Source organism: Salvelinus alpinus, chromosome 4 (genome assembly GCF_045679555.1).
Source record: "Salvelinus alpinus chromosome 4, SLU_Salpinus.1, whole genome shotgun sequence".
Lineage (NCBI taxonomy): Eukaryota > Metazoa > Chordata > Actinopteri > Salmoniformes > Salmonidae > Salvelinus > Salvelinus alpinus.
The window spans coordinates 22,248,565-22,320,653 of NC_092089.1; the positions used below are offsets into that span (position 1 = coordinate 22,248,565).

At 41.8% G+C, this 72,089-nt stretch overlaps 3 protein-coding genes and 1 long non-coding RNA gene across 11 annotated transcripts in view; 1 reads left to right on the top strand and 3 right to left on the bottom strand.

Moving 5' to 3' along the window:
- Nucleotides 1-32,486: 32,486 nt before the first annotated feature.
- On the bottom strand, nucleotides 32,487-37,078 carry LOC139573052 (transmembrane protein 196-like). 2 transcript variants are annotated; one of them, XM_071396044.1, is made up of 4 exons: nucleotides 35,470-37,078; nucleotides 35,329-35,385; nucleotides 33,721-33,975; nucleotides 32,487-33,119 (listed from the first exon to the last, which is right to left on the bottom strand). In XM_071396044.1, exons 1-4 carry the CDS (start codon nucleotides 35,632-35,634, stop codon nucleotides 33,033-33,035), a joined length of 564 nt encoding a protein of 187 aa, XP_071252145.1. In that variant the 5' UTR covers nucleotides 35,635-37,078; the 3' UTR covers nucleotides 32,487-33,032. The 2 variants fall into 2 exon arrangements, with proteins under 2 accessions (XP_071252145.1, XP_071252146.1); XM_071396045.1 differs by lacking the exon at nucleotides 35,329-35,385.
- Nucleotides 37,079-38,091: 1,013 nt separating this feature from the next.
- LOC139573054 (uncharacterized) lies at nucleotides 38,092-44,571 on the bottom strand. Its single transcript, XR_011674534.1, has 3 exons — nucleotides 44,529-44,571; nucleotides 41,385-44,432; nucleotides 38,092-41,197 (listed from the first exon to the last, which is right to left on the bottom strand). It is a non-coding gene; the product is annotated as an uncharacterized lncRNA (long non-coding RNA).
- A 3,209-nt stretch (nucleotides 44,572-47,780) lies between these two features.
- On the bottom strand, nucleotides 47,781-53,758 carry macc1 (MET transcriptional regulator MACC1). 2 transcript variants are annotated; one of them, XM_071396048.1, is made up of 5 exons: nucleotides 53,598-53,758; nucleotides 52,154-52,279; nucleotides 49,693-51,746; nucleotides 49,341-49,529; nucleotides 47,781-49,048 (listed from the first exon to the last, which is right to left on the bottom strand). In XM_071396048.1, the coding sequence occupies exons 2-5, from the start codon at nucleotides 52,269-52,271 to the stop codon at nucleotides 48,845-48,847; spliced, it is 2,565 nt and encodes an 854-aa protein (XP_071252149.1). In that variant the 5' UTR covers nucleotides 52,272-52,279; nucleotides 53,598-53,758; the 3' UTR covers nucleotides 47,781-48,844. The 2 variants fall into 2 exon arrangements, with proteins under 2 accessions (XP_071252149.1, XP_071252148.1); XM_071396047.1 differs by lacking the exon at nucleotides 53,598-53,758 and having other exon boundaries at nucleotides 52,154-52,289.
- A 16,039-nt stretch (nucleotides 53,759-69,797) lies between these two features.
- Nucleotides 69,798-72,089, top strand: part of LOC139573055 (ATP-dependent translocase ABCB1-like) — a 22,797-nt gene continuing 20,505 nt past the window's right edge. For 3 of the 6 annotated variants that reach the window (XM_071396049.1, XM_071396055.1, XM_071396051.1), the window contains exons 1-5: nucleotides 69,798-69,940; nucleotides 70,641-70,718; nucleotides 71,496-71,613; nucleotides 71,707-71,752; nucleotides 71,949-72,089. The exon at nucleotides 71,949-72,089 is cut by the window's right edge and continues 10 nt beyond it. In XM_071396049.1, the coding sequence (XP_071252150.1) occupies nucleotides 70,667-70,718; nucleotides 71,496-71,613; nucleotides 71,707-71,752; nucleotides 71,949-72,089 (357 nt within the window). In that variant the 5' untranslated portion in view covers nucleotides 69,798-69,940; nucleotides 70,641-70,666. The remainder of the gene's footprint in view (nucleotides 69,941-70,640; nucleotides 70,719-71,495; nucleotides 71,614-71,706; nucleotides 71,753-71,948) is intronic. The other 3 variants (XM_071396052.1, XM_071396053.1, XM_071396054.1) reach the window with 3 other exon arrangements.

A 72,089-nucleotide genomic window follows, 5' to 3' on the forward strand; every position in this document is an offset into this window, starting at 1 on the left:
TCTGTGCCACAAACGGCACCCTATTCCCTACATAGTGCCCTATTTCCTACATATTGCTCTATCCCCTATCCCCTACATAGTGCCATATTCCCTACATATTGCTCTATTCTCTATCCCCTACATAGTGTCCTATTCCCTATTCCTTACACAGTGCACTAATAGTAGTAAATAGGATGCCATTTGGTACGCAGACTAAGTTTCCGTCTCCAACTAAAATCCAGTTCCCTCCCCTCTCGGCTCTTCCAAGCTTGTCAGAGAGGTGACCTCCTCCTCCCCAAGTTAGACCAATCTGTCATGACACAATGGGCTTCCTCTCCTCTTCTCTGCTCTCCTCTCCCACCGTGTTGTTTTTGGAACGCAGACCCCCTCATCCTGTCGAGGGCGTCCCAAATGGAGCTTTATTCCGGGAATAGGGTGTCATTTGGGAGGCACCCTTATTCTCCCTCTGTTGACTGACAGACGTTAGTGGCCGGCGAGGAGTCGAGGGACGGCGCTATGTGTGATTTATCTTCACTCTCCTCAATTCACACTCATGAAGTCCATTTCACAATGTGTTTCTAAGGAGCTGTTGATTGGAACACGTTAATGTGGTGACCGTGGAGTTGTGGTCCTGTGGTCCAGTGATCCTGTCTGACCACCCAGCTTAGACAGCCTCTCTAAGGTGTGTCATACAGCATGCACCCTATTCCCTATTTAGTGCACAAGACCAGGGCCATTGTCCAAAGTAATGAACTACATAGGGAATAGGGTGCATTTGTGGACGAGGACACAGTCAGCTAACATGTAGACTGTTTCACACTTACAGTATGAATTGAGGAATCACATTGATTCTGTACATGTACACATCATTTGACGTGATCCTCAAGCCAATCAGGAAGCAACAACTGGCCATTAGGTTTTAATAACAACACATGGGTTTTATATACTGCTTTTCATGGACTCTAAGACGCTCCTTCAAACCAACAAAGTGCATCACCAGCTATATACTATGTCCTTACTTCTATTATCATCAAACAGTAGTGGAGGTCTGTGAACACAGAGCAGTGTGAAGGTCTGGGTCTGGTGAAAACATTAGACCAGTGTGAATGTCTGGGTCTAGTGAACACAGAGAGCAGTGTGGAGGTCTGGGTCTGGTGAACACAGAGCAGTGTGAAGGTCTGTGTCTGGTGAACACAGAGCAGTGTGGAGGTCTGTGTCTGGTGAACACAGAGAGCAGTGTGGAGGTCTGTGTCTGGTGAACACAGAGCAGTGTGAAGGTCTGTGTCTGGTGAACACAGAGCAGTGTGAAGGTCTGTGTCTGGTGAACACAGACAGCAGCGTGGAGGTCTGGGTCTGGTGAACACAGAGCAGTGTGGAGGTCTGTGTCTGGTGAACACAGAGCAGTGTGAAGGTCTGTGTCTGGTGAACACAGAGCAGTGTGGACGTCTGTGTCTGGTGAACACAGAGCAGTGTGAAGGTCTGTGTCTGGTGAACACAGAGCAGCGTGGAGGTCTGGGTCTGGTGAACACAGAGCAGTGTGGAGGTCTAGGTCTGGTGAACACAGAGCAGTGTGGAGGTCTGGGTCTGGTGAACACAGAACAGAGTGGAGGTCTGGTGAACACAGAGCAGTGTGAAGGTCTGTGTCTGGTGAACACAAGGCAGGGTGAAGGTCTGTGTCTGGTGAACACAGAGCAGGGTGAAGGTCTGTGTCTGGTGAACACATTAGAGCAGTGTTCTAGTGTAACGTGGACACCTGCAGCCCCTGGCTCTGCAGACCATCTGGTCCTGTACGGCCACTCTGGAGGTCAGGGAAGGTAAAGAGGGATGTGTGGCTCCAGACTGCAGTAGTAGAGGACCAAATTGTAGTCCCATTCCCTATATCGTGCACTACTTTTGACCAGAGCCCTCTGGTCTAAAACAGTGCACTTTAAAGGGAATAAGGTGCCATTTGGGGCAGGGACTGTGAAAACTCTGCCTTTCTGTGGGTTCCAGTTCCACTATGTATATACACGGCACTGGTGAAAGACATAATCGCCTCTTTCCACTCCAAAGCATTATTATGACCTGACAAAACATACATTAGTCTACTGTCCTCATCATTATGACCTGACAAAACATACATTAGTCTACTGTCCTCATCATTATGACCTAACAAAACATACATTAGTCTACTGTCCTCGTCATTATGACCGAACAAAACATACATTAGTCTACTGTCCTCATCATTATGACCTGACAAAACATACATTAGTCTACTGTCCTCATCATTATGACCTAACAAAACATACATTAGTCTACTGTCCTCATCATTATGACCTAACAAAACATACATTAGTCTACTGTCCTCATCATTATGACCTGACAAAACATACATTAGTCTACTGTCCTCATCATTATGACCTAACAAAACATACATTAGTCTACTGTCCTCATCATTATGACCTGACAAAACATACATTAGTCTACTGTCCTCATCATTATGACCTGACAAAACATACATTAGTCTACTGTCCTCATCATTATGACCTAACAAAACATACATTAGTCTACTGTCCTCATCATTATGACCTGACAAAACATACATTAGTCTACTGTCCTCATCATTATGACCTGACAAAACATACATTAGTCTACTGTCCTCATCATTATGACCGAACAAAACATACATTAGTCTACTGTCCTCATCATTATGACCTAACAAAACATACATTAGTCTACTGTCCTCATCATTATGACCTGACAAAACATACATTAGTCTACTGTCCTCATCATTATGACCTGACAAAACATACATTAGTCTACTGTCCTCGTCATTATGACCTAACAAAACATACATTAGTCTACTGTCCTCATCATTATGACCTAACAAAACATACATTAGTCTACTGTCCTCGTCATTATGACCTAACAAAACATACATTAGTCTACTGTCCTCATCATTATGACCTGACAAAACATACATTAGTCTACTGTCCTCATCATTGTGACCTAACAAAACATACATTAGTCTACTGTCCTCATCATTATGACCTAACAAAACATACATTAGTCTACTGTCCTCATCATTATGACCTAACAAAACATACATTAGTCTACTGTCCTCATCATTATGACCTGACAAAACATACATTAGTCTACTGTCCTCATCATTATGACCTAACAAAACATACATTAGTCTACTGTCCTCATCATTGTGACCTAACAAAACATACATTAGTCTACTGTCCTCATCATTATGACCTGACAAAACATACATTAGTCTACTGTCCTCATCATTGTGACCTAACAAAACATACATTAGTCTACTGTCCTCATCATTGTGACCTAACAAAACATACATTAGTCTACTGTCCTCATCATTATGACCTGACAAAACATACATTAGTCTACTGTCCTCATCATTATGACCTGACAAAACATACATTAGTCTACTGTCCTCATCATTATGACCTAACAAAACATACATTAGTCTACTGTCCTCATCATTATGACCTGACAAAACATACATTAGTCTACTGTCCTCATCATTGTGACCTAACAAAACATACATTAGTCTACTGTCCTCATCATTATGACCTAACAAAACATACATTAGTCTACTGTCCTCATCATTATGACCTGACAAAACATACATTAGTCTACTGTCCTCATCATTATGACCTGACAAAACATACATTAGTCTACTGTCGTCATCATTATGACCTAACAAAACATACATTAGTCTACTGTCCTCATCATTATGACCTAACAAAACATACATTAGTCTACTGTCCTCATCATTATGACCTGACAAAACATACATTAGTCTACTGTCCTCATAATTATGACCTAACAAAACATACATTAGTCTACTGTCCTCATCATTATGACCTGACAAAACATACATTAGTCTACTGTCCTCATCATTATGACCTGACAAAACATACATTAGTCTACTGTCCTCATCATTATGACCTAACAAAACATACATTAGTCTACTGTCCTCATCATTATGACCTGACAAAACATACATTAGTCTACTGTCCTCATCATTGTGACCTAACAAAACATACATTAGTCTACTGTCCTCATCATTATGACCTGACAAAACTTACATTAGTCTACTGTCCTCATCATTGTGACCTAACAAAACATACATTAGTCTACTGTCCTCATCATTATGACCTGACAAAACATACATTAGTCTACTGTCCTCATCATTATGACCTGACAAAACATACATTAGTCTACTGTCCTCGTCATTATGACCTAACAAAACATACATTAGTCTACTGTCCTCATCATTATGACCTGACAAAACATACATTAGTCTACTGTCCTCGTCATTATGACCTGACAAAACATACATTAGTCTACTGTCCTCATCATTATGACCTGACAAAACATACATTAGTCTACTGTCCTCGTCATTATGACCTAACAAAACATACATTAGTCTACTGTCCTCATCATTATGATCTGACAAAACATACATTAGTCTACTGTCCTTGTCATTATGACCTGACAAAACATACATTAGTCTACTGTCCTCATCATTATGACCTGACAAAACATACATTAGTCTACTGTCCTCGTCATTATGACCTAACAAAACATACATTAGTCTACTGTCCTCATCATTATGATATGACAAAACATACATTAGTCTACTGTCCTCGTCATTATGACCTGACAAAACATACATTAGTCTACTGTCCTCATCATTATGACCTGACAAAACATACATTAGTCTACTGTCCTCGTCATTATGACCTAACAAAACATACATTAGTCTACTGTCCTCATCATTATGATCTGACAAAACATACATTAGTCTACTGTCCTCATCATTATGACCTGACAAAACATACATTAGTCTACTGTCCTCGTCATTATGACCTAACAAAACATACATTAGTCTCCTGTCCTCATCATTATGACCTAACAAAACATACATTAGTCTACTGTCCTCATCATTATGACCTGACAAAACATACATTAGTCTACTGTCCTCATCATTATGACCTGACAAAACATACATTAGTCTACTGTCGTCATCATTATGACCTAACAAAACATACATTAGTCTACTGTCGTCATCATTATGACCTAACAAAACATACATTAGTCTACTGTCCTCATCATTATGACCTAACAAAACATACATTAGTCTACTGTCCTCATCATTATGACCTAACAAAACATACATTAGTCTACTGTCCTCGTCATTATGACCTGACAAAACATACATTAGTCTACTGTCCTCATCATTATGACCTAACAAAACATACATTAGTCTACTGTCCTCGTCATTATGACCTGACAAAACATACATTAGTCTACTGTCCTCATCATTATGACCGAACAAAACATACATTAGTCTACTGTCCTCATCATTATGACCTAACAAAACATACATTAGTCTACTGTCCTCATCATTATGACCTAACAAAACATACATTAGTCTACTGTCCTCATCATTATGACCTAACAAAACATACATTAGTCTACTGTCCTCGTCATTATGACCTGACAAAACATACATTAGTCTACTGTCCTCATCATTATGACCTAACAAAACATACATTAGTCTACTGTCCTCATCATTATGACCTAACAAAACATACATTAGTCTACTGTCCTCGTCATTATGACCTGACAAAACATACATTAGTCTACTGTCCTCATCATTATGACCTAACAAAACATACATTAGTCTACTGTCCTCGTCATTATGACCTAACAAAACATACATTAGTCTACTGTCCTCATCATTGTGACCTAACAAAACATACATTAGTCTACTGTCCTCATCATTATGACCTAACAAATCATACATTAGTCTACTGTCCTCATCGTTATGACCTGACAAAACATATATTAGTCTACTGTCCTCATCATTATGACCTAACAAAACATACATTAGCCTACTGTCCTCATCATTATGACCTGACAAAACATACATTAGTCTACTGTCCTCATCATTATGACCTGACAAAACATACATTAGTCTACTGTCCTCATCATTATGACCTGACAAAACATACATTAGTCTACTGTCCTCATCATTATGACCTAACAAAACATACATTAGTCTACTGTCCTCATCATTATGACCTAACAAAACATACATTAGTCTACTGTCCTCATCATTATGACCTAACAAAACATACATTAGTCTAGTGTCCTCATCATTATGACCGAACAAAACATACATTAGTCTACTGTCCTCATCATTATGACCTGACAAAACATACATTAGTCTACTGTCCTCGTCATTATGACCTAACAAAACATACATTAGTCTACTGTCCTCATCATTATGACCTGACAAAACATACATTAGTCTACTGTCCTCGTCATTATGACCTAACAAAACATACATTAGTCTACTGTCCTCATCATTATGACCTAACAAAACATACATTAGTCTACTGTCCTCATCATTATGACCTGACAAAACATACATTAGTCTACTGTCCTCATCATTATGACCTAACAAAACATACATTAGTCTACTGTCCTCATCATTATGACCTGACAAAACATACATTAGTCTACTGTCCTCATCATTATGACGGAACAAAACATACATTAGTCTACTGTCCTCATCATTATGACCTGACAAAACATACATTAGTCTACTGTCCTCATCATTGTGACCTAACAAAACATACATTAGTCTACTGTCCTCATCATTATGACCTAACAAAACATACATTAGTCTACTGTCCTCATCATTATGACCTGACAAAACATACATTAGTCTACTGTCCTCGTCATTATGACCTAACAAAACATACATTAGTCTACTGTCCTCATCATTATGACCGAACAAAACATACATTAGTCTACTGTCCTCATCATTATGACCTAACAAAACATACATTAGTCTACTGTCCTCATCATTATGACCTGACAAAACATACATTAGTCTACTGTCCTCGTCATTATGACCTAACAAAACATACATTAGTCTACTGTCCTCATCATTATGACCTGACAAAACATACATTAGTCTACTGTCCTCATCATTATGACCTGACAAAACATACATTAGTCTACTGTCCTCATCATTATGACCTGACAAAACATACATTAGTCTACTGTCCTCATCATTATGACCTAACAAAACATACATTAGTCTACTGTCCTCATCATTATGACCTAACAAAACATACATTAGTCTACTGTCCTCGTCATTATGACCTGACAAAACATACATTAGTCTACTGTCCTCATCATTATGACCTAACAAAACATACATTAGTCTACTGTCCTCATCATTATGACCTGACAAAACATACATTAGTCTACTGTCCTCGTCATTATGACCTAACAAAACATACATTAGTCTACTGTCCTCATCATTATGACCTGACAAAACATACATTAGTCTACTGTCCTCGTCATTATGACCTAACAAAACATACATTAGTCTACTGTCCTCATCATTATGACCTAACAAAACATACATTAGTCTACTGTCCTCATCATTATGACCTGACAAAACATACATTAGTCTACTGTCCTCATCATTATGACCTAACAAAACATACATTAGTCTACTGTCCTCATCATTATGACCTGACAAAACATACATTAGTCTACTGTCCTCATCATTATGACGGAACAAAACATACATTAGTCTACTGTCCTCATCATTATGACCTGACAAAACATACATTAGTCTACTGTCCTCATCATTGTGACCTAACAAAACATACATTAGTCTACTGTCCTCATCATTATGACCTAACAAAACATACATTAGTCTACTGTCCTCATCATTATGACCTGACAAAACATACATTAGTCTACTGTCCTCGTCATTATGACCTAACAAAACATACATTAGTCTACTGTCCTCATCATTATGACCGAACAAAACATACATTAGTCTACTGTCCTCATCATTATGACCTAACAAAACATACATTAGTCTACTGTCCTCATCATTATGACCTGACAAAACATACATTAGTCTACTGTCCTCGTCATTATGACCTAACAAAACATACATTAGTCTACTGTCCTCATCATTATGACCGAACAAAACATACATTAGTCTACTGTCCTCATCATTATGACCTGACAAAACATACATTAGTCTACTGTCCTCATCATTATGACCTGACAAAACATACATTAGTCTACTGTCCTCATCATTATGACCTAACAAAACATACATTAGTCTACTGTCCTCATCATTATGACCTAACAAAACATACATTAGTCTACTGTCCTCATCATTATGACCTAACAAAACATACATTAGTCTACTGTCCTCATCATTATGACCGAACAAAACATACATTAGTCTACTGTCCTCATCATTATGATCTGACAAAACATACATTAGTCTACTGTCCTCATCATTATGACCTAACAAAACATACATTAGTCTACTGTCCTCATCATTATGACCTGACAAAACATACATTAGTCTACTGTCCTCATCATTATGACCTAACAAAACATACATTAGTCTACTGTCCTCATCATTATGACCTGACAAAACATACATTAGTCTACTGTCCTCATCATTATGACCTGACAAAACATACATTAGTCTACTGTCCTCATCATTATGACCTAACAAAACATACATTAGTCTACTGTCCTCATCATTATGACCTGACAAAACATACATTAGTCTACTGTCCTCATCATTATGACCTAACAAAACATACATTAGTCTACTCTCCTCATCATTATGACCTAACAAAACATACATTAGTCTACTGTCCTCATCATTATGACCTGACAAAACATACATTAGTCTACTGTCCTCATCATTATGGCCTGACAAAACATACATTAGTCTACTGTCCTCGTCATTATGACCTGACAAAACATACATTAGTCTACTGTCCTCATCATTATGACCTGACAAAACATACATTAGTCTACTGTCCTCGTCATTATGACCTAACAAAACATACATTAGTCTACTGTCCTCATCATTATGACCTGACAAAACATACATTAGTCTACTGTCCTCGTCATTATGACCTAACAAAACATACATTAGTCTAGTGTCCTCATCATTATGACCTAACAAAACATACATTAGTCTACTGTCCTCATCATTATGACCTAACAAAACATACATTAGTCTACTGTCCTCATCATTATGACCTAACAAAACATACATTAGTCTACTGTCCTCATCATTATGACCTAACAAAACATACATTAGTCTACTGTCCTCATCATTATGACCTAACAAAACATACATTAGTCTAGTGTCCTCATCATTATGACCTAACAAAACATACATTAGTCTAGTGTCCTCATCATTATGACCTAAGAAAACATACATTAGTCTACTGTCCTCATCATTATGACCTGACAAAACATACATTAGTCTAGTGTCCTCATCATTATGACCTAACAAAACATACATTAGTCTACTGTCCTCATCATTATGACCTAACAAAACATACATTAGTCTACTGTCCTCATCATTATGACCTGACAAAACATACATTAGTCTACTGTCCTCGTCATTATGACCTAACAAAACATACATTAGTCTACTGTCCTCATCATTATGACCGGACAAAACATACATTAGTCTACTGTCCTCATCATTATGACCTGACAAAACATACATTAGTCTACTGTCCTCATCATTATGACCTGACAAAACATACATTAGTCTACTGTCCTCATCATTATGACCTAACAAAACATACATTAGTCTACTGTCCTCATCATTATGACCTAACAAAACATACATTAGTCTACTGTCCTCATCATTATGACCTAACAAAACATACATTAGTCTACTGTCCTCATCATTATGACCGAACAAAACATACATTAGTCTACTGTCCTCATCATTATGATCTGACAAAACATACATTAGTCTACTGTCCTCATCATTATGACCTGACAAAACATACATTAGTCTACTGTCCTCATCATTATGACCTAACAAAACATACATTAGTCTACTCTCCTCATCATTATGACCTAACAAAACATACATTAGTCTACTGTCCTCATCATTATGACCTGACAAAACATACATTAGTCTACTGTCCTCATCATTATGACCTAACAAAACATACATTAGTCTACTGTCCTCATCATTATGACCTGACAAAACATACATTAGTCTACTGTCCTCATCATTATGACCTGACAAAACATACATTAGTCTACTGTCCTCATCATTATGACCTAACAAAACATACATTAGTCTACTGTCCTCATCATTATGACCTGACAAAACATACATTAGTCTACTGTCCTCATCATTATGACCTAACAAAACATACATTAGTCTACTCTCCTCATCATTATGACCTAACAAAACATACATTAGTCTACTGTCCTCATCATTATGACCTGACAAAACATACATTAGTCTACTGTCCTCATCATTATGGCCTGACAAAACATACATTAGTCTACTGTCCTCGTCATTATGACCTGACAAAACATACATTAGTCTACTGTCCTCATCATTATGACCTGACAAAACATACATTAGTCTACTGTCCTCGTCATTATGACCTAACAAAACATACATTAGTCTACTGTCCTCATCATTATGACCTGACAAAACATACATTAGTCTACTGTCCTCGTCATTATGACCTAACAAAACATACATTAGTCTAGTGTCCTCATCATTATGACCTAACAAAACATACATTAGTCTACTGTCCTCATCATTATGACCTAACAAAACATACATTAGTCTACTGTCCTCATCATTATGACCTAACAAAACATACATTAGTCTACTGTCCTCATCATTATGACCTAACAAAACATACATTAGTCTACTGTCCTCATCATTATGACCTAACAAAACATACATTAGTCTAGTGTCCTCATCATTATGACCTAACAAAACATACATTAGTCTAGTGTCCTCATCATTATGACCTAACAAAACATACATTAGTCTACTGTCCTCATCATTATGACCTGACAAAACATACATTAGTCTAGTGTCCTCATCATTATGACCTAACAAAACATACATTAGTCTACTGTCCTCATCATTATGACCTAACAAAACATACATTAGTCTACTGTCCTCATCATTATGACCTGACAAAACATACATTAGTCTACTGTCCTCGTCATTATGACCTAACAAAACATACATTAGTCTACTGTCCTCATCATTATGACCGAACAAAACATACATTAGTCTACTGTCCTCATCATTATGACCTGACAAAACATACATTAGTCTACTGTCCTCATCATTATGACCTGACAAAACATACATTAGTCTACTGTCCTCATCATTATGACCTAACAAAACATACATTAGTCTACTGTCCTCATCATTATGACCTAACAAAACATACATTAGTCTACTGTCCTCATCATTATGACCTAACAAAACATACATTAGTCTACTGTCCTCATCATTATGACCGAACAAAACATACATTAGTCTACTGTCCTCATCATTATGATCTGACAAAACATACATTAGTCTACTGTCCTCATCATTATGACCTGACAAAACATACATTAGTCTACTGTCCTCATCATTATGACCTAACAAAACATACATTAGTCTACTCTCCTCATCATTATGACCTAACAAAACATACATTAGTCTACTGTCCTCATCATTATGACCTGACAAAACATACATTAGTCTACTGTCCTCATCATTATGGCCTGACAAAACATACATTAGTCTACTGTCCTCGTCATTATGACCTGACAAAACATACATTAGTCTACTGTCCTCATCATTATGACCTGACAAAACATACATTAGTCTACTGTCCTCGTCATTATGACCTAACAAAACATACATTAGTCTACTGTCCTCATCATTATGACCTGACAAAACATACATTAGTCTACTGTCCTCGTCATTATGACCTAACAAAACATACATTAGTCTAGTGTCCTCATCATTATGACCTAACAAAACATACATTAGTCTACTGTCCTCATCATTATGACCTAACAAAACATACATTAGTCTACTGTCCTCATCATTATGACCTAACAAAACATACATTAGTCTACTGTCCTCATCATTATGACCTAACAAAACATACATTAGTCTACTGTCCTCATCATTATGACCTAACAAAACATACATTAGTCTAGTGTCCTCATCATTATGACCTAACAAAACATACATTAGTCTAGTGTCCTCATCATTATGACCTAACAAAACATACATTAGTCTACTGTCCTCATCATTATGACCTGACAAAACATACATTAGTCTAGTGTCCTCATCATTATGACCTAACAAAACATACATTAGTCTACTGTCCTCATCATTATGACCTAACAAAACATACATTAGTCTACTGTCCTCATCATTATGACCTGACAAAACATACATTAGTCTACTGTCCTCGTCATTATGACCTAACAAAACATACATTAGTCTACTGTCCTCATCATTATGACCGAACAAAACATACATTAGTCTACTGTCCTCATCATTATGACCTGACAAAACATACATTAGTCTACTGTCCTCATCATTATGACCTGACAAAACATACATTAGTCTACTGTCCTCATCATTATGACCTAACAAAACATACATTAGTCTACTGTCCTCATCATTATGACCTAACAAAACATACATTAGTCTACTGTCCTCATCATTATGACCTAACAAAACATACATTAGTCTACTGTCCTCATCATTATGACCGAACAAAACATACATTAGTCTACTGTCCTCATCATTATGATCTGACAGAACATACATTAGTCTACTGTCCTCATCATTATGACCTAACAAAACATACATTAGTCTACTGTCCTCATCATTATGACCTGACAAAACATACATTAGTCTACTGTCCTCATCATTATGACCTAACAAAACATACATTAGTCTACTGTCCTCATCATTATGACCTGACAAAACATACATTAGTCTACTGTCCTCATCATTATGACCTGACAAAACATACATTAGTCTACTGTCCTCATCATTATGACCTAACAAAACATACATTAGTCTACTGTCCTCATCATTATGACCTGACAAAACATACATTAGTCTACTGTCCTCATCATTATGACCTAACAAAACATACATTAGTCTACTCTCCTCATCATTATGACCTAACAAAACATACATTAGTCTACTGTCCTCATCATTATGACCTGACAAAACATACATTAGTCTACTGTCCTCATCATTATGGCCTGACAAAACATACATTAGTCTACTGTCCTCGTCATTATGACCTGACAAAACATACATTAGTCTACTGTCCTCATCATTATGACCTGACAAAACATACATTAGTCTACTGTCCTCGTCATTATGACCTGACAAAACATACATTAGTCTACTGTCCTCGTCATTATGACCTAACAAAACATACATTAGTCTACTGTCCTCATCATTATGACCTGACAAAACATACATTAGTCTACTGTCCTCGTCATTATGACCTAACAAAACATACATTAGTCTAGTGTCCTCATCATTATGACCTAACAAAACATACATTAGTCTACTGTCCTCATCATTATGACCTAACAAAACATACATTAGTCTACTGTCCTCATCATTATGACCTAACAAAACATACATTAGTCTACTGTCCTCATCATTATGACCTAACAAAACATACATTAGTCTACTGTCCTCATCATTATGACCTAACAAAACATACATTAGTCTAGTGTCCTCATCATTATGACCTAACAAAACATACATTAGTCTAGTGTCCTCATCATTATGACCTAACAAAACATACATTAGTCTACTGTCCTCATCATTATGACCTGACAAAACATACATTAGTCTAGTGTCCTCATCATTATGACCTGACAAAACATACATTAGTCTACTGTCCTCATCATTATGACCTAACAAAACATACATTAGTCTACTGTCCTCATCATTATGACCTGACAAAACATACATTAGTCTACTGTCCTCATCATTGTGACCTAACAAAACATACATTAGTCTACTGTCCTCATCATTATGACCTGACAAAACATACATTAGTCTACTGTCCTCGTCATTATGACCTGACAAAACATACATTAGTCTACTGTCCTCGTCATTATGACCTAACAAAACATACATTAGTCTACTGTCCTCGTCATTATGACCTAACAAAACATACATTAGTCTAGTGTCCTCATCATTATGACCTGACAAAACATACATTAGTCTACTGTCCTCATCATTGTGACCTAACAAAACATACATTAGTCTACTGTCCTCATCATTATGACCTGACAAAACATACATTAGTCTACTGTCCTCATCATTGTGACCTAACAAAACATACATTAGTCTAGTGTCCTCATCATTATGACCTGACAAAACATACATTAGTCTACTGTCCTCATCATTATGACCTAACAAAACATACATTAGTCTACTGTCCTCATCATTATGACCTAACAAAACATACATTAGTCTACTGTCCTCATCATTATGACCTAACAAAACATACATTAGTCTAGTGTCCTCCTCATTATGACCTGACAAAACATACATTAGTCTACTGTCCTCATCATTGTGACCTAACAAAACATACATTAGTCTAGTGTCCTCATCATTATGACCTAACAAAACATACATTAGTCTACTGTCCTCATCATTATGACCTGACAAAACATACATTAGTCTACTGTCCTCATCATTGTGACCTAACAAAACATACATTAGTCTACTGTCCTCATCATTATGACCTGACAAAACATACATTAGTCTACTGTCCTCATCATTGTGACCTAACAAAACATACATTAGTCTAGTGTCCTCATCATTATGACCTGACAAAACATACATTAGTCTACTGTCCTCATCATTATGACCTAACAAAACATACATTAGTCTACTGTCCTCATCATTATGACCTAACAAAACATACATTAGTCTACTGTCCTCATCATTATGACCTAACAAAACATACATTAGTCTAGTGTCCTCCTCATTATGACCTGACAAAACATACATTAGTCTACTGTCCTCATCATTGTGACCTAACAAAACATACATTAGTCTAGTGTCCTCATCATTATGACCTAACAAAACATACATTAGTCTACTGTCCTCATCATTATGACCTGACAAAACATACATTAGTCTACTGTCCTCATCATTGTGACCTAACAAAACATACATTAGTCTACTGTCCTCATCATTATGACCTGACAAAACATACATTAGTCTACTGTCCTCATCATTGTGACCTAACAAAACATACATTAGTCTAGTGTCCTCATCATTATGGCCTGACAAAACATACATTAGTCTACTGTCCTCGTCATTATGACCTGACAAAACATACATTAGTCTACTGTCCTCATCATTATGACCTGACAAAACATACATTAGTCTACTGTCCTCGTCATTATGACCTGACAAAACATACATTAGTCTACTGTCCTCGTCATTATGACCTAACAAAACATACATTAGTCTACTGTCCTCATCATTATGACCTGACAAAACATACATTAGTCTACTGTCCTCGTCATTATGACCTAACAAAACATACATTAGTCTAGTGTCCTCATCATTATGACCTAACAAAACATACATTAGTCTACTGTCCTCATCATTATGACCTAACAAAACATACATTAGTCTACTGTCCTCATCATTATGACCTAACAAAACATACATTAGTCTACTGTCCTCATCATTATGACCTAACAAAACATACATTAGTCTACTGTCCTCATCATTATGACCTAACAAAACATACATTAGTCTAGTGTCCTCATCATTATGACCTAACAAAACATACATTAGTCTAGTGTCCTCATCATTATGACCTAACAAAACATACATTATTCTACTGTCCTCATCATTATGACCTGACAAAACATACATTAGTCTAGTGTCCTCATCATTATGACCTGACAAAACATACATTAGTCTACTGTCCTCATCATTATGACCTAACAAAACATACATTAGTCTACTGTCCTCATCATTATGACCTGACAAAACATACATTAGTCTACTGTCCTCATCATTGTGACCTAACAAAACATACATTAGTCTACTGTCCTCATCATTATGACCTGACAAAACATACATTAGTCTACTGTCCTCGTCATTATGACCTGACAAAACATACATTAGTCTACTGTCCTCGTCATTATGACCTAACAAAACATACATTAGTCTACTGTCCTCGTCATTATGACCTAACAAAACATACATTAGTCTAGTGTCCTCATCATTATGACCTGACAAAACATACATTAGTCTACTGTCCTCATCATTGTGACCTAACAAAACATACATTAGTCTACTGTCCTCATCATTATGACCTGACAAAACATACATTAGTCTACTGTCCTCATCATTGTGACCTAACAAAACATACATTAGTCTAGTGTCCTCATCATTATGACCTGACAAAACATACATTAGTCTACTGTCCTCATCATTATGACCTAACAAAACATACATTAGTCTACTGTCCTCATCATTATGACCTAACAAAACATACATTAGTCTACTGTCCTCATCATTATGACCTAACAAAACATACATTAGTCTAGTGTCCTCCTCATTATGACCTGACAAAACATACATTAGTCTACTGTCCTCATCATTGTGACCTAACAAAACATACATTAGTCTAGTGTCCTCATCATTATGACCTGACAAAACATACATTAGTCTACTGTCCTCATCATTATGACCTAACAAAACATACATTAGTCTACTGTCCTCATCATTATGACCTAACAAAACATACATTAGTCTACTGTCCTCATCATTATGACCTAACAAAACATACATTAGTCTAGTGTCCTCCTCATTATGACCTGACAAAACATACATTAGTCTACTGTCCTCATCATTATGACCTAACAAAACATACATTAGTCTACTGTCCTCATCATTATGACCTGACAAAACATACATTAGTCTACTGTCCTCATCATTGTGACCTAACAAAACATACATTAGTCTACTGTCCTCATCATTATGACCTGACAAAACATACATTAGTCTACTGTCCTCGTCATTATGACCTAACAAAACATACATTAGTCTAGTGTCCTCATCATTATGACCTAACAAAACATACATTAGTCTACTGTCCTCATCATTATGACCTAACAAAACATACATTAGTCTACTGTCCTCATCATTATGACCTAACAAAACATACATTAGTCTACTGTCCTCATCATTATGACCTAACAAAACATACATTAGTCTACTGTCCTCATCATTATGACCTAACAAAACATACATTAGTCTAGTGTCCTCATCATTATGACCTAACAAAACATACATTAGTCTAGTGTCCTCATCATTATGACCTAACAAAACATACATTAGTCTACTGTCCTCATCATTATGACCTGACAAAACATACATTAGTCTAGTGTCCTCATCATTATGACCTGACAAAACATACATTAGTCTACTGTCCTCATCATTATGACCTAACAAAACATACATTAGTCTACTGTCCTCATCATTATGACCTGACAAAACATACATTAGTCTACTGTCCTCATCATTGTGACCTAACAAAACATACATTAGTCTACTGTCCTCATCATTATGACCTGACAAAACATACATTAGTCTACTGTCCTCGTCATTATGACCTGACAAAACATACATTAGTCTACTGTCCTCGTCATTATGACCTAACAAAACATACATTAGTCTACTGTCCTCGTCATTATGACCTAACAAAACATACATTAGTCTAGTGTCCTCATCATTATGACCTGACAAAACATACATTAGTCTACTGTCCTCATCATTGTGACCTAACAAAACATACATTAGTCTACTGTCCTCATCATTATGACCTGACAAAACATACATTAGTCTACTGTCCTCATCATTGTGACCTAACAAAACATACATTAGTCTAGTGTCCTCATCATTATGACCTGACAAAACATACATTAGTCTACTGTCCTCATCATTATGACCTAACAAAACATACATTAGTCTACTGTCCTCATCATTATGACCTAACAAAACATACATTAGTCTACTGTCCTCATCATTATGACCTAACAAAACATACATTAGTCTAGTGTCCTCCTCATTATGACCTGACAAAACATACATTAGTCTACTGTCCTCATCATTGTGACCTAACAAAACATACATTAGTCTAGTGTCCTCATCATTATGACCTAACAAAACATACATTAGTCTACTGTCCTCATCATTATGACCTGACAAAACATACATTAGTCTACTGTCCTCATCATTGTGACCTAACAAAACATACATTAGTCTACTGTCCTCATCATTATGACCTGACAAAACATACATTAGTCTACTGTCCTCATCATTGTGACCTAACAAAACATACATTAGTCTAGTGTCCTCATCATTATGACCTGACAAAACATACATTAGTCTACTGTCCTCATCATTATGACCTAACAAAACATACATTAGTCTACTGTCCTCATCATTATGACCTAACAAAACATACATTAGTCTACTGTCCTCATCATTATGACCTAACAAAACATACATTAGTCTAGTGTCCTCCTCATTATGACCTGACAAAACATACATTAGTCTACTGTCCTCATCATTATGACCTAACAAAACATACATTAGTCTACTGTCCTCATCATTATGACCTGACAAAACATACATTAGTCTACTGTCCTCATCATTGTGACCTAACAAAACATACATTAGTCTACTGTCCTCATCATTATGACCTGACAAAACATACATTAGTCTACTGTCCTCATCATTGTGACCTAACAAAACATACATTAGTCTAGTGTCCTCATCATTATGACCTGACAAAACATACATTAGTCTACTGTCCTCATCATTGTGACCTAACAAAACATACATTAGTCTACTGTCCTCATCATTATGACCTAACAAAACATACATTAGTCTACTGCCTTTTTTTCTGGCCCACAAGTTTTTGACAAACAAACGATTTTGACAAACAAATCTGTGAAGGAAAAAATCTGTGCGGCCTTCCAATGAATTTCAAAATCCTGATGTGGCCCTCTGGTCTAGAGGCTGCTGTTAGATTCTCCGCCTTATCAAAGGGCTATGCTGTGAGGGAATCTCTTTAAGTGGTGTGTAGGTGGCTGGCTGGTGGAAAAAGTGAGAGTGAGAGAAGCACAGTGAAGTGTCCAAGGATGTGGATATGACCCAGCAAACCACAACGATTACTCACAAACAGACTTCCAAACACTTCACATTTCCTCTCCCTGTAGTGAGTCACAGGGCTGGAGCGGCAGATTGTCACCATTCCCAGCGGTGGTCCCAGCGGTGGTCCCAGTGGTGGTCCCAGCGGTGGTCCCGGGGGGGGGGGAACACTGCTCCTTTCCCAATATTGTTTAGTCAGATCAGGGGGAGAATCTACAGTACCTCTAACTTGTCAAAAGTACCTCTTATACTACTGTATGTTCTAACTCTTATACAGAGTGGTGTAGTAATACTCATTATAATGAATACTTATTATTAGTAAAACTCATTATAATGAATACTTATTATAATGAATGCCCATTGTTAGTAATGCCCATTGTTAGTAATGCCCATTGTTAGTAATGCCCATTGTTAGTAATGCCCATTGTTAGAAATACCCATTGTTAGGAATACCCATTGTTAGGAATACCCATTGTTAGGAATACCCATTGTTATGAATACTCATTGTTAGAAATACTCATTATTATTCATAGTCATTATTAGAAATACTCATATTTATTAATATGCGTTATTAGTAATACTCATTATTATTAATGAACATAATACTCATTATTAGTAATGCTCATTATTAGTTATACTCATTATTTGTAATACTCATTTTTTCTATTGTATGATACATTGGAAATGATGTTTTGAATTGTTATTGCATTGATTGTGAAGCTTCTGACCATGAACAAGGCCATTCAAGGCAGTGCCCTGTTGAGGTATAAAACAGCATTCTATTGTTTGTTCATCTTTTTTGTAATTTTATGGCACTGTAGGAATGCTCATTTATTTACGTGTTACACTAAGGGAATTGAAATGTTCTCTTAATTGTTCCTGGTCTGTCTTTGGTGTATGACAGCTGACTGATTAATGAGAAGTTGATGAGAGGCTGGTTTCAGGACAGATCAACAAGTGACTCAATGAAACCATGACTGTAGAAAAACACCATCTACAGGCTGGATTCCAAATGGCTCTCTATCCTCTATAAAGTGCACTTCAGATCCCTATAGGCCCTGGTCAAAAGTAGTGCCCTAAATAAGAAATAGGGTGCCATTTGAGAGACACATAGTGCACAGTACATGTGTTATACTCTGCTCTGTCAGAGGTCTGCTACCATGCGCTGGTCTCAACAATCATCCATTACCTTCCACAGTACATGTGTTATACTCTGCTCTGTCAGAGGTCTGCTACCATGCGCTGGTCTCAACATTCATCCATTACCTTCCACAGTACATGTGTTATACTCTGCTCTGTCAGAGGTCTGCTACCATGCGCTGGTCTCAACATTCATCCATTACCTTCCACAGTACATGTGTTATACTCTGCTCTGTCAGAGGTCTGCTACCATGCGCTGGTCTCAACATTCATCCATTACCTTCCACAGTACATGTGTTATACTCTGCTCTGTCAGAGGTCTGCTACCATGCGCTGGTCTCAACATTCATCCATTACCTTCCACAGTACATGTGTTATACTCTGCTCTGTCAGAGGTCTGCTACCATGCGCTGGTCTCAACATTCATCCATTACCTTCCACAGTACATGTGTTATACTCTGCTCTGTCAGAGGTCTGCTACCATGCGCTGGTCTCAACATTCATCCATTACCTCCCACAGTACATGTGTTATACTCTGCTCTGTCAGAGGTCTGCTACCATGCGCTGGTCTCAACATTCATCCATTACCTACCACAGTACATGTGTTATACTCTGCTCTGTCAGAGGTCTGCTACCATGCGCTGGTCTCAACATTCATCCATTACCTTCCACAGTACATGTGTTATACTCTGCTCTGTCAGAGGTCTGCTACCATGCGATGGTCTCAACATTCATCCATTACCTTCCACAGTACATGTGTTATACTCTGCTCTGTCAGAGGTCTGCTACCATGCGCTGGTCTCAACATTCATCCATTACCTTCCACAGTACATGTGTTATACTCTGCTCTGTCAGAGGTCTGCTACCATGCGCTGGTCTCAACATTCATCCATTACCTTCCACAGTACATGTGTTATACTCTGCTCTGTCAGAGGTCTGCTACCATGCGCTGGTCTCAACATTCATCCATTACCTTCCACAGTACTCAACTACCAGAGTGATACATGAACTGTTTTCATTTGGTCTAATTGTTGAACTTTCTCTACTTTCACATCATCTGTCACCAAATGATTAGAGTACTCCGAGGATGAGTGGGGAGGGATAGAGGGATAGATGGAGGGATAGAGGGATAGATGGAGGGATAGAGGGATGGATGGATGGATAGAGGGATAGAGGGATGGATGGATGGATAGAGGGATAGAGGGATATATGGAGGGATGGATGGAGGGATAGGGGGATGGAGGGATGGAGGGATAGGGGGATGGAGGGATAGAGGGATGGGGGGATAGAGGGATAGAGGGATGGAGGGATAGGGGGATGGAGGGATGGATGGAGGGATGGGGGGATAGAGGGATGGATGGAGGGATAGGGGGATGGAGGGATAGAGGGATGGAGGGATGGGGGATGGAGGGATAGAGGGATAGAGGGGTGGATGGAGGGATAGGGGGATGGAGGGATGGATGGGGGGATAGAGGGATGGATGGAGGGATAGGGGGATGGAGGGATGGGGGGATAGAGGGATAGAGGGATGGGGGGATAGAGGGATAGAGGGATTGGGGGGATGAGGGGATGGATGGAGGGATTGGAGGGATGGATGGAGGGATTGGAGGGATAGGGGGATGGAGGGATAGGGGGATGGAGGGATAGAGGGATAGGGGGGTGGAGGGATAGGGGGATGGGGGGATAGAGGGATAGGGGGATGGAGGGATAGGGGGATGGAGGGATGGGGGATAGAGGGATGGAGAGATGGGGCAGACACTACCTGTGTTTTTATAGTGTACATAAATCAAGGGGCTAATAAAGTAATAGCTACATGACTTCTTGGCCTCAGCATATATCACAGAGGGGAACCAGACCAAGCCCTGTATACCCCAGAGGACAGAAGAATGCTTCTGTTCAGAACTGTGATTTGTGGATGTCTCTTAGACACGTCAGCCCCTGAAACTCAAGCTCAAAGACGGTAATCAGGCTTCGAGAGGCCAAGGACTCCGGTTACACATACTAATAAGCAGAACCCCTCTGTATACAACAGGTTTGTGTCCCAAATGGCACCCTATATAATGCACTACTTTTGTCCAGAGCACATACAACCATATTCCTATATAGTGCACTACTTTTGACTAGGGCCCATATAACCATATTCCCTATATAGTGCACTACTTTTGACTAGGGCCCATAAGGCTCTTGTCAAAAGTAGTACACTATATTGGGAATAGGGTGCCATTTGGGACAGAACAACAGAACACCTCAGAATCCTGTCTTCCTGCAATGGTATGGGTGTGTTATTGGATAGATAGGGGTTTTGGAGGTAAAATGTTTTGTTAGTTAATAAATGGATTTGTTAAATTTTCGAGGTGTTAGTTACAGGCTGTTAATGGACTCATAAGAGAGGCCCCTTAAGTGGAAAATCTCAGATTCAAATAAAAGCAAAGACTATACATCATTAATGTAAAAGTTCAAATACGGATGAACCAATCCCAGATTGCCCCTTTAAACCAGAACTACACCCTCTGGCAACGTTCTTCTTTCCAGGTTGGCTGAAGTGAACTGTAGTGAAAATGTAGTTTTGTCTAGACTCTAGTAAACCCACAAATTCCAAAAGATTATAAAGAACCATTAATCTCTATGAGTTTGCAGATTAAAACTTCTTACAGCGAGCAAATGGAGAGGCAGTGGATTACTAGGAGAGAAAGGAAAACAGAGGAAATAATAGCAAAGGACAATCCAAAATAACATGGTATTAGACACGGGATTCTGTTCTCATGCCTTTAACCTCTTTTTATCAACACAGACATAAAGAGCTCATTCAGACTGAATAGACAGGAACACAAAGTGCATGTTCCAATCAGTTCCTCGTCTTTTGATACCACAACATACAGTACCAGTCACCTAGTCATTCAAGGGTTTTTCTTTATTTTTACTATTTTCTACATTGTAGAATAATAGTGAAGACATCAAAACTATGAAATAACACATATGGAATCATGTAGTAACCAAAAAAAAGTGTTAAACAAATCAAATCATATTTTGCATTTTAGATTCTTCAAAGTAGCCACCCATTGCCTTGATGACAGCTTTACACACTCTTGGCATTCTCTCAACCAGCTTCACCCGGAATGCTTTTCCAACGGTCTTGAAGGAGTTCCCACATATGCTGAGCACTTGTTGGCTGCTTTTCCTTCACTCTGCGGTCCAACTCATCCCAAACCATCTCAAATGGGTTGAGGTCGGATGATTGTGGAGGCCAGGTCATCTGACACAACACTCCATCACTCTCCTTCTTGGTCAAATAGCCCTTACACAGCCTGGAGGTGTGTTGGGTCATTGGCCTGTTGAAAAACAAATGATAGTTACACTAAGCGCAAACCAGATGGGATGGCATATCACTGCATAATTATGTGGTAGCCATGCTGTTTAAGTGTGCCATTAAAAGCACCCCCACACCATCACACCTCCTCCTCCATGCTTGATGTGGGAACCACATATGCAGAGATAATCCGTTCACCTACTCTGCGTCTCACAAAGAAATGGAAATTGGAACCAAAAATCTAAAATGTGGACTTATCAGAACAAAGGACAGATTTCCACCGGTCTAATGTCCATTGCTTGTGTTTCTTGGCCCAACCAAGTATCTTCTTCTTATTGGTGTCCTTTAGTAGTGGTTTCTTTGCAGCAATTCAACCATGAAGGCCTGATTCACGCAGTCTCCTCTGAACAGTTGATGTTGAGATGATGACTTGATGACTTGAACTCTGTGAAGCATTTATTTGGGCTGCAATTTCTGAAGTGCAGTTAACTCTATCCTCTGCAGCAGAGGTAACTCTGGGTCTTCCTTTCCTGTGGTGGTCCTCATGAGAGCCAGTTTCATCATTGTGCTTGATGGTTTTTGTGACTGCACTAAAATAAACTTTCAAAGTTCTTTACACTTTCCTGATTGACTGACCTTCATGTCTTAAAGTAATTTGTAACTTATTTTGTACATAATGTTTCTGCAACCACATCTTACGGCAAAAAAGAGCTTCTGGATATCAGGACAGCGATCACTCACCTCGGATTCGACAAAGATTTTTTCTTCAACAAGCAAGACGCACAGGACATTCTTCAAACACCCGACAGGGCCAACATCCCCGTTATTTCCAAGAGGAAGCGACACAGGTACAGAGGACAAAGAGCCGGATGCCTGGTCAGGAGCCGAAGAAGGCGACCGGGAAAGCTGCTGTTACCGTCAATACTACTCGCCAACGTGCAATCATTGGACAATAAACACGCTGCACCGGCAAGATAGAACAGCACACTCCGGTAAGACGAGGGGGGACAGTCTGTGCATATTTGTAAACAACAGCTGGTGCACGAAATCTAAGAAAGTCTCTAGATTTTGCTCGCCTGAAGTAGAGTATATTGTGATAAATTGCAGGCCACAGTACTTGCCTAGAGAGTTTTCAGCAATACTTTCGTGGCTGTTTATTTACCACCACAGACAGATGCTGGCACGAAGACCGCACTCAGTCAGCTGTATAAGAAAATAAGCAAACAGGAAACCACTCACCCAGAGGCAGCACTCCTAGTGGCCGGAGACTTTAATGCAGAGAAATTTAAATCAGTTCTACCAAATTTCCATCAACATGTTAAATGTGCAACCAGAGGGAAAAAAATTCTAGATCACCTGTACTCCACACACAGAGATGCGTACAAAGCTCTCCCTCCATTTGGTAAATCCGACCACAACTCTATCTTCCTGATTCCTGCTTACAGCAAAAATTAAAGCAGGAAGCACCAGTGACTTGGTCTATAAAAAAGTGGTCAGATGAAGGAGATGCTAAACTACAGGACTGCTTTGCTATCACAGACTGGAACATGTTCCGGGATTCTTCTGATAGCACTGAGGAGTACACCACATCAGTCACTGGCTTTATCAATAAGTGCATCGAGGACGTCGTCCCCGCAGTGACTGTACGTACATACCCCAACCAGAAGCCATGGATTACAGGAAACATTCGCACTGAGCTAAAGGACAGAGCTGCCGCTTTCAAGGTGCGGGACTCTAACCCGGAAGCTTACAAGAAATCCTGCTATGGCCTCAACCATCAAACAGGCAAAGCGTCAATACAGGGCTGAGATTTATTCATACTACACCGGCCGCGATGCTCGTCTATGTGGCAGGGCTTGCAAACTACAAAGGGAAGCAGAGCCACGAGCTGCCCAGACGAGCTAAATCACTTCTATGCTCGCTTCGAGGCAAGCAACACTGAGGCATGCATTAGAGCATCAGCTGTTCCGGATGACTGTGTGATCACACTCTCCATAACCGATGTGAGTAAGACCTTTAAACAGGTCAACATACACAAGGCTGCGGGGTCAGACGGATTACCAGGACGTGTGCTCCGGGCATGTGCTGACCAACTGGCAGGTGTCTTCACTGACATTTTCAACATGTCCCTGATTGAGTCTGCAATACCAACATGTTTCAAGCAGACCACCATAGTCACTGTGCCCAAGAACACAAAGGCAACCTGCCTAAATGACTACAGACCTGTAGCACTCACGTCCATGAAGTGGCCATGAAGTGCTTTGAAAGGTTGGTAATGGCCCACATCTACACCATTATCCCAGAAACCCTAGACACACTCCAATTTGCATACCGCCCAAACAGATCCACAGATGATGCAATCTTTATTGCACTCCACACTGCCCTTTCCCACCTGGAGAAAAGGAAGACTTATGTGAGAATTCTATTAATTGACTACAGCTCAGCGTTCAACACCGTAGTACCCTCAAAGCGCATCACTAGGCTAAGGATCCTGGGACGAAACACCTCCCTCTGCAGCTGGATCCTGGACTTCCTGACGGGCCGCCCCCAGGTGGTGAGGGTAGGTAGCAACACATCTTCAACGCTGATCCTCAACACTGGAGCTCCCCAGGGGTGCGTGCTCAGTCCCCTCCTGTACTCCCTGTTCACCCACGACTGCATGGCCAGGCACAACTCCAACACCATCATTAAGATTGCAGACGACACAACAGTGGTAGGCCTGATCACCGACAACTACGAGACAGCCTATAGGGAGGAGATCAGAGACCTGGCCGGGTGGTGCCAGAATAACAACCTATCCCTCAATGTAACCAAGACTAAGGAGATGATTGTGGACTACAGGAAAAGGAGGACCGAGCATGCCCCCATTCTCATTGACGGGGTTGTAGTGGAGCAGGTTGAGAGCTTCAAGTTTCTTGGTGTCCACATCAACAACCAACTAGAATGGTCCAAACACACCAAGACAGTCGTGAAGAGGGCACGACAAAGCCTATTCCCCCTCAGGAAACTAAAAAGATTTGTCATGGGTCCTGAGATCCTCAAAAGGTTCTACAGCTGCAATATCGAGAGCATCCTGACTGGTTGCATGACTGCCTGGTACGGCAATTGCTCGGCCTCCGACCGCAAGGCACTACAGAGGGTGGTACGTACGGCCCAGTACATCACTGGGGCTAAGCTGCCTGCCATCCAGGACCTCTACACCAGGCGGTGTCAGAGGAAGGCCCTAAAAATGGGCAAAGACCCCAGCCACCCCAGTCATAGAATGTTCTCTACCGGAATGCCAAGTCTAGGACAAAAAGGCTTCTCAACAGTTTTTACCCCCAAGCCATAAGACTCCTGAAAAGGTAATCAAATGGCTACCCGGACTATTGGCATTGTGTGCCCCCCCCGCTGCTGCTAGTCTCTGTTTATCATATATGCATAGTCACTTTAACTATACATTCATGTACATACTACCTCAATTGGGCCGACTAAACCAGTGCTCCCACACATTGGCTAACTGGGCTATCTGCATTGTGTCCCACCCACCACCGCCAAAAACCTACAAAAAACCTACAAACCTCAGATTTCCCACTTCCTGGTTGGATTTTTTTCTCAGGTTTTTGCCTGCCATATGAGTTCTGTTATAATCACAGACATCATTCAAACAGTTTTAGAACCTTCAGAGTGTTTTCTATCCAAATATACTAATTATATGCATATTCTAGCTTTTATGGCTGTGTAGCAGGCAGTTTAATTTGGGCATGCTTTTCATCCAAAATTCCAAATGCTGCCCCCTACCCTAGTGAAGTTAAGGAAAGAAATTCCACAAATTTTACTTTTAACAAGGCACACCTGTTATTTGAAATGAATTCCATGAAGCTGGTTGAGAGAATGCCAAGAGTGTGTCCAAAGCTCTCATTAAGGCAAATGGTGAAGAATCTCAAATCTCAAATATATTTTGATTTGTTTAACACTTTTTTGGTTAATACACGATTCCGTAAAAATAAAGAAAGACACTGGAATGAGTAGGTGTGTCCAAACGTTTTACTGGTACTGAACATGCCCTTTACTTTATGAATAATCCATGCCTTTTTCTTGGACTACAAGTCATGATGGGATAGACTCTTTCTCAATCAAACCCCATCAATCCCTGTGGTATACAATGGAAACAGCACAGGTCAGCTGTGTATATTAAGGGCAGCTTGTGATGTATGGGGATGTTGGATGGAAATAGTTTTACTCACAATAGGATAGTGCCACCCCTTGGATTGACAGTGTACTGCAGTCTAATTCCCAGTCCAAAATCTTCTGTTTGCTCTTACACGACTGAAAGAATACTACAGTCGATAGTACAATATTAACCAAAGGACAAAAAAACATGAGTTATGTAATCAACATGATAGCACATATACGTCCAGTACAGTATATAAGTGATGATAGAATTAAATATCAGGTGTAAACAGTACTTGATTATGGCAGGAACTCACTGGAACTGAGTACAGGCACCTCTAATGTTATTCTGCTTGTGTTCCTCTTCCTCCTGTTGAATATTACCTCAGAAGTATTGCACCTAAATATAAACGCTACCAGCACCCAAAATGAGTAGCGGCCCGTATTTCAGTCCAAGTCAAGCACGGAGTGTAAAATGAGACCTGTATGATCACAGAACACTTGTGGCTGAACCTGTGGGATGTCTGTTGTTCACCTAAAAAAATCTACATTGATATTCAGTGCAGAAAGAACAACACTCACACACACACACACACACTCAGGATGCATCCCAAATGACACCCTATTCCCTTTTTAGTGCACTACTTTTGACCAGGGCCCATTGGGCACCATGCACCATGTAGGGAATAGGGTGCCATTTGGGACCCTTCCTCAGTCTGCTCAGTGTACAAATCACCTCCCAAATATTGTGGGGGCTGGCTCTTTCTGTGGCTCCAGGATTAACCTTCAGTCATATATCATCAGACACTCCCTTCTGAGACAGGCAGGCAGGCAGGCAGGCAGGCAGGCAGGCAGGCAGACATACACACAGAAACATAGTCAGACAGACAGATAGACAGAGTCAGACAGACACAGGCAGACAGACACATAGGCAGACAGACTTATAGACAGTCAGACAGACACACAGGCAGACAGACAGAGTCAGACAGACAGAAACAGACAGACACACACGCAGACAGACAGACACAGTGGCAGACAGACAGACAGACACAGTGGCAGACAGACAGTCATACAGTACAGTATGGACCTCTCCACCGGGGCAACATTGTGTAGATCTCAAATGGCTCCCTATATACAGTGGGGAGAACAAGTATTTGATACACTGACAATTTTGCAGGTTTTCCTACTTGCAAAGCATGTAGAGGTCTGTAATTTTTATCATAGGTACACTTCAACTGTAAGAGACGGAATCTAAAACAAAAATCCTGAAAATCACATTCTATGATTTTTAAGTAATTAATTTGCATTTTATTGTGTGACATAAGTATTTGATCACCTACCAACCAGTAAGAATTCCGGCTCTCACAGACCTGTTAGTTTTTCTTTAAGAAGCCCTCCTGTTCTCCACTCATTACCTGTATTAACTGCACCTGTTTCAACTCGTTAACTGTATAAAAGACACCTGTCCACACACTCAATCAAACAGACTCCAACCTCTCCACAATGGCCAAGACCAGAAAGCTGTGTAAGGACATCAGGGATAAAATTGTAGACCTGCACAAGGCTGGGATGGGCTACAGGACAATAGGCAAGCAGCTTGGTGAGAAGGCAACAACTGTTGGCGCAATTATTAGAAAATGGAAGAAGTTCAAGATGACGGTCAATCACCCTCGGTCTGGGGCTCCATGCAAGATCTCACCTCGTGGGGCATCAATGATCATGAGGAAGGTGAGGGATCAACCCAGAACTACACGGCAGGACCTGGTCAATGACCTGAAGAGAGCTGGGACCACAGTCTCAAAGAAAACCATTAGTAACACATTACGCCGTCATGGATTAAAATACTGCAGCGCACGCAAGGTCCCCCTGCTCAAGCCAGCGCATGTCCAGGCCCGTCTGAAGTTTGCCAATGACCATCTGGATGATCCAGAGGAGGAATGGGAGAAGGTCATGTGGTCTGATGAGACAAAAATAGAGCTTTTTGGTCTAAACTCCACTTGCCGTGTTTGGAGGAAGAAGAAGGATGAGTACAGCCCCAAGAACATCATCCCAATCGTGAAGCATGGAGGTGGAAACATCATTCTTTGGGGATGCTTTTCTGCAAAGGGGACAGGACGACTGCACCGTATTGAGGGGAGGATGGATGGGGCCATGTATCGCGAGATCTTGGCCAACAACCTCCTTCCCTCAGTAAGAGCATTGAAGATAGGTCGTGGCTGGGTCTTCCAGCATGACAACGACCCGCAACACACAGCCAGGGCAACTAAGGAGTGGCTCCGTAAGAAGCATCTCAAGGTCCCGGAGTGGCCTAGCCAGTCTCCAGACCTGAACCCAATAGAAAATCTTTGGAGGGAGCTGAAAGTCCGTATTGCCCAGCGACAGCCCCAAAACCTGAAGGATCTGGAGAAGGTCTGTATGGAGGAGTGGGCCAAAATCCCTGCTGCAGTGTGTGCAAACCTGGTCAAGAACTACAGGAAACGTATGATCTCTGTAATTGCAAACAAAGGTTTCTGTACCAAATATTAAGTTCTGCTTTTCTGATGTATCAAATACTTATGTCATGCAATAAAATGCAAATTAGTTACTTAAAAATCATACAATGTGATTTTCTGGATTTTTGTTTTAGATTCCGTCTCTCACAGTTGAAGTGTACCTATGATAAAAATTACAGACCTCTACATGCTTTGTAAGTAGGAAAACCTGCAAAATCGGCAGTGTATCAAATACTTGTTCTCCCCACTGTATGCCCTATGGGCCCTGGTCAAAAGTAGAGCACTACAAAGGGAATAGGGTATCATTTGAACACATCCACTGATCCATCACTGTAGTACTCACTCAACATTCCCTGAAAACATAAAAGATGGCATATGTCTGACTGAGCTCTTCCCCTAAAGTCTCTCATGAAGGAAAAACAAATACCAATGAATAATAGAATAAGTTGTTATTGGCAGTCGGCCAGTCAGTTTGTCAGTTAGTCAGCCAGTCAGTTAGTCAGTCAGCCAGTTAGTCAGCCAGTCAATTAGTCAGCCAGTCACTCAGCCAGTCAGGCAGCCAGTCAGTCAGCAGGTCAGTTAGTCAGCCAGTCAGTTAGTCAGCCAGTCTGTCAGCCAGTTAGCTGGCTGGGAGTAGAGCCAGGTGAAACAGTCAGCCAGTCAGTCAGTTGGTTAGCTAGCCAGTCGGCCAGCCGGTCAACCAGTCAGTCAGTCAGCCAGTCAGTTAGTTAGCCAATCAGCCAGTTAGTTAACCAGTCAGTTAGCCAGTCAGTCAGCCAGTCAGTCAGTCAGTCAGTCAGCTGGCTGGCTGGGAGTAGAGCCAGGTGAAACAGTCAGTCAGTCACCCAGTCAGTTAGTCTGTCAGTCAGTCAGTTAGTTAGCCAGTCAGCCAGTTAGCTTGCCAGGAGTAGAGCCAGGTGAAACAGTCAGTCAGCCAGTCAGTTATTTAGTCAGTCAGTCAGCCAGTCAGTAAGTTAGTCAGTCAGCCAGTCAGTCAGTTAGTCAGCCAGTCAGCCAGCCAGTCAACCAATCAGACAGTCAGTCAGTCAGTTAGTTGGTCAGGACTAGAGCCAAGCGAAACAGTCAGCCAGTCAGGACTAGAGCCAGGTGAAACAGTCAGTTAGTTATCTGGCTGGGACTAGAGCCGGGTGAAACAGTCAGTCAGTCAGTTAGCAGGCTGGAGCTAGAGCCAGGTGACAGTCAGTCAGTCAGGACTAGAGCCAGGTGAAACAGCCAGTCACCTGGCTAAGTCAGTTAGGACTAGAGCCAGGTGAAACAGTCAGTCAGTTGGTCAGTCAGCCAGTTAGGACTAGAGCCAGGTGAAACAGTCAGTCAGTTGGTCAGTCAGCCAGTTAGGACTAGAGCCAGGTGAAACAGTCAGTCAGTTGGTCAGTAGGCCAGTTAGGACTAGAGCCAGGTGAAACAGTCAGTCAGTTGGTCAGTCAGCCAGTTAGGACTAGAGCCAGGTGAAATAGTCAGTCAGTTGGTCAGTCAGTCAGTTAGGACTAGAGCCAGGTGAAACAGTCAGTCAGTTGGTCACTCTGCCAGTTAGGACTAGAACCAGGTGAAACAGTCAGTCAGTTGGTCAGTCAGTCAGTTAGGACTAGAGCCAGGTGAAACAGTCAGTCAGTTAGGACTAGAGCCAGGGGAAACAGCATTTTGAAGTTTTTCACCAAAAAGGGGAAAGAGTAAAAACCTAGCAGTCAGTCTCCCACACCCCCACCTGGTTCACCGTGGCAACAGATTTCTGGGACAGAGAACTGGGTGAGGACCTTGAGGAGAGCTTTGTTTGTGCGGTCTCACCCTGTCCAATGTCCCCATGAGAGGAGGGGTGGCCATGGAAGGACCAGGTTTCACTTTACAGGAAGTTCTGGTGGTTGTCACAGCTCCCTGGGATACAGTCTCCCTGTGTCCCAAATGGCACCCTCCCTATGGGCCCTGGTCAAAAGTAGTGCACTGTGTAGGGAATAGGGTGCAGTTTGGTACAGAAAAAGTTAAAAGGAGACGGAGTGCTCCCTCTAGTGGGGTAAAATATATATTTCTACTGCCTCCTACTGGTTGTGATCTGCTGCAAAATATACTAATTCATATAGAATTAATTTCCTAATGGATACAATAAAGTTCTCAACATCATCACCATCAACATCCTCATCATCCACTGTAGTCATCATCATCACCATCAACATCCTCATCATCATCATCGGCATCATCCATCGTAGTCATCATCACCATCATCATCCATTGCAGTCGTCATCATTCATCATCATCCATTGCAGTCGTCATCATTCATCATCATCCATCGTAGTCGTCATCCATCACCATCAATAAACCTTTAATTCATTATAATGCTCTAAATTGTAAAAACCTATCACAAATGGGATGTTATTATATTTGCATGCTTATGAATAAACAAACATATATTTAAATAATAAATACATAAATAATCATTCAAATAAATAATAGTACTGGAAACAACTTCCACTATATGACATGATCTCTATGACCAGTCAAACCCTGAAGCAGTTATGTCTTCCACCGTCTCAACACTGACAATCTCAAGTGGTTTAGCTGTTCTTTTTGAGCCTTTGGATGTGCCATAGCTTTGTCCCTCTATCTGCTGTTTCCATGTCCCCCAAAGCCATGTCTGGGGACTATCCAGGTGCGTCATTCAGCCTACATCGTCACTGGTAAGCCGATTGTCAAATCTCACAGCGCCTTCTCATAGCGTTGCCGTAACTTCAGTTGATTCCTTTGTGTATCAGTTAATTGCAAGAGATCACGTCCCCTGCAACCGTTGGTGTTGTATGAAACCAACATTGTCTCCATGTTGCTTTGAATGCAGTAACACAGCTGGGCTTCAGCCTAATGACAATGGAGGGGAGGACTTTCCATTGAAGGAGATCTGGGGAATGCTGGCTGCTCTCTCAGATCTCTCAGCCAACTCCTGGAACAAACAGTAGTACAGCAGGGTTATATGAGCTTCTCAATTAGGACTTTTTATCATTTTAGTTAGCAGACACTCTTATGCAGAGCGACTACAAAAAGGTTCACTCCAGTGGAGGCTGCCGAGGGGAGGACGGCTCATAATAATGTCTGGAACGGAGCAGATGGAATGGCATCAAACACATGGAAAACATGAGTTTGATGCATTTGATAACATTCCACTCATTCTGCTCCAGTCATTATCATGAGCCCATCCTCCCCAAGTAAGGTTCCACCAACCTCCTGTGGTGCATTCATATCCCTCTTCAGAACAGTGGTTCCCAACTCGTCCTCCAGTACCCCCGTCAGGACACATGTTTGTGGTAGCCCCGGACAAACATGCCCCATTCAACTCATTGAGGGCCTGATGATTAGTTGACCAGTTGAATCAGGTGTGCTTGTCTGGGCTACAATAATAATGTGTAGCGTTGAGGGTACTGGAGGACCGGAGTTGGCAACCACTGCTTTAGAAATACATAGTGACAGAAATGACAGGCCATTCATTCTGTCCAATTCTATATTATTATTATTGACTTTTCCGTTCATGTTTTATCTGAGCTCACCTTTTCATTCATCTCATGGGAGTGGTGCAGGGACAGCTCTCTCTCCAGGTACATCCTCTGCTGTTCGCTGCTGGCCAGACGACAGGTGAGCCAGGTAAACAGGATGGACACTCCGATGCCCAGGCAGGCCAGCACCATGATGGCCAGGTAGAGGGACGGCAGGGCATCGGGACGCTTTGCCACCACACGCACAAACTGGAAGTTTAGGATCCCACTGATCAACCCACAGATACAGCAGGCTGAAAATAGGATCATCTGAAGAGAGATTTAAAGCACATTTTTTGCAATTCTACACATTTTGCCATGGGGTGGAGAGACAGTTTGCAGTTTAAAAGTTAATTTCATACACTTCTCCACATTTTGCCATGACTTATGCCATCTTAATGATATCTGAGTGAGAGTGACTAACAAAACAATGGGGCCCCCCTGCAGGTCAGGGCCACTGGGCACGTGCCCTGCATGCCTGGCTGTTATTCAGGCATTATTACTACACATTTAGATGGCTGGATAGACTAATTTACCAATCTGAAAATGTTTCGCTGACACGGCTAATTGAGTGACTGTCAGTGACTGACAAAACAAGAGCAAAACTGCTGATGCACAACCAAATGGTGAACTTGCACCTTGTGTATTCTACTATTGTAACGTTAACTGTCAACAGTAAGTTGAGATCCTGACTGAGTTCTCTAGCGGCCTGGGGCCCTAAGTGACCGCTTATGTAACTTATGCCTGCAGCTGGCCCTAGGCAGTGGTGGAAAAAGTACCCAATTGTCATACTTGAGTAAAAGTAAAGATACCTTATTAGAAAATGACTCAATTAAAAGTGAGTCACCCAGTAAAATACTACTTGAGTAAAAGCCTAAAAGTATTTGGTTTTAAATATACTTAAGTATCAACAGTAAATGTAATTTCAAAAATATACTTAATTAAGTATCAAAAGTAAAAGTATAAATCATTTCAAATTCCTTATATTAGGCAAGCCAGACCGCACAATTTTCTTGTTTTTCTTTTATTTACAGAAAGTCATGGGCACACTTCAACACTCAGACATTACAAACGCAGCAAGTGTGTTTAGTGAGTCTGCCAGATGACCAGGGATGTTGTGTAAAAACTACTTTTGGGTGTCAGGGACAACGTATAGAAGTAAAAATGACATTGTTTTCTTTAGGAGTGTAGTGAAATAAATGCAGTCAAAAATATAAATAGTAAAGTATACAGATAGCCCAAAAAACTACTTTAGTAGTACCTTAAAGTATTTTACACCACTGGCCCTGGGTGTTTTTCAAGCACAAGTACAGTGAAATGCCTTTCTTGCTAGCTCTAACCCCAACAATGCACTGCATGCACTGTACACGCTTAGAAAAAAGCTCTTAGAAAAAAAGGTTACAAAATGGTTCTTTGGCTGTCCTCATAGGAGAAACATTTTGGGTTCCAGGTAGAACTCTCAGTGGAAAGGGTTATACCTGAAACTAAAAGGGTTGTACCTGAAACCAAAAAGTGTTCTTCAAACGGTCAAATGGTTCTCCTAGAACCCTTTTAGGTTCTAGATAGCACTTGTTTTTCTAAGAGTGTACCCACGTTAAATACATCGTATTAAAATCAACTTACAATCAATCCTGACCTTTTCTTTGCACACACCATCCCACATAGTCCACAGATGAGAAACTGGGGGGAAATAAAAAGTTATACCTTCCCATTCCTATTAACCATAGAGGTAATAATACTGAAAAAGTGAATGATTTGACTTACACAACTTCCGCTCCATATAGGAGAGGCATCCCCCAGCTGCAGCTTGTGAACCGACCGGACTCGGATGATGCCGAACACCCCGAGGGCGATGCTGGACGCACCGAGCCCCATCTCCAACACGGACAGTATCACCAGACTCCAGATGTTACATCCTCTGTCCGGCATCACTCATTCCTTCACAGCGGGTCATTCAAGAGGTGGTGGTGGTCACCCCCTTGAACCACCCAAAAAGCAGCGAGTATTGGTTTTTGCGCTAAAAGCATTAATCCATTAATCAAAATTACGCAGGTGGACTTTTGCGCGAGGGAATGTTTTCTATCCAGTAACCACCAAGTGATCCACCATGTAAGGGCTACTTACATGTTCCCTCTGAAAAATACTCCACTGTTAGACTTTATAAGGTATTCTAAATCAGATCTTGTCATAGACTACATGGATTTATCAGGATTTGCACTGGACAGCTCTGTGGACTGCTAGTATGCGTGGTTGATCTACTGTAAGACAGACACGCGTCATTCTCGCCAGTTGCCACCCTCTCAAAACTTTTCTTGCCCACAGCTGCAGTGCTCGCGACTCACGTGACTTCCTTGACGTCTTATAGCGCTCATGTGTGCAGTTTATATACATGAGGGTGATTTAAGGTAACTAGCTAGTAAGATTATATAACTAACGAATCCCATGAATTGCACCTAAGGAGATAAAAATAGTAATCTTAAATTAAACACCCAATCAATGCATAATACATAGGCTAATGCACAATGCATAATACTTGATATGTTTGATAATTGCATTTAGAAAATTGGTGTCATTTGTTTTAAGAGGAAAGTTACTGCCAATTGCATACCTTGTATGGTCCAAAGTTACAGTATATAGCTGAATGAATCCATTTTTGAATATATTTTGTGCACATTATTACATATTATAAACTGGGTGGTTCAAGCCCTGAATGCTGATTGGCTGAAACCCATGGTATATGGTCTGATTTACCATGGCTATCACACACATGTATTTGTACTGTTCTAATTACGTTGGTAGCAATAGCAATAAGGCACCTTGGGGGTTTGTGGTATATTGCCAATATACCACGGCTAAGGGCTGTATCCAGGCACTCTGCGTTGCGTCATGTTTAAGAACAGCCCTTAGCTGTGGTATATTGGCCATATACCACACCCCCTCGGGCCTTATTGCTTAACTATATTTAAACTATAGTGTTAAATTTTTTTATGGAATTATGAAATATATGGAGTAGGATTACTTCCTGTGTAGTATAAGACCCCGCAACATGTCGTAGGGCTGGTTTCCCAGATACAGATTAAGCCTGGACCTGGACTAAAACATTTGAATCCAAGAATAAGCATAATCTGTGTCCAGGAAACCAATCCTTAAATGTTGCCTAATAATTGACAAACCCTTCCAACCTGATCCTTTACTCCAAGCCCTGGAGAACAACTCAGTCTGACATAGTAAGAGGCTTGCTATTTTTAGCACCTGCCACAATATAACATGAACACTTCCCTCTACAGAGGCAGACATTGATGTTCACACTGCTAAACCCTACAAACCTACTCTCTGAATGAGATAACACTACTCTCTGAATGAGATGACACTACTCTCTGAATGAGATAACACTACTCTCTGAATGAGATAACACTACTCTCTGAATGAGATAACACTACTCTCTGAATGGGATAACACTACTCTCTGAATGGGATAACACTACTCTCTGAATGAGATAACACTACTCTCTGAATGAGATAACACTACTCTCTGAATGAGATAACACTACTCTCTGAATGCGATAACACTACTCTCTGAATGAGATGACACTACTCTCTGAATGAGATGACACTACTCTCTGAATGAGATGACACTACTCTCTGAATGAGATGACACTACTCTCTGAATGAGATGACACTACTCTCTGAATGAGATGACACTACTCTCTGAATGAGATGACACTACTCTCTGAATGAGATGACACTACTCTCTGAATGAGATGACACTACTCTCTGAATGAGATAACACGACTCTCTGAATGGGATAACACTACTCTCTGAATGAGATAACACTACTCTCTGAATGAGATAACACTACTCTCTGAATGAGATGACACTACTCTCTGAATGAGATGACACTACTCTCTGAATGAGATAACACTACTCTCTGAATGAGATAACACTACTCTCTGAATGAGATAACACTACTCTCTGAATGAGATGTATCTCTGAATGAGATAACACTACTCTCTGAATGAGATAACACTACTCTCTGAATGAGATGTATCTCTGAATGAGATAACACTACTCTCTGAATGAGATGACACTACTCTCTGAATGAGATAACACTACTCTCTGAATGAGATGACACTACTCTCTGAATGAGATGACACTACTCTCTGAATGAGATGACACTACTCTCTGAATGAGATGTATCTCTGAATGAGATAACACTACTCTCTGAATGAGATGACACTACTCTCTGAATGAGATGACACTACTCTCTGAATGAGATGACACTACTCTCTGAATGAGATAACACGACTCTCTGAATGGGATAACACTACTCTCTGAATGAGATAACACTACTCTCTGAATGAGATAACACTACTCTCTGAATGAGATAACACTACTCTCTGAATGGGATAACACTACTCTCTGAATGGGATAACACTACTCTCTGAATGAGATAACACTACTCTCTGAATGAGATAACACTACTCTCTGAATGAGATAACACTACTCTCTGAATGAGATAACACTACTCTCTGAATGAGATAACACTACTCTCTGAATGAGATAACAGTCCATGTTCAGTGTGTGCATTTCAAATTGAACACTTCTTTTGACCATGACCCATAGGGCACTATAAATGGAAAAGGGTGCCATTTGGGACAGAGTATGACAGTGAATGGGAAGGCTACAGTATAAAAGGCTCCCTCAACAAAAGTACTCATATCTCATTAATCACAAAATGCACTGCCTCACTGAGTCTGAAAAGGCAGAGTGCTGGTCCATTCTATGTGCAGGTTGGTTTTGCCTGGGGGCATTTTGGGGTTTTGCTCCTCTGGTTTCGCTGCTATGGGTGAAGTCTCTCCGCTGAATCCTCCCTTGGCTTGTTAACAATAAGCAGGCAGGCAACAGATACATTCCAGACAGTGTCCGTGTTCAGTTCACACAGACAGTCCATGTTTTTGCTGCTGACAGTCTCAGACCTGTTTTGTGTGTTTCTGTGTGTGTTGTTCTGTTCTTGCTCTACTGTCGGTGCAAGGAAGACACCAGGAGAAAGAAGTTGTCAAGCAGCATTACTTTTTATGCTTGACAAGCTACAGTTTATGTTAATGCTGTTCATGTTAGTGTTGTATGTTATTGTATGATGTATAAGTGTTGTTGTATGATTGTTGTACATTGTTGTATTATGTATGAGTGTTGTATGTTGTTGTATGTTGTTGTATGAGTGTTGTATGTTGTTGTATGTTGTTGTATGAGTGTTGTATGTGGAAGAGGATGCATCCTTTAGTCATGTTATCTTGTTCCTGAAAAATAAACAGTATTCAAAAAGACAAGCTACAGTTGTACTATTTAAAAATATATATATATTTATCCATTATTTATTTATCCTTACTATTAATACAGTGGGCCCCTCCTAAATCCTAAACGGCACCCTATTCAATACATAGTGCCCTACTATGGAATCTGGTCAGAAGTAGTGCACTATATAGGGAATAGGGTGCCATTTGGGACGCATCCTGTGTGTTTGGAAATGGCCGTCATCTTTATTAACAGGACGAGCAGAGGAGACACTGTCTGATGTGGTTGATCATGTGACGTCAATGAGTAGAATGACAGTGATTTACAGTAATGCCAACATCAAAACAGGGTCATGGGGATTAGCTGTGTGTCTTATTCAACGGGCACCGACGATCTGTCTCAGATTTAGGGGTCGACTCGGTACATTACAATATTTTAACTCTGTAATCAACTATTAACTCTAACCTACTCTCACTGCAACATGTGCAGGAAGTTGCGTTACAGATGAGCACGGTTAAAAAACAGAAAGTGACGATACATGAGGCACGTTTCACACATTTCTTGAGCTTGAGACATGACATCATGTAAATGTAGAACAGGTTCATACATACACTGTAACCTGACACCTCGGATTATGAAACATGTCAGGTGCGTTGTTGTTTCATCTTCACAAAGAGAAGCTGCGTACCTCCGTCAGGTACTTCTCTTCCTTCCTGTTTACTTTAACTAAAGAAAACCCTGCCACTGAAACTATATTTGATCATGTAAGCTCAGACCTAAAGAAATAGACAATATATCACTGTCTCTTCCTGTATGATACTAAGAGAGTGATAGCCAGGCATGTTGACATCTCACTCGTGATGATCTGTGCTGTTCCAGAGAGGAGGTGAGTGCGTTTTACAGCCATTACCTCCATCATCACACTGCTCCCAGTAATGTGAAGTGTCAGAGCCAGCGCCATCTTAGAGAACAGCTCACCAGGTACAGGCAACACTACCTGCCTGGCTTCAACATGTCTAGTGAAGAGAAACCACAAAGTAACTATTACTGTACAACAATAACATGGTGTTATTCTAAAGGCCCAGACCGTTAGATGCAGAGTTGAGTCAATCAATTCTGTTTGAACTTCCTGAGTGACAGAAGATTACAGTGTAGACGTGGCTATCATTTGTACACGTTCAAATGGGACATGGTGAAAATTAGCTTAAGATTAGCTTAATTTATCAGAGATAAAGTTATATTTCAACAAAACAATGTTGCAGGAATGATAATCTTATCAGTTTCTAACAGAAACAATTTCAGAACAATCTGAGATGAAGGGTGTGTAAATACTTTTTCTTGTGCTTTTTGAGGTGGAACTACCATACAGGATTATCACACCACTGCCACCAATCAACTAGTGATTGAGGTGTAACAGCAAGAGATCTGCTTCCTATGAAGCAGATCTCCCTGTCTATGGTGGTGACTGGTGATTGAAGGAAACTGACTGAAAAGGAAACTGATTATTTAAACTGATTAATCTGTTTTTTTTTATACATTGAGCAAACTGTTTCTTTATGGAAACAAGGAAGTGAATCAGAGGAATTGTCCCAGGAAGTGTGGACATGTCAATGACTAAATAGGCAGACATCCTGGCCTGTGGTGGAAATCCAGACTGACAGTACTCTCTCTAGCCTGTCACATCAGAGAACTGTCATGACTTTGGAAGCTCAGGACGGTAGATTAGTATCTATGTTCAACCACACACTTTTATACTGTGGTTCTAGCTCTGCCTATGATTCAAATGTTTTAATGTTAATAGTGAGGAATAAACACTAAATGTCTCCTCTATGTTCCTCCTCTCTTCTCATAGGAAACAGTCGGACACAAGCCAGATATCTGGACTGGATTTGGTGTCCTCCTTGTGTTACTGCCTGCTCACCCGTGCTTTAACCTCACCCGGAAAACAGGACCTCTTTGTCTTGGGTTACGTCACATTGAATGGCCACCTAATTGATCTGAAGGCTGGGATTGGTTTTATTTTTTTAAATGAACTTTTATTTAACTAGGCAAGTCTGTTAAGGACCAATTCTGATTTACAGTGCCGGCCAACCAAGAGAAAAAAGGCTTTCTACTGGGACGGGCGCTGGAATAAAAAATAAAACTGTATTACAAAACACACATCACAACAAGAGACACCATAACACTTCATAAAGAGAGACCTAAGACACCACAACAATACATAAAGAGAGACCTAAGACACCACAATACTACATAAAGAGAGACCTAAGACACCACAACACTACATAAAGAGAGACCTAAGACAACACTACATAAAGAGAGACCTAAGACACCACAACACTACATAAAGAGAGACCTAAGACACCACAACACTACATAAAGAGAGACCTAAGACAACACTACATAAAGAGAGACCTAAGACAACACTACATAAAGAGAGACCTAAGACACCACAATACTACATACAGAGAGACCTAAGACACCACAACACTACATAAAGAGAGACCTAAGACACCACAACACTACATAAAGAGAGACCTAAGACAACACTACATAAAGAGAGACCTAAGACACCACAACACTACATAAAGAGAGACCTAAGACACCACAACACTACATAAAGAGAGACCTAAGACAACACTACATAAAGAGAGACCTAAGACACCACAACACTACATAAAGAGAGACCTAAGACAACACTACATACAGAGAGACCTAAGACACCACAACACTACATAAAGAGAGACCTAAGACAACACTACATAAAGAGAGACCTAAGACACCACAATACTACATAAAGAGAGACCTAAGACACCACAACACTACATAAAGAGAGACCTAAGACACCACAACACTACATAAAGAGAGACCTAAGACAACACAATACTACATAAAGAGAGACCTAAGACACCACAACACTACATAAAGAGAGACCTAAGACACCACAACACTACATAAAGAGAGACCTAAGACAACACTACATAAAGAGAGACCTAAGACACCACAATACTACATAAAGAGAGACCTAAGACACCACAATACTACATAAAGAGAGACCTAAGACACCACAAAACTACATAAAGAGAGACCTAAGACACCACAACACTACATAAAGAGAGACCTAAGACAACACTACATACAGAGAGACCTAAGACAACACTACATAAAGAGAGACCTAAGACACCACAATACTACATAAAGAGAGATCTAAGACACCACAATACTACATAAAGAGAGATCTAAGACAACACTATATACAGAGAGACCTAAGACAACACTACATAAAGAGAGACCTAAGACAACACTACATAAAGAGAGACCTAAGACAACACTACATACAGAGAGACATAAGACAACACTACATACAGAGAGACCTAAGACAACACTACATAAAGAGAGATCTAAGACAACACTATATACAGAGAGACCTAAGACAACACTACATAAAGAGAGACCTAAGACAACACTACATAAAGAGAGACCTAAGACAACACTACATAAAGAGAGACCTAAGACACCACAACACTACATAAAGAGAGACCTAAGACCGCAACACTACATAAAGAGTGGCCTAAGACAACAATACTATATAAAGAGAGACCTAAGACACCACAACACTACATAAAGAGAGAGCTAAGACACCACAATACTACATAAAGAGAGACCTAAGACACCACAACACTACATAAAGAGAGACCTAAGACACCACAATACTACATAAAGAGAGACCTAAGACACCACAATACTACATAAAGACAGACCTAAGACACCACAATACTACATAAAGAGAGACCTAAGACACCACAACACTACATAAAGAGAGACCTAAGACACCATAACACTACATAAAGAGAGACCTAAGACACCACAATACTACATAAAGAGAGACCTAGGACACCATAACACTACATAAAGAGAGACCTAAGACAACACTACATACAGAGAGACCTAAGACACCATAACACTACATAAAGAGAGACCTAAGACACCACAACACTACATAAAGAGAGACCTAAGACACCACAACACTACATAAAGAGACACCTAAGACAACACTACATACAGAGAGACCTAAGACACCATAACACTACATAAAGAGAGACCTAAGACAACAACACTACATAAAGAGAGACCTAAGACAACACTACATAGAGAGACATAAGACAACACTATATACAGAGAGACCTAAGACACCACAAAACTACATAAAGAGAGACCTAAGACCGCAACACTACATGAAGAGAGACCTAAGACAATACTACATAAAGAGAGACCTAAGACACCACAATACTACATACAGAGAGACCTAAGACACTACAACACTACATAAAGAGAGACCTAAGACACCACAATACTACATAAAGAGAGACCTAAGACAACAACACTACATGAAGAGAGACCTAAGACAATACTACATAAAGAGAGACCTAAGACACCACAATACTACATACAGAGAGACCTAAGACACTACAACACTACATAAAGAGAGACCTAAGACACCACAATACTACATAAAGAGAGACCTAAGACACCATAACACTAAATAAAGAGAGACCTAAGACACCACAACACTACATAAAGAGAGACCTAAGACACCACAATACTACATAAAGAGAGACCTAAGACACCACAACACTTCATAAAGAGAGACCTAAGACACCATAACACTTCATAAAGAGAGACCTAAGACACCACAACACTACATAAAGAGAGACCTAAGACACCATAACACTTCATAAAGAGAGACCTAAGACACCATAACACTTCATAAAGAGAGACCTAAGACACCACAACACTTCATAAAGAGAGACCTAAGACACCATAACACTAAATAAAGAGAGACCTAAGACACCACAACAGTACATAAAGAGAGACCTAAGACACCACAACACTTCATAAAGAGAGACCTAAGACACCACAACACTACATAAAGAGAGACCTAAGACACCACAACACTACATAAAGAGAGACCTAAGACACCACAACACTACATAAAGAGAGACCTAAGACACCACAACACTACATACAAAGATACCTAAGACACCACAATACCACATAAAGAGAGACCTAAGACACCACAATACTACATAAAGAGAGACCTAAGACACCACAACACTACATAAAGAGAGACATAAGACAACACTACATAGAGAGAGACCTAAGACACCACAACACTACATAAAGAGAGACCTAAGACACCACAACACTACATAAAGAGAGACCTAAGACAACACTACATACAGAGAGACCTAAGACACCATAACACTACATAAAGAGAGACCTAAGACACCACAACACTACATAAAGAGAGACCTAAGACACCACAACACTACATAAAGAGAGACCTAAGACACCACAACACTACATAAAGAGAGACCTAAGACACCACAACACTACATAAAGAGAGACCTAAGACAACACTACATACAGAGAGACCTAACACACCATAACACTACATAAAGAGAGACCTAAGACACCACAACACTACATAAAGAGAGACCTAAGACACAACAACACTACATAAAGAGAGACCTAAGACAACACTACATACAGAGAGACCTAAGACACCATAACACTACATAAAGAGAGACCTAAGACAACAACACTACATAAAGAGAGACCTAAGACAACACTACATAAAGAGAGACCTAAGACAACACTATATACAGAGAGACCTAAGACACCACAAAACTACATAAAGAGAGACCTAAGACCGCAACACTACATAAAGAGAGACCTAACACAACACTACATAAAGAGAGACCTAAGACAACAACACTACATGAAGAGAGACCTAAGACAACACTACATAAAGAGAGAGCTAAGACCGCAACACTACATAAAGAGAGAGCTAAGACACCACAACACTACATAAAGAGAGACCTAAGACACCACAACACTACATAAAGAGAGACCTAAGACAACAACACTACATAAAGAGAGACCTAAGACAACAACACTACATAAAGACAGACCTAAGACAATAACACTACATAAAGAGAGACATAAGACAACAACACTACATAAAGAGAGACCTAAGACAACACTACATAAAGAGAGACCTAAGACAACACTATATACAGAGAGACCTAAGACACCACAAAACTACATAAAGAGAGACCTAAGACCGCAACACTACATAAAGAGAGACCTAACACAACACTACATAAAGAGAGACTTAAGACAACAACACTACATGAAGAGAGACCTAAGACAACAACACTACATGAAGAGAGACCTAAGACAACACTACATAAAGAGAGACCTAAGACAACACTACATAAAGAGAGACCTAACACAACACTACATAAAGAGAGACCTAAGACAACACTACATAAAGAGAGACCTAACACAACACTACATAAAGAGAGACCTAGGACAACAACACTACATGAAGAGAGACCTAAGACAACAACACTACATGAAGAGAGACCTAAGACAACACTACATAAAGAGAGACCTAAGACAACAACACTACATAAAGACAGTCCTAAGACAACAACACAGTATGGCAGCAACACATGACAACACATGAACTCTGTCTCTCATGCTGCTGACCGGTCCGGCAGAGAAGGAAAGAATACTGCCCCTGCAAGCTGGAGGAGTGATATCCATCCCTCTTTTTTACGTGTATATGAAAATACATAGTAACAACTTCTTGTTTCCTCAGTGCAGAATGAGGGGTTGGTGTTGACTCTTACTGTACATTTACCTCCATATAGAGCCGGTTTCCCAGACACTGATTAAGCCTATATAGTCCTGGACGAAAAATAACTTTCAATGGAGATTCTCTGTTGAAATTTATTTTTAGTCCAGTACTAGACCTAATCTGTGTCTGGGAAACCGTCCGATAGTGCTTAAGTTGTAATATAGGATCTCAGCTATTGTCCCGCCTTTTAAAGTGCACATTAAAGTGTCGGTCAGAGTCACAGATTCCAATTATGTCAAGCTAAAGTTTCAGTCAGTGCGGCCAATTGACTTCAGTGTATCCTCCACTCTGGTGTTTCAAAGCACTCTTCGTGCCTCCGCCCTCGCATGGCAAAGTTTTGACTTGGTCAGCCTTATCTGAGATCGGCCCGGACTTCCATTTCAGTGCGGGAGAAATTAGATCGCCCAATTAATCCCAGAGATTTATCCATCAATCACTTGATGCCCAGTGAGATGTAGTCTTCCCATGTTTAAATGAAGTGTCGCAGCTCCATAATTAATCTGCACTTGATGCTGGTCCAGTAACATGTCACTGGTCCACTATCTGGATGGAATATTACCAGGATATTGAATAAGACCATTGTCTCTCTGTTGTCAACAACAGATGAACTATAAATCATTTCAATGACAAGATATTTCACTAGTTATAACGTAACAGCCATTGTTTAAAACTATACAGAACATCTTCTTGCTTTAGGACTGTAATGTACCAGGAAGGAGGAACATACAGTATATTGTATATCTATTTCTTCTTCTATTTTAAGCCAGAATGTATGCAGTCATAACATTCACCTGTAATACAGAACAGAAACAGGATAGACATCCTGAGCTTTCCCGTTGCCAACGCCAACAGATAAAGACTAAAGACCATACAATGCAACTCTCAGTTGAAACCAGCTTAAATAAACAGAGGAGAGAAAGTCAAACTAAAAAGGTCAACAAGAGTAAGTCAACAGAAAACACACAGCCAGGAAATTCTAGGACAGGAATCAATTCTGTATAGGGTTGAAGGACAGGATTCAATCATATATAGGGTTCAAGGACAGGATTCAATCATATATAGGGTTCAAGGACAGGATTCAGTCATATATAGGGTTCAAGGACAGGATTCAATCATATATAGGGTTCAAGGACAGGATTCATTGCTGTTAAATTGGGGAGTTATGTCACGTTCCTGACCTATTTCTGTTAGTTTGTTGTATGTGTTAGTTGGTCAGGACGTGAGTTTGGGTGGGCATTCTATGTTGTCTGTTTCTATGTTGGTTTAAGGGTTGCCTGGTATGGCTCTCAATTAGAGGCAGGTGTTTGGCGTTCCTCTAATTGAGAGTCATATTTAGGTAGGTTGTTTCACAGTGTTCGTTGTGGGTGGTTGTCTTCCGTGTCTGTATGTTATTTCGTACCACACGGGACTGTTTCGGTGTGTATGTAGTCTGTTCCTGTTCGTGCGTTCTTCGTGTCTATGTAAGTTCTCATGTTTAGGTCAGTCTACGTCGTTTGTTATTTTGTATCATTTCAAGTGTAGTTCGTGTTCGTTTTTCGTCTTGTCAATAAATTCATTATGTATTCACAACCCGCTGCACCTTGGTTCAATCCCTGCTCCTCCTCTTCGGATGAAGAGGAGGAGGACAGCCGTTACAAGTTAGGACTGGGAATTTCAGATGAATTTCAGTTTCAGGTCTTTTAAATGAAGGGTTTCCTCTGTGGATACAATCTGGCTGTACAGAGAATGTGATCTATGTAATTAAAGCGTTATTGCCATGGTAAATCAAGTCGTTTCAATCATCCCCCTCTATGAACAGACGTCAGTATTAGGGTCAATGCAGTCCCTGACGGAAGCCAAATATTCTCCTTTATCTTTAACTGAACAGATGTGACATGCTAGAGACCAAAGTGAACCGCATGACACATTAATACACTACCCACAATGCAAGACACAGACCCTTACTGCTCACTATCCCTGCTACTCTTATAAGACATGTGATTCACAACCTGGTGATGAACCTGAACATAAATAATGGGTCTTCTTCTCAATGAACTACTTTAGTTGACAATTCATTGAAAATAGATATATATTACTTGTCTGTCAAAATGTAAGTAATATTTATTCATACACACCAGGTCATCATTTCAGTTATAAATCTTCATTGTGAAATATTATATTTCAGATAAATCACAACAAGGTTGCTTTACATTATATTACATATTTAAAATATATTTGAACATATTATGCTATTTTCAAGTAGACAACACTAAATGCACTGAAAAAGGTTTCAATGGATGGGCTTAATACACTGAGTTAAAAAGTATCAATGTAAATAGTGAGGACTGGATTTGGCAGATAAAACAAATGTAATCCCTTCCAACCTCAATCAAAATTAGCGTAAATACGGCCTCTAAAATAAATGTCAAATATAATGAAAAACCAGGGGGATTTCATGTAACATTGTAACATATAAAATAAAGGTATAAAACCGTGTGACAACTGGAAGCGCTAACTGGAAGCGCTAATTGGAAGCGCTAACTGGAAGCGCTAACTGGAAGTGCTAACTCTACTGTATGTTGCCTTACTATTAATGTCAAATCAAAACAAGGGCTATCACATAGTGTCAAACAGAAAACCCCAAAGTAACAGACCTTAATATAGTTTCTGCTGTTTTGTCTTAAGAAATGATGTCAAAGGAAGCAGATATGTGTTAGACAAATTATCAAAACGAATCCTTTATAAAAACTCATGTAAAGACAGATATGGTTAATATGGCTGAGATATACGTTCGTTTGCATCCTGTGTAACAGAATCCGTCCATACACTGGTTCTGGCTTTGTATGAACAAAATCTAGCAATATAGTTTAAGTATCTGGCCACAATGAAAAATAAAAAATAGCTATAATTATGTTTACGACATGAACTGAACTCTAAGAAGAAACTCTGACAAGTGGGCAAAGACACGGCACAATACAAGAACAAGAACAAACATTGACTTCATCTTCGCCTCACCCTCTGCATCGTAACAAGGACCTCCATATTCAAAGATAGTGGGAACTGCACAGTAAGCTTTATCAAAGGGCCTCTGTGGCCTCAGTTCTACAGTTCTTACCCATTTGAGCGCTCCAGCGTGCTCATTCTTCTCCTCAGTGGGGTTCTATGGTTTGGGGAAGGCCGAGACCCTGAGGATCTCCAGACAGTTGACTGCGATTAGCGCCCCGGTCAGCTGCCTCCACTGTCTGGTGATTGGGCTCTTCATCTTGTCCAGGGCCAGGTGAAGGTCCTGGATCATGTCCTGGTAGCCCTCCCCGTACAGCTGGCTCCATGAGTACAGGAAGTCATAGGCAGGTTTCCACATAGACTACAATAGAGAGAGGAGGATCCACAAGTTCAGTTCAGTTTATAGTTGATAGTTCGGGAATCTATCAAATCAGAGTTGATTCGTCATATGCACAGGATACAGCAGGGTGTAAACGGTACAATGAAAGCAGTGGAAATAAATCTATAGCCCATCTATAATGGACTATACAAATAAAAGTATTGGTACAGCCTTCCTAATCCTTGTCTGTTGATCCAATGAGATCATGAAGGGGTGATCTCCTAAGAACAACACATTTTGCTAAATACAACAAATGAAAGTCAAATGAACTAACCACGGCGCTAACTTCTCCACTCTTCCCCCGGTGGGGTGCCTCGTAAGCAGCGATCTGAGCACTGGAGAGTTTCCCCAGCCTCTCAGCGAGCTCCCTCCACCTGATACCCAGCTCCACCGCCGTGGACAGGATGACCATGTTCTGGATCAGATGGGCCACTAGAGCCTGAGAGTCCATCTTCAACAGACCCTAGGATGGAAAAAGCAACATACAAAACACTTACTTGAAATGCAATAAATGAAGCGCATTTGGAAAAGAGAAAAAGTCATTCAAAACAATGGTCAAGCTGGTTTGAAGATTCTTCTCTAAACCTGAGACCTATCAAACATGCCCCGTCCTTTTCTACACTTACGATCATGAGCTTGTGCTGGAACTTCTTCTTGCTGTTCTCGGTGTGGCAGTCCTCCTTCAGTTTCTCCAGCACGCAGGCCACCTTCTCAGCCTCTGTTTCAGCATGTCTCCGTGTGATAGTGTCGAGCGACAAGCTCGAGTAGCCCAGGGCATCAGCGAAGCCCCTCCAGCTGGGGATGTGTTCGGTCACCAGTGTCTGGATGTCTGAGTAGATGTAGGTGAGCTTTTTGAACGGCAGTGCCATGTTGTCCAAGAGGGTCTCGGTGGTGAAGTCAGTGCCGTTGAAGTCGATCACTTGGTCTCGGGTGATGAGCTTGACGTTCTTGCAATGGACCAGGCCGGTCCTGCCTCGGAGGAAGCCGATGTACCACTCCTTGACTTTGGACTGGCCCACCGACCTCACGGTCTCTCTGGAGAGGAGAGCCACGGTGTCGCCCTTGAAGTACTCCAGGAGGTACTCCACTCGCGGTTGACGGATTACTGACTTCAGTGCCACCCCGTAACACTGCACCTTCACAGGTCTGGTCCCGAATTTGGGGAACTCTGGGACGGATTCCTCCGGTATAGCTAGCGATTGACAAATTTTGTTTCGCATGGGACCTCGCTTTTCAGAGCGAATAGGTGCCGCTGCAGGGGAAGACACCTGGAACTCTGCTACAGTGACACTGTTTGAATCCCTCACCTGGATGTGTAGTTTAAAGGAATCCATCTCCCCATTGCCCATCTTGGCCAGCTCAAGAGGCAGGTGAATGACTTTACCCAGTTTGAGTAGCCCTTGTCTCACCTCTTTCCTTTTATCCTGGACTTTGACTTCGAACTTTGACGCTATGACAGAAGTCGAGATGTGTAGGTCATTCAGTCTCTCTGGGCTAAACTGGTGCTTCTCCCAGAGCTGTAGCACCAGAGGGGGCAAGTTTCTGCTGCCCCTGTGGATATCTGAGAACGGAAGCCTGGGTGGAACATTATCGTGGCAAGAGACGACCACGACCACTTTGAAAGACGGATGGATATACTTTGGGCCATAAACGGCGACGGTGACTTGACGATCCAGGTAATCCCAAACGGACGTAGCAGGGGGCTGGATAACCGAGGCCTCTGCGGCTACAATAACATAGAAATTAGACTTTAAGTCTTGAAGATTCATCTGCATGATGTTCTTGTAAATGTAACAGTCCTTGACTTTCTGATAAGGTCCCTCTCTCTTGTTGGACACTAGTCCCACAAATGTGGTCATGACCTGACTTATCGGATCCTTCTTGACCTCCGCGACCATTTTCATTTCCAGCGAGATGGATTCCTTTCCGCTCGTGTTGCTGAGACTCACCTCCAGGAGCGGACTCACGGTTGTCATGTAGTTGTTGTTCAGCCCGTGAGGGGGCTCCAGGATGGCTTTCAATGCAACCTCCTGAACCTCCCCAGCAGGAACAAGGCCCTCTGGGATATGGGCGGTAATATCCGAGTCTGGTAACTGTAGTGACCCTCCGCTGTGACCTATCTTGCAGACTATCTGAGAGTCGGTGGCTTGGGTCTGTGCCCATCCAGGACTCTGACTCATCAGGCCTAGGTCAAGACATGACCTCGTTAGCTGCCTGTGACTCAACCAGGCCATTTTGTAAGCCTCCCGGTCATTTTTCAACCACTCAAAATCTGCATTCAGAAATGGGCCTGCTGACAATTTGAGGCTGTTTTCCCTTTTCGGTTCCTTTCTCTCCAGGTCGTCGAGAATATCCGAGGCACTCTTCCATCTCCCTGATTGCCTTATGCTCTTTCGCTTGATATCCGCAAAATGGACGAAGTTTGTTTCGTCCGAAGATGTGCTACTGGCGTCAAAGTTCTCACTGTCAAACAGAGTCGAAAGTTCATCTTTCTGTATTGATAGATCAGCGTTCGTTAACGTTTTGTCATTGTTTGTGTGTAAAATGTCATCCAAAAACGGATTGGATATAGACAGTTTGTTCCAGAATGGATTTGTGGTTTGACTTCCATGTTTGACCTCCGGCTGCAACACAGGCCACTCAGAATGTTTTGTCACTTGATTTATTATGTAACTACTCCCTGTGAAAATACAAAATATCTGTGTCAAATCAAAGCCTTACCTACTAATATAAAACATACATATGAGAACATGGTAAAATCACACAGAATTGTTGCTCTTTAAACAGGCATTATTCTAAATGAGGGTACCACTCAAAGGAGCTACTGTACAATACACATAATGCAATCCTATATTTGAAATAGTTTCATAACCAGGGTTGCAAAAATCTAGTAACTTTCCCAAGACTACCAGGTTTTCCAAAAATCCCGGTTGGAGGTTTCTGGATTTCCTGCTTATTCCCTCATGATTCCGTGAATCTTCCAACTGGGATCTCTGGAAAAGCTGGGAAAGTTACCCGATTTTTGGAAACCTATTAATGACATCTAGTTCAAAGACAATATATTTCATAAACGTTAGAGTAGGCTACCATTTAAATTGTTGATGTTCAGCGTTCCAGTGTCGTCTAGATCAATCAACGTCCCCTCAGATTTGCTCCTAATGAGACTTCCTTGGCGAAGAAATGACTTTGCTCTGACAGCTGCCATCTTTACATCTGTAAACATTAAGATTCATAAATTACATACACAATTACTACACCTAAAATTGCAATCAGTTCGCATAATAATATAGAGTACACAGTATAACCTATTTAATATTTTGCCGAATTCGGAGGGTTGCCGTGGCTCGAATTCGGGTCCAGCGGATGTCAAGCCAAGACCTTAACCGTTATGCCAAGAGGTACGAACCACTTGACAAGTTCGCTAGGGGTCGAGTTTAGGTCGCTAAAATATATAGGCCAATGTCGTACAATGTTATATGTTTTCTACCCTAGCTGTTTATTCTATAAAGCGTGGCTACAAACATGATAGTTTAAGAATATGGTTAAAGTAGCCTACAGAGGAATCTAAAAAAAGCCTATGGAAACACAGAGAAACAACACATCTAGATAGGCCTACAGTTTCTTTCGTTTACCAAAAGTTGTTTTGTGGTGCCGTAGTAGGGCTCGCCGATTTCTCGAATTAATATTTTTAGGCCATATTGCCCAGCCCTATGCCATTGTTAGTCCATTTCCTCCACACTGGTTCACACCTGAGATTCTTTACCTGGGGCTACCTGTGGGATTAGTTTGAGGTAATTTATTTTACAGAGCATAAAGCATGAACTCATTCAGACTGTAATTTGTTTGCGTAAAGGGAGACTTCTTATCATTCATGTATAGCCTATGTTGCTGTCGCAGTGAGTCAGTAATAATTAATTTGGGTTGTACACGAGTGCACACAAACAGGTTGCTCTTGTCTGAGATTCAACAATCAGTTATTCCGCAAAACCGATTCTTGAATGTGTGGGTGGGTGGGTCGCCAATCCTCCTGTCGAATTTCACCTTCGCGTTATCTCGAAATACAGAAGCCTAGTTCAGGCGCACCTGTTGGATAGCCTACCTTATCGCTGAGAAAATATATAGAGACAGAGCTAGCTGTGAATAAACCATCATCATCGACAAACCATCATAACAATTTGGCTACATACAGTATGACTACTGTAATAGTTGTTTTTTCACATGTAGAAATGCTGCTCCGCTGTCTATGCCAGATTTACAAAAATACCGTTTCCGCAGTCAACAGGTGTATTTCAAACGCTCGCTTGTGCGCTTCAACTACTGTAAACCAGTGGCTATGTAGTTGTGTATGATAAAATATATATAATAATAAGTATATATATAGCCTAGATGTCAAACTCAAACACAAGATAGACCTACCTGTACTATGTTCATACACATGTTATGATTCTGTTCGGCTACTAGATTTGCACACTTGCCTACAATTTCCAACGTCAGTAGAAACAGCAGAAATATTGTAACAATATTTACTTACTATGTCTCGCCAAACGGTGTATCAGAGATGTCGGGGAATCTCACTTTTGATCCATGGTAATAAGGTTTCCATCATAGCCTTATTTAGACACTAACTTTTTTTTAGGAAGCGAGTCAGACCAAATCCGATCTTTACACCTTCACGCCACAACTCTCGCCGTCTGTTTGCTTTGAAACTACAAGCATTCCGGGACTAGTAGTTCAAAACAATGAGGCTACTCTTCAAATGAGCTGGATTAACTTTATTATAAAACTACAATATCCCTAATGCAATCCTGTATTTACGCAAAGAGTGTTGCAACACCTGAAACTCAGCAGAAACTAGGTAGTTTCAGTGTTCTGTCATTACGGTAGATATACTTTTTTTCTCCCGCGGATGCAATTATGTGAAGGCCAGACAGTTCAATTACAAAATTGGCTCATCATGCATAATCATTTAAGCTAATATAAATGATGGGTCATAATAACACATGTATAAGCTATTTACTAATTGCTTTAAACAAAGAGTTTTGATTAGAAGTTATATATTGTGTTACTCAATTAGTGCATTTAGTGTATTGCTTGAAAGGTTTGTTATCACTTGTAGCCTAATATGGCCTAGATAGCCTACATTAAATGTACTGTACCAGTCAAAAGTTTGGACACACCTACTCACTCAAGGGTTTTTCTTGATTTTTACTATTTTCTACATTGTAGATTAATAGTGAAGACATCAAAACTATGAAATAACACATATGGAATCATGTAGTAACCCAAAAAGTGTTAAACAAATCAAAATATATTTTATATTTGAGATTCTTCAAATAGCCACCCTTTGCCTTGAAGACAGCTCTGCGCACTCTTGGCATTCTCTCACCCAGCGTCATGATGTAGTGACCTGGAATGCATTTCAATTAACAGATGTACCGTGTTAAAAGTTAATTTGTGGAATTTCTTTCCTTCTTAATGCATTTGAGCCAATCAGTTGTGTTGTGACAAGGTAGGGGTGGTATATATAAGATAGCCCTATATGGTAAAATACCAAATCCATATGATTGCAAGAACATCTCAAATTAGCAAAGAGAAACCAAAAAAGTATTTTAGATTCTTCAAAGTAGCCATCCTTTGTATTGATGACAGCTTTGCACACTCTTGGCATCCTCTCAACCAAGTTCACCTGGAATGTTTTTCCAACAGTCTTGAAGGAGTTCCCACATATGCTGAGCACTTGTTGGCTGCTTTTCCTTCACTCTGCGGTCCAACTCATCCCAAACTATCTCAAGTGTGTTGAAGTCAGGTGATTGTGGAGGCCAGGTCATCTGATGCATCACTCCATCACTCTCCTTCTTGGTCAAATAGCCCTTACACAGCCTGGAGGTGTGTTGGGTCATTGTCCTGTTGAAAAACCAATGATAGTCCCACTTAGCACAATCCAGATGGGATGGAGTATCGCTGCAGAATGCTGTGGTAGCCATGCTGGTTAAGTGTGCCTTGAATTCTAAATAAATCACAGACAGTGTCACCAGCAAAGCACCCCCACACCATCACACCTCCTCCTCCATGCTTCACGGTCAGAACCACATATGCGATGTCACCCGTTCACCTACTCTGCGTCTCACAAAGACACAGCGGTTGGAACCAAAAATCTCAAATTTGGACTCATCAGACCAAACCACAGATTTCCACCGGACTAATGTCCATTGCTCATGTTTCTTGACCCAAGTAAGTCTCTTCTTCTTATTGGTGTCCTTTAGAATTGGTTACTTTGCAGCAATTTGACCATGAAGGCTTGATTCACACAGTCTCCTCTGAAAAGTTGATGTTGAGATGTGTCTGTTACTTGAACTCTGTGAAGCATTTATTTGGGCTGCAATTTCTGATGCTGGTAACTCTAATCTACTTATCCTCTGCAGCATTGGTAACTCTGGGTCTTCCTTTCCTGCGGCGGTCCTCATTAGAGCCAGTTTCATCATAGTGCTTGATGGTTTTTGCGACTGCACTTGAAGAAACTTTAAAAGTTCTTGAAATTTTCCGCCTTGACTGACCTTCATGTCTTAAAGTAATGAGGGACTGTCAGTTTTCTTTGCTTATTTGAGCTGTTCTTGCCATAATATGGACTTGGTCTTTTACCAAATAGGGCTATCTTCTGTATACCACCCTTACCTTGTCACAACACAACTGATTGCCTCAAACGCATTGAGAAGGAAATAAATTCCACAAGTGAACCTTTAACAAAGCACACACGTTAAATGAAATGCATTCCAGGTGACTACCTCATGAAACTGGTTGAGAGAATGCCAAGAGTGTGCAAAGCTGTCATCAAGGCAAAGGGTGGCTACTTTAAAGAATCTCAAATATAAAATATATTTTGATTTGTTTAGCACTTTTTTGGTTACAACATGATTCCATATGTGTTATTAAATAGTTTTGATGTCTTTACTATTATTCCACAATGTAGAAAAGAGTCAAAATAAAGAAAAACCCTTGAATGAGTTGGTGTGTCCAAACTTTTGACTGGTACTGTATGTGAATAACATTGTGATCCTCTCTCAGTATAAACGTGGGTGTTTCTTCCAGCCAATTACTTTATGCACATCATATGTTTGTGGTGTTGAGTTTGCACTCATATATCTTGTCTAAACTCAATATCTAAACCCAATATCCAAACTCAATATCCAAACCCAATGTCCAAACCCAATGTCCAAACTCAATATCCAAACCCAATGTCCAAACCCAATGTCCAAACTCAATGAAAGTTTAAGTGGCTGAATTGTGGCCAGAACCACTTTTATTGTGGCCAGAGCTGGTGTGGTGTCGTGTTGACCTTGGCCTCTGAAAGTAGCTGGTGTTGGAGGAATGCGACTAAGCGCTTCTGAGTAGATTATGAATGTTAATTTTTTATGGGGAAAAGACCGTCATACAGCACCTATTTAAAACTCTGGGTAACACATACAATTATTGTGAAAGGCAAAATGCAAATAAAACTTCACTGACAGATTAAGGTTATGCCCTTTTGGTGCTCAACCTTCAAATTAATGCTTTTTTAAATAAAACATGATTGATAAAATATTTCAGTATTGTACATATCATACCCCTGAAACTGGTACTGTAGTAGTCAGTGCTTAGGACAACTCTACTGACAATGACGTGAAAGAAGTGAGACAGATATGCCTCCTACTGGTCATCCTTAAACAAACTCGGGTCACAATGCTGGTTAGATAATATGCTGTTGAGAAAGTTGACTAAAGTCTGCTCTCTAGTGGTGCTCTTAAAGTGTTGTTGTGCCAGGATAAACATTTACTAGATGACTGACTGTACATTGAGTGAAAGCGTCTTTCCCCATCATATAGAGCCTTGCTACTCAAAAATGAGCCATGGACATCATCATAAGGCCCGTTTATACCTGCCACTAACATGCATCCTTTGTCCCAATCATGTCCTAATCTTATCCGTTTACACTAATAAGATCTTATCTAAAACAGTTCATAAGGCATCTTTTAATCATCTACACCTGTCTAAAAATGTGGCCACAATCAGAATGTGGACAAGATCAGGACAAAGTACGCATGCTAGAACCAGGTATAAACGGGGCTAGAGTCTCTGTGGAAAGTAGCAACATGTACAGTGGGGAGAACAAGTATTTGATACACTGCCGATTTTGCCGATTTTCCTACTTACAAAGCATGTAGAGGTCTGTAATTTTTATCATAGGTACACTTCAACTGTGAGAGACGGAATCTAAAACAAAAATCCCGAAAATCACATTGTATGATTTTTAAGTAATTAATTCGCATTTTATTGCATGACATAAGTATTTGATACATCAGAAAAGCAGAACTTAATATTTGGTACAGAATCCTTTGTTTGCAATTACAGAGATCATACGTTTCCTGTAGTTCTTGACCAGGTTTGCACACACTGCAGCAGGGATTTTGGCCCACTCCTCCATACAGACCTTCTCCAGATCCTTCAGGTTTCGGGGCTGTCGCTGGGCAATACGGACTTTCAGCTCCCTCCAAAGATTTTCTATTGGGTTCAGGTCTGGAGACTGGCTAGGCCACTCCAGGACCTTGAGATACTTCTTACGGAGACACTCCTTAGTTGCCCTGGCTGTGTGTTTCGGGTCGTTGTCATGCTGGAAGACCCAGCCACGACCCATCATCAATGCTCTTACTGAGGGAAGGAGGTTGTTGGCTAAGATCTCGCAATACATGGCCCCATCCATCCTCCCCTCAATACGGTGCAGTCGTCCTGTCCCCTTTGCAGAAAAGCATCCCCAAAGAATGATGTTTCCACCTCCATGCTTCACGGTTGGGATGGTGTTCTTGGGGTTGTACTCATCCTTCTTCTTCCTCCAAACACGGCGAGTGGAGTTTAGACCAAAAAGCTCTATTTTTGAATCATCAGACCACATGACCTTCTCCCATTCCTCCTCTGGATCATCCAGATGGTCATTGGCAAACTTCAGACGGGCCTGGACATGCGCCTGCTTGAGCAGGGGGACCTTGTGTGCGCTGCAGGATTTTAATCCATGACGGCGTAGTGTGTTACTAATGGTTTTCTTTGAGACTGTGGTCCCAGCTCTCTTCAGGTCATTGACCAGGTCCTGCCGTGTAGTTCTGGGCTGATCCCTCACCTTCCTCATGATCATTGATGCCCCACGAGGTGAGATCTTGCATGGAGCCCCAGACCGAGGGTGATTGACCATCATCTTGAACTTCTTCTATTTTCTTCTATTTTCTAATAACTGCGCCAACAGTTGTTGCCTTCTCACCAAGCTGCTTGCCTATTGTCCTGTAGCCCATCCCAGCCTTGTGCAGGTCTACAATTTTATCCCTGATGTCCTTACACAGCTCTCTGGTCTTGGCCATTGTGGAGAGGTTGGAGTCTGTTTGATTGAGTGTGTGGACAGGTGTCTTTTATACAGGTAACGAGTTCAAACAGGTGCAGTTAATACAGGTAATGAGTGGAGAACAGGAGGGCTTCTTAAAGAAAAACTAACAGGTCTGTGAGAGCCGGAATTCTTACTGGTTGGTAGGTGATCAAATACTTATGTCATGCAATAAAATGCAAATGAATTACTTAAAAATCATACAATGTGATTTTCTGGATTTTTGTTTTAGATTCCGTCTCTCACAGTTGAAGTGTACCTATGATAAAAATTACAGACCTCTACATGCTTTGTAAGTAGGAAAACCTGCAAAATCGGCAGTGTATCAAATACTTGTTCTCCCCACTGTATATCACTTTGTATTTAAGGGATAGTTCACCCAAATTCTAACATTCGTTAGATCAGTGGTTCCCAACCAGGGGTACTAGGACCGCTACGGTACTTGACCTACACACAGAGGGTACTTGAGAAGACTCATGAGACCATAGGCCTACTGGTAAAATGCACATGAGAGGCTCCTTCAGGGGCACTCCGGGCAGAGCAAAATTAAATTGGTGGTACAGTAACCAAAAAAGGTTGGGAACCACTGAATGTCATCTATCAGAAGAGACTGTATTCAACAGTTCAAATATGTTTTTACTGTTAACTTTGGGGCAGCAGCATGTTCGAATTGCATGAAGATAGTTTACCCAGATGTTTGTAACCTTTTTTTAAATTTAACCTTTATTTAACTGGGCAAGTCAGTTGAGAACAAATTCTTATTTACAATGACGGCCTACACCGGCCAAACCCGGACAACACTGGGCCAATTGTGCACTGCCCTATGGGACTCCCAATCAGGGACAGTTGTGATACAGCCTGGATTCAAACCAGGGGGTCTGTAGTGACGCCTCTAGCACTGAGATGCAGTGCCTTAGACCGCTGCGAACCTCAGACCAGCAACATGTATGAATTGCATGGCCAAACCAGCTAGGAAGGAGAGAAGTACAGTACCAGTCAAAAGTTTGGACACACATACTCATTCAAGGGCTTTTCTTTATTTTTTATATTTTCGACAATGTAGAATAATAGTGAAGACATCTAAACTATGACATAACACATATGTAATCATGTGATAACCAAAAAAGTCTTCAAAGTAGCCACCCTTTGCCTTGCTGACAGCTTTGCACACTCTTGGCATTCTCTCAACCAGCTTCACCTGGAATGATTTTCCAACGGTCTTGGAGGAGTTCCCACATATGCTGAGCACTTGTTGGCTGCTTTTCCTTCACTCTGCAGTCCAACTCATCCCAAACCATCTCAATTGGGTTGAGGTCAGGTGATTGTGGAGGCCAGGTCATTTGATGCAGCACTCCATCACTCTCCTTCTTGGTCAAATAGCCCTTACATAGCCTGGAGGTGTGTTGGGTCAATGTCCTGTTGAAAATCCAATGATAGTCCCACTAAGTGCAAACCAGATGGGATGGCATATCACTGCATAATACTGTGGTAGCCATGCTGGTTAAGTGTGCCTTGAATTCTAAATAAATCACAGACAGTGTCACCAGCAAAGCACCCCCACACCATTACACCTTCTCCTCCATGCTTCACAGTGGGAACCACATATGCGGATATTATCCGTTCACCTACTCTGCATCTCACAAAGACACAGTTGGAACCAAAAATCTCAAATGTGGACTCATCAGACCAAAGAACAGATTTCCACCGGTCCAATGTCCATTGCTCATGTTTCATGTTTCTTGACAAGCAAGTCTTGTCATGCCCTGAACTGTTTCATCTGTCTTTGTGTTTGTCTCCACCCTCTTCCAGGTGTCACCCATCTTTCCCATTATCCCCGTGTATTTATACCTGTGTTCTCTGTTTGTCTGTTGCCAGTTCGATTTGTTCGTAGAACCTATCAGCATTTGTTTTCTTGCTCCTGCCTGTTTCTTGCTCCTGTTTTCTAGTCTTTCTCGGTTTTTGACCCCTGCCTGCCCTGACCCTGAGACTGCCTGCCGTTCTGGACCCTTACATCCTCTCTGGATTATTGACCCCTGGCTGCCTTGCCCTGTCGTTTGCCTGCACCTGTTTAAGGAATAAACGTTTGTTTCTTCAACACTGTCTGCATCTGGGTCATACCTTAAACGTGATAGTACGAACTGGCACTGACTGACCCAGCAGACTTGTACCAGCTCCGCAACGCCCACTTCTCCCAAGGATCCACCATTGGAAGGCACGAGGAGTTGCCTCGTGGTCTTATGGAAGGGTTCCAGACCTTGGCCGAACATCACGACCAAGCATTAAACACATTGCTGGAGCAATTCCGTGGGTTGGCTACTATGCAGCCTACCACGACAGTTACCTCCCAGCCCCTCAGTAACCCGGGTGGTAGCAGCTCCATCATCCCGGTTTCCCGGGAACCCCGCTTACCTCCCCAGGTGCGCATCGATGGACAGTTGGGCACCTGTCGGGCGTTTCTCGCTCAGTGTTCACTCATCATGGAGCTGCAGCCTTCCTGCTTTCCCTCAGACCGTGTAGTTTACCTCATCACGCTGATGTCCGGAAGAGTGGCTGCCGGGAAGTTACTCCAGCTTCGGAAGGACTCCCTCAGTGTGACAGACTATGCGGTGGATTTCTGCACGCTAGCAGCGGAGGGTGCCTGAAACCCAGAAGCGCTGTTCGACACGTTCCTGCACGGATTATCGGAGGAAGTAAAGGACGAGCTTGCAGCCCAGGAACGACCGACGGATCACGACTCACTCAATGCCTTAACCATCCGGATCGATGGACGGATAGGGGAACGTAGGAGGGAGAAGAAGTCTGATTGCGGTCCCAATCACTCACTCAAGGATCCCACCTTGCATCTGATGAACTCCGGAAGTCCACGGCGTCTCACGTCCCAGAGAGGATTCCGAGCTTACCCGAGTTCCTCCGAGAGCCTTCGAAGACTGCCAATTCACCTGTTCCCGAGCCAATGCAGCTTGGCAGAGCTTGGCTGTCTCCATCCGAACGCGTACTCAGACTTAACACCCAGAGTTGTCTGTATTATGGTACTGCCGGTCATTATGTGTCTACCTGTCCCTTCAAGAGACCTAGCTCATTTGTAGGAGTGAGTACTCTGGTGGGTTTTACGGATAATTTTTCTTCTCCACTCACTCACCCCCTTCTCCATGCCATCCTGCTGTGGGGCGACCAGTCCAAGTCTCTCCAGGTACTCATCGACTCGGGGCCCGATGAGAGCTTTATGGATGTTACCCTGGCGTCTGAGCTGGGCATACCACTCAACCCCTCTACATTCCCATGGATGTTAGAGCGCTGGACGGGCGCTCCATAGGCCGGGTCACCCACCATACCACCCCCATCAACCTACGAGTGTCAGGGAACCACAGCGAGACGCTCCGATTCCTGCTAGTTAAGTCTCTGCAGGTTCCCGTGGTATTGGGATTCTCTTGGCTCCAGCGACACAATCTCTCTATTGACTGGTCTACTGGTGCCATAGTGGGCTGGAGCCCGTTCTGCGACGCTCATTGCCTGAAGTCAGCTCTGCCTGCCCCGGGACGTCTTCCTGGGGGCTTGAAAATTGCCCTGGACCTCTCCTCCATTTCTGCGGAGTACCAGGACCTCTGGGAGGGGTTCAGTAATGCCCGGGCCACTTTGCTTCCGCAGCACCGACCAGTATCCAAGAATGTCAAGCCAGACGTGCTGGCACGCCGCTAAAGCTCCCAGAAGCCGAGACTATTCTCCCATGCTCCAAGATCATTAGCCCTCTGCTGTTTGTCTTCTGTTACCCCGTACCCTCCGTATACATCCTACTTTTCATATGTCTAGAGTTAAACTCATGTCTCGCAGCCCTTTGTTGTCTGTTTCTGGGCCTCATCTCTGAGTTCCAATACCGGAACCCTGGTCAACCAGGTATGCGCCCAGGTAGGCGCCCCAAGGGTGGGGTGGGGGTGGGGGGGGTGGGGTGGTACTGTCACGCACAGATCTGTTTCACCTGTCTTTGTGTTTGTCTCCACCCTCCTCCACGTGTCGCCCATCTTTCCCATTATCCCCGTGTATTTATACCTGTGTTCTCTGTTTGTCTGTTGCCAGTTTGTTTTGTTCGTAGAACCTACCAGCATTTGTTTTCCTGCTCCTGCCGGTTTCTTGCTCCTGTTTTGTCTTTCCCTGTTTTTGACCCCTGCCTGCCCTGACCCTGAGACTGCCTGCTGTTCTGGACCCTTACATCCTCTCTGTATTATTGACCCCTGCCTGCCCTGACCCTGAGACTGCCTGCCGTTCTGGACCCTTACACCCTCTCTGGATTATTGACCCTTGCCTGCCTTGCCGTGTCGTTTGCATGCCCCTATTTAAGGAATAAACGTTTGTTTCTTCAACACTGTCTGCATCTGGGTCATGCCTTAAACTTATCTCGTCTATTTGGTGTCCTTTAGTATTGGTTTCTTTGCAGCATGTCAGTTCGATTTCCACGACTTCCACCGAAGGTGTCTCCCCTCCCTGTTCGGGCGGCACTCGGCGGTCGTAGTCACCCGTCTACTAGCTGCCACCGATTCCTTTTTCTTTTCTGTTAGTTTTGTCTTGATTGTTTTCACCTGTTACTTATTTGTTGTTAATGATGGCCTATTTAAACTTCCAGAGCCCGCCTGTCACACCCTGGCCTTTGTCATATATATTTTCTTGATTAGTTTAGTTAGGTCAGGGTGTGACATGGGGGATGTTTGTGTGTTTTGTCTAGTTTAGGGTGTGTGTATTGTTTAGGGGTTTTTGTAGTATGTATGGGGTTGTGTTCAGTGTAGGTGTTTAGGAAAGTCTATGGTTGCCTGATTTGGTTCTCAATCAGAGACAGCTGGTTATTGTTGTCTCTGATTGGGAGCCATATTTAAGGCAGCCATAGGCTTTAGGTGTTTGTGGGTAATTGTCTATGTGGTACGTTAGTAGCTGTGTGTGCATTTTCGTTGATAGCTTCACGGTCGTTTGTTGTTTTGTTTTGTAAAAGTGTTTGTTTTCGTGTTTCGTCATCTCTATTAAAAGGAAGATGTACTCATATCCCGCTGCGCCTTGGTCCGCTTATTATGACGATCGTGACAGAATTACCCACCAAACCAGGACCAAGCAGCGGGGTAAAAAGCAGCAGCAGCGATGTCAAGACTCCTGGATGTGGGAGGAAATCCTAGACGGGAGAGGACCCTGGGCACAGCCAGGGGAATATCACCGCCCCAAGGCAGAGATGGAGGCAGCACGGCGACACGGTAGGAAGCCCAAGAGACAGCCCAAAAAAATTCTTAGGGGGGGGCACTTGGAGCAGTCGGCGAAGTTGATGGGTGAGTCTGAGATGGTCGAGGAGTTATTGGACAGATTGGAGGAGAGTGAACGAAAGGGAGATTATGAGACATTCGAGGAGTTGTTGACAAAATTGGAGGAGAGTGAAGAGAGAGAGCTGTTGGTCCCGTGTGGCTCAGTTGGTAGAGCATGGCGCTTGCAACGCCAGGGTTGTGGGTTCATTCCCCACGGGGGGACCAGGATAAATATGTATGAACTTTCCAATTTGTAAGTCGCTCTGGATAAGAGCGTCTGCTAAATGACTTAAATGTAAATGTAAACGTTTGGCAGAGTATGCATGGCATTCTCCCTGAGGAGCGTGTTAGCTGTCCGATGCCACCTGTGTCAGTTCCTCGTACTCAGCCTGAAACTTGTGGTAAAGTTCCGGAAGATTTGATGCCGGCTATACACACCAGGTCTCCAGTACACCTTCACAACCCGGTGTGTCCTGTTCCTACTTTTTGCACTCATCCTGAGATGCGTGTCCCCAGCCCGGTATCACCAGTTCCGGCACCACGCACTAGGTCTAATGTGCGTCTCCAGAGCCCTGTACGCACTGTTCCTGCTCCCCGCACTAGCCTTGAGGTGCGTGTCTCCAGGCCATTAACACCAGTGCCTACATCACGCACCAAGCTTCCTGTGCGTCTCCAGAGCCCTGTTCCTCCTCCACGTACTAGCCCTGTGGTGCGTGTCTCCAGCCCATTACCACCAGTGCCTACACCACGCACCAAGCCTCCTGTGAGTCTCCAGAGTCCTGTGCGCACTGTTCCTGCTCCCCGCACTAGCCCTGAGATGCGTGTCTCCAGTCCGGTACCACCAGTTCCGGCACCACGCACCAGGCCTAATGTGCGTCTCCAGGGTCCAGTATGCCCTGTTCTTTCTCCCCGCACTAGCCTTCAGGTGCGTGTCCCCAGCCCGGTACCACCAGTTCCGGCACCACGCACCAAGCCTCATGTGCGTCTCCAGAGCCCTGTACGCACTGATCCTTCTCCCCGCACTCGCCCTGAGGTGCGTGCCCTCAGCCCGGTACCACCAGTCCCGGTACCACGCACCAGGCCTATAGTGCGCCTCGAGAACTCAGTGTGCCCTGTTCCTGCTCCCCGCACTAGCCTTGAGGTGCGTGTCTCCAGTCCGGTACCACCAGTTCCGGCACCACGCACCAGGCCTACTGTGCGCCTCAGCAGGTCAGAGTCGGCCGTCTGCCCAACGCCGCCTGCACTGCTCGTCTGCCCAGCGCCGTCTGAGCCGCCTGCCTGCCCAACGCCATCTGAGCCATTCGTCTGCCCAACGCCATCTGAGCCATCGGTATGCCCAGCGCCATCTGAGCCATCCGTCTGCCCAGCGCCATCTGAGCCATCCGTCTGCCCAGCGCCATCTGAGCCATCCGTCTGCCCAGCGCCATCTGAGCCATCCGTCTGCCCAGCGCCATCTGAGCCATCCGTCTGCCCAGCGCTATCTGAGCCATCCGTCTGCCCAGCGCTATCTGAGCCATCCGTCTGCCCAGCGCTATCTGAGCCATCCGTCTGCCCAGCGCTATCTGAGCCATCCGTCTGCCCAGCGCCATTAGAGCCATCCGTCTGCCCAGCGCCATTAGAGCCGCCCGTCTGTCCCGAGCCGTCAGAGCCGTACGTCAGTCAGGAGCCGCTAGAGCCGCCAGTCAGCCAGGATCCGCCAGAGCCGGCAACCAGCCAGGATCCGCCAGAGCCGCCAACCAGCCAGGATCTTCCAGAGCCGCCAACCAGCCAGGATCTTCCAGAGCCGCCAACCAGCCAGGATCTTCCAGAGCCGCCAACCAGCCAGGATCTTCCAGAGCCGCAAGTCAGCCAGGATCTTCCAGAGCCGCCAGTCAGCCAGGATCTTCCAGAGCCGCCAGTCAGCCAGGATCTTCCAGAGCCGCCAGTCAGCCAGGATCTTCCAGAGCCGTCAGCCAGCCAGGATCTTCCAGAGCCGTCAGCCAGCCATGACCAGCCAGAGCCGTCAGCCAGCCATGACCAGCCAGAGCCGTCAGCCAGCCATGACCAGCCAGAGCCGTCAGCCAGCCAGGATCCGCCAGAGCCGTCAGCTAGCCAGGATCCGCCAGAGCCGTCAGCCAGCCAGGATCCGCCAGCCAGCCAGGATCCGCCAGATCCAGCCAGCCAGGATCCGCCAGAGCCAGCCAGCCAGGATCCGCCAGAGCCAGCCAGCCAGGATCCACCAGAGCCAGCCAGCCAGGATCCGCCAGAGCCAGCCAGCCAGGATCCGCCAGAGCCATCTGCCAGTCATGAGCTGCCCCTCAGTCCGGAGCTGCCCCTCAGTCCGGAGCTGCCCCTCAGTCCGGAGCTGCCCCTCAGTCCGGAGCTGCCCCTCAGTCCGGAGCTGCTTCTCCGTCCAGTGGCGCCCTATGGGATGGTATTCAGTCCGGGACTCGCCGTTCCAGAGGCGCCACCAAAGCGGGTAGTGACTATGGTGGAGGGGGGTCCACGTCCCGCACCCGAGCCGCCACCATAGGAAGGCCCACCCGGACCCTCCCCTTCTGTGTCAGGTTTTGCGGCCGGAGTCCGCACCTTTGGGGGGGGGGGGTACTGTCACACCCTGGCCTTTGTCATATATATTTTCTTGATTAGTTTAGTTAGGTCAGGGTGTGACATGGGGGATGTTTGTGTGTTTTGTCTAGTTTAGGGTGTGTGTATTGTTTAGGGGGTTTTGTAGTATGTATGGGGTTGTGTTCAGTGTAGGTGTTTAGGAAAGTCTATGGTTGCCTGATTTGGTTCTCAATCAGAGACAGCTGGTTATTGTTGTCTCTGATTGGGAGCCATATTTAAGGCAGCCATAGGCTTTAGGTGTTTGTGGGTAATTGTCTATGTGGTACGTTAGTAGCTTGTGTGTGCACTTTCGTTGATAGCTTCACGGTCGTTTGTTGTTTTGTTTTGTAAAAGTGTTTGTTTTCGTGTTTCGTCATCTCTATTAAAAGGAAGATGTACTCATATCCCGCTGCGCCTTGGTCCGCTTATTATGACGATCGTGACACCGCCTGCTTTTGTGCGGGCTTATTCTCACTGTCAGTGGTGAAATTGTTTAGCTTATACGTATTTTGCTGTCTGTTATTTTCCCCTGGTTTTGGGGACATACCTGTTTATTGGTCATTTTGCCTGTTTGTTGGCTAGACCCAGCTTAATAAACGTATGCATTGGAAGCATTGCTGTCTGCGCCTGACTCCACACCCACCACTCCTAGCTATCCGTGACACAGCACTTCGACCATGAAGGCTTGATTCACGCAGTCAATAAACCTTGAATGAGTAGGTGTCCAAACTTGACTGCTCCTGCACGTGGCGGTAACATGTACGCTAAGAATCGGGAAGCAAGTACAGGTAGTGAATTTAATAAATAATGGAACAAAACACGATTAGTGTAGACATGAAACAGAATCAGAATCAATAACGCCTGGGGAAAGAACCAAAGGGAGTGACAGATATAGGGAAGGTAATCAGGAAGGTGATGGAGTCCAGGTGAGTCTCATGAGGCGCAGGTGCGCGTAACGATGGTGGCAGGTGTGCGTAATAATGAGTAAACTGGCGACGTCGAGCGCCGGAGAGGGGGAGCGGGAGTAGACGTGACAGTGGCAAGGGGTTAAGCTCTCTCACCTGGTTAAAAGTGTGTACAGATGTAGAATCTTAATTTTACCTATATTGTCACAGCAAAATAAGGATTTGAACGTTTAGGCCATAAATTCTGAGCAACAAAAGAGTGATCAAATTAAGATCCTACACCTGTAGATTATATCAGTGAGACTGTTTACTTCCAGGGAACCTAGTGCATGCAGGTTCCTGGTGCTTCAAATGCCATAGCAGGTTCATTTAATGTGAAGGAAGTTAATTTACTGTGTGCTATGTTAGGCCTGCACATGTGTAGGCTAGTATTGACTCTCACAATACAGTATGTTCATATTTTAAGCTCTACTGATTCACAAACAATTGATATGCAAACATCATTCATTGTGATATAAAATGGTATTTTCTTCTTATGCTTTTTCAAATGTTGCATTTGAATATGAACACAGCATCTACTGTCCATAGGCTTCAGTTAAGCCTTAACAATTACATTTTGTCTAGAGTGGGCCCAACAGTTGTTGAGAGAACATAGTTAGCCTGAACCCTTTTTCTAGATTAAACAGTAGGGTAGTAGTTTATGTAATTCAATCTGGAATGCGTGGTTATACAAGCCAGTATGTTCAGAGTTCATACATGTTGAACAACACAGTTCTCCAAATACTCAGACAAACCTGTTTTTTCTAGATAGCATCTCAAACATTGTAGATAGCATCTTCTGCATTCTCGCCATGACCTGTGCATTATTCAAACACACGCACACGGTACACATCAGGTATATCTCAGTGCCGAAACCAGATCATACTGTAGTTCCTCAAGAACATGGTGTTAGGAGAGTTCATGTATCTTGAGTAGCACGATCACTAACATGTCATGAAAGTAATTACGTTTTCCTGAGATTTGCCACTAAGTAAAGGAAAAAAACAGTAAGGAAAATCAGATCAATGTCAGGTTGATTAATCTGACTGGATCACTGGGTCGAGATTGTTAATATTAATACAATTAAACATTAAAATGGTCATTCAAATTAAAGTCTTGGTCCAATATTATTCTGGACATAAAATAACAAGAAACAAGATTCTTAGGTTGGCATCGTTTTAACCATACGTTTTATTCTGAAAACAAAAACATTGTTGTCTGATGGGAGACTATCTGCTAGTAAGAGTGGTCTTAATCCACTTATAAGGATTATATTTATTCCACTTTTACTGATATGTGACGGGATGAAAAAGTACGACAGCCATTGGCTTTGAGGGGCCAGTGTTTTGGGCAACCATAGTCCTGAAGAAGACCCATAGTGGGGCCAAACATGGTATTGATCATCCTAATATTCAAACATTGGTATGATTAGCCTAATATTAAGACATGTTATTGATCATCCTAATATTCAAACATGGCATTGATGGGGCGGCAGGTAGCCTAGTGGTAACCGAAAAGTTGCTAGATCAAATCCCTGAGCTGACAAGCTAAAAATCTGTTGTTCTGCCCCTGAACAAGGCAGATAACACCACTGTTCCTAGGCAATCATTGAAAATAAGAATTTGTTCTTAACTGACTAAAGGTTAAAAAAATAAGCAGAATATTCAAACATGTTATTGATTACCCAAATATTCACTTGGCAGGCCCTGGCAAATATATTTTGAATGAATGCGTCAGCCATTAGAACAATGGTACAAATTTGGATGCTGAATATTCATTAATGAAATAAATAACAACATTTATAATAATAAGCTTACAATGACAATGAGTCTCTCTTTTCCTTTGAGATTTCAGGATCCTAGTTGAGGACAATTTCAGATGAGCACTTGGATGCATTTCAAAGGTTATGAAAGTTGCTTGTCACACCCACAAAAGCAGAACTCTGATGCCAACCATATGACTTTGAGGTGTGACAGTGCACCTGTCAGAGTAACTTCAATTCAAAAGTTCATACACTTATCATGTAAAGCTGCGCTTGAGTGACTGACTGCCTGCATAGAATGAGTCACTGATCTCATGGTCTGAATAGTAGGTTAATGCTATGGCCAATGCTATGGTCAATGCTATGGTCAATGCTATGGTCAATGCTATGGTCAATGCTACGGTCAATGCTATTGTAAGATATGAAAATGTGAGGCAATAGAAAAGAGAAATATTTTCACCATAATTTTTTTCTTTTATCGCTTTTGAAAACCACTAAAAGGAAAACATTATTTAGACAATAATGGAGTTATCTTTAATTTATTGAGCAAAGGTTTATAAGATGTATTAGACATGAGTCTAATCAAAGGCAGAATAAATAATTATCAAATGACCTTGTTTTGTAAATACTGTCTATGAAATATGCCATCAGTGACTTGAAGTGTCATTATTGATGAATTGTATAATGTGTCATGATGCACCTCCCCAGCCATGTGGAATGTCAATAGGATCCTGAAGTTGAGGTAACCTGACACCTGACACCTGATGATGATGCTGTCCTGCATAGCGATATAAAATCTCCCACCTCACAAAAGAATGATTACATTCATCTGACAATTAGTAAGGGTGGTATTATGTTGAGAGAATAGCTTGTGGATTGTCTAAAAGACTCATACTGGATTCTCTGAAGGTAAGTAGCCCACATCTGCACACATTATGTCCATTTATACATGTTTGTAGACTACAATATTTGGTACAACATGCGTAAAAAATATATATATTCCATAGCTTTAATTTTGTTGTTGTTGACAAAATCCCTCTTATTGTGCTTCATTCATTTTAAATGTTGAACTTAGTTCCACAAGATATAAAAGCCAATATGCACTTTTTGATATGTAGCTTAACACGGTATTAGAATTGTAAAGATATTATTACTATAATACTACATTTGCCAATATTTGCAATTTAATGCTCTCATAATGAATATTGAAAATATGAAATAATTTGAGATGCAGTAAGAAAAGCAAGTGTTGATGAGCATTACCCTTGTACAGCCTCCCCGGTTCCAGAAAGAACCCTCCATTAAAATACATTACTGTAATTATTTGCTAAATGACATCACAGTTTATAGACGTTACACAAGTTAACTTAACTTGTATGTAAATCAAGTTTGTCTAGTTAATAGCAGCTAAAAACATGTACTACAACATGCATACATACATGAAGGCAAACCTCAACTCACCCTAGCATAGCATTCAACAGATTGTTTGGTACAGAAATCATTATTCACTTTTCAAAATGTACATTAACTCATTCATTTAGGGTCTGCAAATATTCTCATATTTACTATATTGAAATTACAGTTTAAAATCGCTTTCTCTGAATTCCAGGAAGGCAGCGTCTGAGTTCATTCACCATGGGGAGAGAGGATGGGGACATGCCAGACTCTCTACCAACCATCCCTGAGGGTAATATCTGTCTCACATCATTTACTGTCTTATTTATTAGCATAGAATTCCTAGTTAAGAGTAGATTAGACGGAATTGTGGTTGACTGATATAATCAGTAAGTGAAATAATAATTCTGTACAGTCAGTACACCAAAGTGAGAGGTGTCGTTCAACCTGGTCTCAGAGCATTTCGTATTATTCTCTACGTAAATTGTAAAATCAATTTAGTATGATATGTTAAGTTTTGTATGGTATGTATTACTTTGTGGATGTCCATCACCCATTTCGTATGACATGTTACGAATTACAATTTGTATTATATGTTACGAATTAGAAAAATATCAATATGTTCCGAATTTGCTAAAAGTATGATATGTTACGAATTCTAGCTAGGTGGCTAACATTAGCTAGCTTGCTAACGTTAGCTAGGCTAGGGGTAAGGTTTAGGGGTTAGGGTTAAGGTTAGGGTTAAGGTTAGAGTTATGGTTATGGTTATGGGAAGGGTAACTAACAGGGTTATGGTTGGGGGAAGGGTTAGCTAAAAGGGTTATGGTTGGGGGAAGGGTTAGCTAAAAGGGTTATGGTTGGGGGAAGGGTTAGCTAAAAGGATTACATTTAGGGTTAGGGGAAGAATTAGCTAACATACTAATTTGAGTGTCCCGAATGTACATTTACTATTTTATGTCTAATCAATGAGACCAGGCAGTATCATTGGATGGCAGATAGCTTAATTGTTTAGTTTAATTGATCATTGGTAATGTTTAATTGATCATTGGTAAATGTTTAATTGATTCAGAGATATTTGCAAAAGGCTACCCCAACCTGGCCTTCCATGAGGATACGAAGCCTCAGGAGCGGATGACAGAGGGGCAGCCAACTGTTGACACGGAGCGCAAGCCAAAGAAGGGCCTCGGGTAAGCAACATTGCCATAATGGCATTCCTACTTTACTCCTATTACAGTTAAATATATGTTGGTTTGCTCATGAATCTATGTTTCATTCTCAAGAAGGAAGAAAAAAGAACCAGCAAAAGCAGTGGGATTTTTCCAGTTGGTATGTCCTGATTTTGGTTTCAGAAATAGTAGGAAATACACAAGAATCTTTTGGCAATCTGCACATAGACTGTAGTACTGTAGTATATGTCAAAATGGGATCATTTGTTACAAGTGATGTTGACAAGATTCATATTCTCCAGTCATTCCAACGTCTGCTGCATCTGACTGTGGTTTTATGTGTGTTGTGGTTGCAGTTCCGCTATGCTACTGGGTGTGAGGTGCTCCTAATGATAATCGGCCTGCTATGTGCTGCTCTCCACGGGATAGCCCTGCCCCTTATGTGTGTTGTGTTTGGACAGATGACCGACAGCTTTGTACAAAGTGGACAGCAGCTC

Coding starts and splice junctions, on each gene's coding strand:
- macc1 (XM_071396047.1), bottom strand. CDS start 52,289: ATGTTTACAGATGTAAAGATGGCAGCTGTCAGAGCAAAGTCATTTCTT. Junction 51,747..52,153: donor GAACATCAACAATTTAAATG/GTAGCCTACTCT, acceptor GTATTTTCACAG/GGAGTAGTTACATAATAAAT. Junction 49,530..49,692: donor TCCAGCACAAGCTCATGATC/GTAAGTGTAGAA, acceptor TTTCCATCCTAG/GGTCTGTTGAAGATGGACTC.
- LOC139573052 (XM_071396044.1), bottom strand. CDS start 35,634: ATGCCGGACAGAGGATGTAACATCTGGAGTCTGGTGATACTGTCCGTG. Junction 33,976..35,328: donor AGAAAAGGTCAGGATTGATT/GTAAGTTGATTT, acceptor ATCTCTCTTCAG/ATGATCCTATTTTCAGCCTG. Junction 33,120..33,720: donor CCCATGAGATGAATGAAAAG/GTGAGCTCAGAT, acceptor TGTTTGTTCCAG/GAGTTGGCTGAGAGATCTGA.